The sequence below is a fragment of the Camellia sinensis genome, chromosome 3 (genome assembly GCF_055761805.1).
Source record: "Camellia sinensis isolate YWXY chromosome 3, ASM5576180v1, whole genome shotgun sequence".
NCBI classification, from domain to species: Eukaryota; Viridiplantae; Streptophyta; class Magnoliopsida; order Ericales; family Theaceae; genus Camellia; species Camellia sinensis.
This window is the reverse complement of record NC_138963.1, coordinates 78,298,928-78,371,016: the sequence shown is the minus strand read 5'-3', so window position 1 is coordinate 78,371,016 and position 72,089 is coordinate 78,298,928. Positions and strand designations below refer to the sequence as shown.

General features: G+C 35.4%; 1 protein-coding gene and 1 non-coding gene across 7 annotated transcripts; both read left to right on the top strand.

The window, feature by feature from the left end:
- The first annotated feature begins 13,099 nt into the window (after nt 1-13,099).
- Nucleotides 13,100-15,191, top strand: LOC114303455 (uncharacterized). Of its 6 annotated transcripts, none has more exons than XR_014364178.1 (4): nt 13,100-13,470; nt 13,555-13,661; nt 14,128-14,317; nt 14,906-15,191. It is a non-coding gene; the product is annotated as an uncharacterized LOC114303455 (transcript). The 6 variants fall into 6 exon arrangements; XR_003643751.2 differs by having other exon boundaries at nt 13,106-13,470; nt 13,555-13,641; XR_014364181.1 differs by having other exon boundaries at nt 13,359-13,373; nt 13,555-13,641.
- Nucleotides 15,192-32,329: 17,138 nt separating this feature from the next.
- On the top strand, nt 32,330-36,453 carry LOC114303453 (UDP-glycosyltransferase 74F2-like). The gene is made up of 2 exons (XM_082920122.1): nt 32,330-33,021; nt 35,527-36,453. Exons 1-2 carry the CDS (start codon nt 32,362-32,364, stop codon nt 36,247-36,249), a joined length of 1,383 nt encoding a protein of 460 aa, XP_082776248.1. The 5' UTR covers nt 32,330-32,361; the 3' UTR covers nt 36,250-36,453.
- The last annotated feature ends 35,636 nt before the right edge of the window (nt 36,454-72,089 follow it).

Sequence of the window (72,089 nt, the reverse complement as noted above, 5' to 3'; positions counted from 1 at the left end):
ACTGAAAAACTGATCCGTACATCCACGTGAACCACTTCCGGCAAGTTATGGCTAGACATAGCCGGAACGATGCATTGATGTGCCTTATTTTCTCATCGAGTTCAGGCGAATTGGGTCTAAAAATGGTTCGAGAGGCTACCGAAGGAGAGCATCGAGAGGTGGCAATAGTTGGCGAAGGCATTTATCACCAGATTCAAGACAAACACCAAAATGCATAAGGAAGTTGACCATCTCTTGGGAATCAAGATAGAACCGGATGACTCTTTAAAGGTGTATAACGCCAAGTATTAGGAGACTTTCAATGAGATCCTTGATTGCTCGGTCAACCTTGCAATCACTCAGTATAAGCACGGTCTTCTAGTAGGACAGATTGAGAGACTCACTCATAATGAATCAACCATTGACCATAGAACTGCTTATGCAATACATCAATAAGCATATCCGAGTTGAAGACAATATAGCCACAGCTACCGTGAAAACAAGTCTGGTAGTAGAGGACAAGAGAGTAATGAGAAAGGTTTACGTAGTTGGACATGAGGAAAACCGTCCAAACACCCTTAGAAGGAAGTAGAATTACAACGCTAACCACAACAACCGGGATAAGGGCCGTAATAATAACCGGGCTAGCAACTTGAGTGATGCGGAGAATGATGCTATAAGAAAGTTGAAAGCCCGAACTAGCATTACTACAGTCTTCAAGATACCGATCTATCGCACATTAAGTGAAATCCGTGACGAAAAATACGTCCGATGGCTAGCCAAGTTAGGGGATGCCCAGAGAGGGTTCAATCCGAGATACCATTGCACATTTCATGATGAGAGAGGGCACCAAACAAAAGATTGCATGCCACTTAAACTACACTTTGAAGAGTTAGTGGCTTCAAGGCATTTAGATCGTTACATTGATGAATGAGTCAAGGCAACTCCTCAAGAGCAGCCCTTGCCAAATGACCTAGCAATCGAAGACGTCCCCTCTGAAGGAGTGATCGATTGAAGAGATCTAGGGAGATCAGTTTTGGAAGACGTTGGTAAGAAGGCCAAGAAAAAGGGGCATAAAACACGCAGGATATAAATGGTCGATCTATTATCAGAATGTCGAATAGTGCTAATCTGGAGTTTTATTTTTAGTTCTGCTTTTGTAACCCTTTCCACTATTGATGTAATGAAACAAGTAGACCGTTTTCTTGAAAATTTTTGTATTTTCGCCCCATCAAGCAGATTTAGCGCAGTCCAAGGGACAACTGACAATCATTTTGACGAAAAGATCAAAATTCCTTCCCAGGCAAGATGAAAGTTAGTGTTTTGTTCAACTTTGAAATTCCTTGCTGATCGAATTTTGCTCGGCAAGAGGTTTATTAAAGGTTTTGATCAACTTTAGAATTCCTTACTAGGCTGATTTTGCTCGGCAAGATAAAAATTGGTGTTTTGTTTCACTTTAGAATTCCTTACCAAGTTGATTTTGTTCACCAAAAAATATTGCGAAACTGATTTTGCTAGCCAAAAAGTTCCTTGCCAAGCTAAATTTGCTTGCCAAGAAGCAAATTACCGAGCTAACTATGCTCGCCAACTTTGAAATTTCTTGCCGAGTTGATTTTGCTCGCTAACTTTAGAATTCATTACCGAGAAGATTTTGCTCGCCAAGAAGTCTTGTCGAGTTGACTTTGTTTGCCAACTTTGGAAGTCTTGCCAAGTTGATTTTGCTCGCCAACTAGTTTTACCGAGCTGATTTTGCTCACCAACTTTAGAGTTCCTTGCTGAGCAGATTTGGCTTGCCATGAAGTCTTACTGAGCTGATTTCGCTCGTCAACTTTGGAATTCTTTGCCGAGATAATTTTGCTTGCCAAGAAGTCTAGCCGAGCAAATTTTGCTCGCCAAGAAGTAAGCGGCCGAGTTGATTTTGCTCGTCGACTTTAAAATTCCTAGCCGAGCAGATTTTGCTCTCCAAGAAGTTTTGTCGAGCTGATTTTGCTCGCCAAGATACAAGTTGTCGAGTTGACTTTGCTCGCTAACTTTAGAATTCCTTACTGGGCTGATTTGCTTGGCAAGATGAAAGTTGGTGTTTTTTTTAACTTTGTAATTCCTTGCCGAGCTGGTTTTACCCACCAAGAAGTCTTTCCGAGCTTATTTTACTCGCCAAGAAGTTCCTTGCCAACCTAATTTTGCTTGCCAAGGAGCAAGTGGCCAAGTTGACTTTGCTCGCCAACTTTGCTGAGCTGATTTTGCTCGCCAAAAAGTCTTACAGAGTTTATTTTGCCAGCCTAGAAATTTTACCGAGTTGATTTTGCTCGCTAATTTTAGAATTCCTTACCGAGTAGATTTTGCTCACCAAGAAGTCTTGCTAAGTTAACTTTGCTCACCAACTTTAGAATTTCTTACTGAGCAGATTTTGCTCACCAAGAAGTCTTGCTGAGCTAACTTACTCGCCAACTTTAGAATTTCTTGTCAAGCTGATTTTGCACGCCAAAAAATAAGTTACCGAGTTGATTTTGCTCGCCGAGAAGTAAGTCATCGAGCTAAGCTGATTTTTCTCGCCAAAAAGTTGTTGCGCTGATTTTGCTCGTCAAGGAAGTTGTCAAGCTAACTTTGTTTGCCAAGAAGTTGCCGAGTCGATTTTGCTTGCCAACTTTCAACAGAATACTGATGATTCGTTCAGTCGAAGAAAATCATAATTGAGCAGTGGACATGGTCTAGGGGAAATCCTTTTAGCCTGGGTCACTACTTTGCCATTGTAAGTTAAGGCAAGAGCCCAGACTAGAAGGGAAGTTGTATGGTAGATCTCAATAGCTTGATATTTGTCCATACTGCACGATCAACATCATGCATCGTTTGTCTAGCTGACGCTGACATGTTGTTTACAAGGTTGACATCCAAGGCCAAACACCGTTTGCCAGGTCTAACTTGTTAAAAAATTATTTGCAAGGTCGCCAGAGTTAAGCCTATCAAAGTCCATTTGCAAGGTCCGTTTGCATGGTCCGTTTGCAACGTCGCAAGAGTCAAGCCTAGCAAAGTTCGTTTGCATGGTCTATTTGCAAGTTCCATTTGCAAGGTCGCCAAAGTTAATCCTAGCAAAGGTGAGCCCATGACATCAAATGTCAGGCCAAAGTGGTTTGTGACCAAGCAATCACTCATGACCGAGATGGCGATGTAGCAAATCAAATTATTGCCAACCGAGTTGTGAGATTGTTAATTGCAACCAATCGAGCTAAAAAAAAAAAAAGTTACAATAATCTCGTCTTGCACAACTCTACTGACCAATCACTAAGATCAAGATACGTAATCAACCATTCTATTCTTGGCCAAGAGCAATATATCCTCCAAGTGGTGGGACCAAGCAACCAAGCATGGCAATAAAGGCATGCCCACCGAAGCATTACCGAGCAAGTTATGAAATCAACAACGTTAGGCGACACGTAGACTTGGAAGAAGATGAATAGTGAAAGACTCGGAGTATATGTATCGCCTATATTTAGGCAGAGGAATTTTTGAAATTTAAGGACTCGTGCGAACGCTATGATGGTTGCACGGAGCTGATGAATGCGTGACACGTGTCTAGAATGTGACGGGGTGTTAGCGTAATAGGTGAAAAGGTTAGACAGTTGTAGGATTAAGTCAGCCAGACTCAAAAACCAAGCAAGAGTTTAGCTCGGTAAAGAGAGGTAATCCCAGTCATGCTGAAGCAGATGGAATTAAGGGGCAATTGAGAGGAGAATTTGTTCCAACAAAGGGACTGAGCTAATCCTAACGTGGACCTTCATTTTGGACCGCACAACCCTATTTGCTCGTTTAGGATGTTGGATCATATTGGGCGGTGAACGTGGATTGCGAGCCGCGCTAAGCACGTGCATTGGTGACGGACCTTGCTGAACAAAGAATAAGCCATAAGTATAGACCGGGCTAGGCTAAGATGAGATTATTGCCTGAGACCATACTGAAGCTCCTAACCAAGCTAACACGAGAGCTATACGGATGGTGAACTATGAGGATTTCGACCAGGCTAGACACAAAGAGTCCGAACAATTGGGCCGAGCTATAGGAATAGTAGAATGGTTGTCATAGATTAGCCCAATTGGATGTAGCAAAAGTGAAATCGAGCCAAACAGTTGCTCGGTGAGGGCATCGTACGTGGCCTAATGGAATAAGGAGATTAATCCACTCAAGGTAAGCATCAATACCATTTGGCAGTTTGGCCAATGTTGTTTGGTAGTATTAACACGTACACTTGTAAGGAATAGAGAGAGTAGTACAACCACTCGTCCAGCAAATGACGATAGAAGTAGTGAGCGCACAACCTTGAGAGGCAAGGCAACAGCCTAGATAAGGCAGATGACCTCACACTCAGAAGAGGGTAAGCGAATTCTAACAAAACTCTATCTCTCTCTCTCTCTCTCTCTCTCTCTCTCTCTCTCTCTCTCTCTCTACATTCCTTCTGTCTCTAAAGAGTGCTAACTTGACCATTAGAGGGTTTTCGGCAATACACCCGCTGGGTAGCTTACCGTTTTTGTGCTTTCAGGAAGTAAAACGCCGTTGCTTGGTATCAAAGTGTACAGGCGACGACGAATATTTACTCCCCATACAGTAAGTATTGGGAAAATGTATAATTTCAAATTGTAACACTCAAACGTAACACTCTAATGTAATACTACAAAAAAATAAAATAAAAAATAAAAAAATCTTAGTGTAGTTTTTCCCAAATGTAACACTGGAATATAACATTCTAAAAAAATTCATAAGTGTAATACTCCAATGTAACACAAAAAAAAAACTCTTTAGTGTACTTTTTTCAAAAGTAACATTCTAATATAACACTCCAAAAAAAGGATGTGGATTCTTCAAATCATTCCAAAAGAAGTACACAAATTCCTTAGTAAGGTTTGAGCAAATGTATAATTTCAAGCTATGAGTGTTGCATTTGGTAAAAGTATATTAATGAGTTCTTTTAGTATTTTTGTGTGTATTACATTGGAGTATTGCGTTTGGGATTACATTGATTGGAATGTTACGTTTGGTATTTTTAGTAAGGTTTGAGCAAATGTTATGTTTGGGAGTGTTACGTTTGAGAAAAGTATACTGAGAATTTTTTTTTTGTGTTATATTGGAGTGTTATGTTTGGAAAAAAATATGCTAAAGAGTTTTTTTAGAATGTTACATTGTTATGTTTGGGAAAAGTATATCAAGGAATTTTTTAGTGTGTTACATTGGAGTGTTACCTTAGAATGTTAAGTTTTCGTTCGTAATGTGGAATTTGTTCCAAAAAGAGGGAAAATCCAAAACTTCTATAGTGCTGATTGTCCAAATGTGTAATTTTACATTTGGTGATTTCACTAGGGAGGCGGATTGGTTAATGGACTCAACAAGATCTGGAATCTACACAACTCTGGTGAAGATGGCGAGAGGAGAAGAAGTTCATCAACAAGGCCCTTCCGATGGTGGTAATGAGAGGACTTAAGTTCAAGACCCACCCCTCATCCTTAAAGCCATTCAAGAACTCCAACACACTCAACAAAAGATTCTCACGACCCTCCAAAATCTCACCCATACCATGTCGGTGATGGGTTTGAATTTCGCACCACCGGCAACAAATGGAGGTTAAGTCAGCACCGAAAAGCATCAACAACTTCATGGTGATGTTGGGAATGGTCAAAACCATCTGTAGATGGTCCCGAGAGGAAATCCCGCCCCCTCTCCGTTTTGTTCATTGGGCTCACTACAGTTCAGGACTCAATGTCACGGTCCTGTATCTAATCTCACAGAGTGCAATGCAAGACCGATGAAATCATCAAAGAATCCAAATCCGGCAAATCGTTTTTGAAAACAGATTTTTTTGAAAGAAGTGTCAAACATGGACTGTTTTGCCAAATACAGAGTCGCCACCTAAATATTTTATTTTGAAAAATTTAGGAAACCCTGACTCGTTGCCTAAGGCCACGTGTCCGTCATCACCAAAGTTGCCTCGGCTCGGGAACTTGGGTACGATTGGGGAAGGTCACTTCGTGAGCACCCCCGCTCGCCCGATCAAAGATCGGCTTCTACTAACCATGATATCTAGTTTTGAAAACATTATGCGTTCTTATTCCGGTTATTAGCCTAGATTACTATGTGATGCGCACAGCATACAAGTATAGACTGGGTCGCCTGAATTGGAACAAAGCATCTCATGTTTGTTTTGAAAATGGTTTGATGGTGCTACCCGCAAGTAGGCTAAGACGTGGATTTGTCACCCTCGAGTGGGCTTAGAAAACATGATTTTGCCACTATCTAGTGGCCTTAAAACTCACAATTGATGAATTGTTCCAATTCAAATAACCAAACCTTCACCCACAGGCATTCAGGCAATTATATCACATAAGCAATTAGCCTCATGGTAAGCATGCTATCATGGCAGTCACTCACACACATGCAAGGATGCTAAAGCATAAACATTTACCGAGTACTCCAAGCCAAAACAGAAGCTATGTTAGAAATCCATGCATGATCCTAACTATACAAAAATGCCTAATGCAACACATGCAAAATGCAACTAAGATAGGCTCGGCTATTCTAAAGATGGCATGTGAAATGCTACAACTAACAAGTATTCAACTCGGAATTGAAATACAAATGCAGTTAGTATGATGCGCCGAGCCCGGTGCATGCAAGACAGATGAATGAATGCAAACATGCTATCATACTGTATGCTAATTGAAACATGCCTTAATCTAACCATCATAAGCAGGTAAATAAAAGGGAGAAAGACGTGGGGTTGGAAGACATACATCACACGCACGCACACTTATTACAGTTGTGCCCTCGCTCGGAGGGTCCGAAAGAATAATATAGTCCGAATAAATAATTACAGTCAGGAATGAATAATTAGATATTACAAAACCCTAATTAATTAACAAATTAACTAGGAAAGCGATAAACTAGCATGTAAGCCTACGGACTGCCTCAGCTCTGTTCCGAATGGTGGAATGATGCATGCTTGAATTGCCTGGCGCGAAAATCCATTGCGATGCCCCGATTCGCCTCTGTTTGCAATTGTTTTCGGAATATTGCGCAACGCTCCAGAAGGCCGCTGATTTCTGATTTGCTGCAACAGAGAGCAACAAAGGGGCATGGCAAAGTATTTTCACATATGTATGCATGACTACTCTTCAAGAAGTGTAGTCCTTGATCCTCGTGCCACCAATCACGCATATCGATGCATGATGGCCGATGAGCCAAATTGCACGACTCAATATGAGATGAATGCACATGAAAACACAACAAGACCTAAACTCCATCATGGGTAATCCAGAGTGTCGGCGACAGGGAATTGAGACACGTTCCGTCACTCGGAGTACGAAACGTTCCTCGTTTCCCGTGCTTGGGCTAACTCCTATCCCAAACACAATGCAAATGAGGTGGCATACACAATGCGACTAACATACAACCTAGCATACGCAATGCTATGAAATGGCATACACAATGCTCGATGTAACATGGCATACACAAAGCTCTAACACGCAACCTAGCATACGCAATGCTATGGATTAAAATGACATACATAATGCACGATGGACTTATACCAATATGAGTGGATCTCAGCCACACTCACATCAGTGGCCATTGGATGAAAATGAAATAATCGAAACGCGTGCACACATGCACGTATACCGAGGACCGAACCTAAGGCATCAAATGCCACTCTACAAAGCATGGCAAGGATGAAGCATGGCATTCAAATATGTAAATTTCAGCACTGAAACATGATGCTAAATGGTCCCAAAACATGGAAATATGGCACCCGATGCATAGAATAAGCCCCGAAACTCAATACTAGGCACATGCATTGAACCACAAGTACACAAAGCAAGCATTATTTGATCATGAAGTCAAAAGACAGAGCTAATACAGTCCCAAAACATGCATATTTCTAGTTTAGAGCATGGCCAAAAGATGCTAACATGATAGACTAAAATAGCATGCAACATTGGCTAGCAAGCATGGTTTACATCGCATGTATATGAAGCAAATGAGAACTCACCAAACCAGCCAAAAACAGTGAATAAAATATGCCAAAATATGCCTAAATAATCACTGAAATGTAGCCAATGCATGTAAAAATGAGGGGCTTCTTTGGAAGGCCATTCAAGGGGTTGTTAAGCACATATAAGATAGACACTTAGCATGGAAAAACCAACTCTGAAAATGAGTTATGACAACCCTAAAACTCACAAAATTGGCCCTGAAATCAGTCAAGGAAGCATACGATGAAAGGCCCCCTCAAAAGGCTTTGAATGGAATTGTTCTACACATGCACTATAGACATAAAATATGATCAAAAGGGCCCTAGAAAGACCTAAGGCAGACCTTAAAACCCACAAAATTGGGCCCAAAAAGTGACTTCAATGCATACAAAAGAGGGTCCCTTTGGAAAGCCCAAAAGACCCCCAAATAAGACAAGGAGAGAGGGGGTCACCCCCCCTATAATTTTGGCCCTCAAAAATGCATCTAAGCCACTGAAAATCCACTGGATTTCAGTGGCTAAGAGGCCAAACCATAGCCAATGCAAGTGCTCTAATGCATAGCCTTAATCATGAAGAGATGAAGCATGCATAGGGGAGGATGACCCCAAATAGAAAAATGCCCTTAATGAAACTTGAAGAGGGGCTCAAAATGAGAACTTTTTCAGTTTATGATAACTCTCGAAAAGGTTCACAAGTAGGGCTAAAATATGATGCAAAAATAGCCCTAAAAGAGAGATAGAGGGTAAGGGGAAGTAGATGATCTCAAATAGAAAAGTGTCCTTAAACAAAGTTGAAGAGGGGCTCAAAATAAGAACTTTTTCAGTTTATGTAGAAGCCCAGAAATACTTTCAAGTAGGGCTAATCAATCATGCAAAAAAATGCAAGGTTAAGGGAAATAGGCACTTACCCTTGAAGAGCAGCAAAGCTGGAGCTTTTGAACCAAGTTAGTGAACCTTCAACCTCTAGAAATTAGCTTCAAGGGGCTGGAATGGATGGTGGAGGTGGTAGGCTAGGAGTTGTAGTGTAAATGGCCAAGAATATTAGGGTTTTGGAGCTTGGAAGAGAGAGATATGGAGGGAGAGGTGTGTAAGCCTTGGCTGGTTTTTCTAACCAGCCCAAAGGAGGGAGAAGACCTCCTATATAGAGAAAGAGGTCTAAAGCTTCTCTTGGAAGCTAAAAACAAATTTGAAGATCCTCCATATATGTGTATGGAGGATGCTGCAAATGGCTCTCAGTTGGCACAGCTGGAACACACTCAGAGAGACAAAACAAAGGGTAGCTGGCCGACCAGTTCAAGTGGCCGGCCGACCACTTGCCTTGGTCGGCCGACCAGGGTTCAAAAGGTTCAAGGTCTAAATCTGGTCAGCCATGAATCCCTTGAAGTTAGCTTTCCAATGCCGCAAACCCTGCATTAAAATTCCTCCTGTGCAAAAAGTTATGTCAGTTTTGGTGAAGCCGTGCAGATTCGGTCCAAACGGACTTCAACCAGCCATATCTCCCCCACCCGGACTTGTCCTTAGGAGATTCTTGAGTGAAAAATGAAGCCCCGGAAGTAAGATTTCCAATGGTGGTGGACTCATATCTTAATTCCTCTTGTGCAAAGAGTTATGCCCGTTTCGGTGAAGCCGCGCAGATGTTTTCTCTCCTTCCCGGATTCATGCTGAACTACTTTTGACCAAAAAAGCTGGTCGGCCATCTGATTTTCTGGTTTTCCATGTGGCCACATTGAAGCCCCAAAATTTAGCTTTCTAATGGCACCAACCTTGGATCAAAATTCCTCCTGTGTAAAGAGTTATGCCCGTTTCGGTGGAGTCGCGCAGTTTCGATCCTACCCGGATTCATGCCGAACCTCTCCCAAACTAGTTTTCGTCTCTCTTTTCCTCTTTTCTTCAACTTCAAACCCCTAGACAAGGTGTTTTGAAAGATTTTTCAAAGATTTCATCTCTCTTTCATTCATTTCCACTTTGTCCTTGCTCGGTTTACCGAAAAGCGCAACATTTGACAAAATACAAGCCTTAGAACATCGTAAAAACTTTATTTCAAAAACGTTTTGAAAGAGAGGGTTTTAAGGTCTAAAATATTTTGATCAAGATTGTTTTGGTCCAAAAAGGGGTATGAAGTTGAGATTTGACTCTCCTTTTGCTGAAGAAATTGACCCTTTGCACTGCACAACTTCCAAAACCATCAGTCGCGTCCAAGTCTTAAAGGCGGTCAAAAATAGGGTGTCTACACCATCATGACCCACCCCTAATTCTCCTTGAAGTTGCACAAAATGGTGTGCAAAATCAAGTGCTAGGAGGAACAAATCATAGCCAACCTGTGGCCCATGGAGTGCAAAATCACGCACCTAGAGGATCGAGCCATGGTCCATCGGTGGTTTAAGGGTTGTATAAGGGAAGTCATGGAGGGAGAGAGAAGGAAAGAGATTAGGAGGAATGCAATGAAATGGGAAGAATTGGCAATAGAGGTAATTGATGAAGGTGGCAATTCAGATAAGAACATTGATGAGTTTGTTGCTAAGCTGGTGAAGTCCTAAGCCTATTTATGTTGGATATTATTTCCTACTATTTTGAGTTGTTCTATTGATGTTATTAGTTGGTGTCCTTAGTTTGGCTTTTCTAATTTGATAAGGAGTACTTTCTTTTGATAAAATTTTTAATTTGTATAATATTTGTATTCTAGTTATATATTTTTCAAGAAATGAACATGTATTCAGTTTTCTTTGTTGTAATGAATAGCGACATATACCTTTTGAATTGATTGGTATAGCTTTGTCCAAATTGAGGCTTGAGTACCTAATTTTTAAATTGAAATGATAAATTATTAAAGTTTGACTTTTAACACTTTTAACTATTATAATTCGATCCAATTTTACTTTAATTATTATTATTTTAAATTGAACAATTTAATCCTTAAACTAATTTCAGTTTCAATTTAGTCATTGTGTAAAACTTAGTGGTTAAAGAACAATTTTGAGACAGAATGATCAACTTACTAGATTTGAAACTATAATAAGATAAACGAGTTGTTATTCCCGCTCAATTTTACTTCATTCTTTGTCCTTATTATACATAGTTACTATTCTCACTCTACTTTCACTACAAGAAAAAAGGACTTTATAACACGGAAGCATTTGCAACGGCATCACTTACTGTCGCAAAAAGTGATTTTTTGAGACGGTACCACTTGCCATCGCCAATAATGGGTTTTTAGCGACAACACCCCTTCCTGTCACAAAAAAGCCACTTTTTTGCAACAGTAACAACTAAAGTCGCAAATAATGTGCATTTTTTGTGACGGTAACCTATGCTGTCACAAATAAAGCTATTTTTTGCGACGGCATGAATTGCAGTCGCAAATAAGAGAGCTTTTTGCGACAGTAATAGGTGCTATTGCAAAACAAAAAAAAATAGAAAAAACGAGACTTTTTGATGAGACGGCATTAGAAATATTGGCAACGGCATTTTGCTGTCGCAAAAAACTAAAATTTTTGTAGAGTTTCACTCATTTTTTCATCTCTCTGTCTCTTTCTATCTTTCTTTCTCTCTCTCTTTCGCTCATCTCTCTTCTCTTTCTCTTTCTCTTTCTCTTTTTCTTTCTCTTTCTCATTCATCACTCATTGTCTTTATGTCTGTGTCTCTCTCTCTCTCCCACACTGTGCTCGCGTTGCTCACTCTCTCTCTCTCCTCTTCTTGATTTATCGATCTCCCTATCAATTTATCAATTTCTTTTTCTCTTTCTTTCTCTCTCTCTCTTCTTTCAATTGCTTATCTCTCATTTCTCTTAATCACTTGTCAAAAGAGAAAAAAGTCAAAAAAAGAAATGGGCCTCTCTTTCTCTCTATCTCTCGCTCATCTCTCTTCTCTCTCTCTCTCTCCCCCTCACTCATTACTCTTCTCTCTAGCTCTCTCATCTCTCTCCGCTCTTTATCTCTCTTGCTCATATTTCTTCTCTCTCTTTCTATGTCTCTCTCTATATCTCTTATTCACTTCTTTTTGCTATCTTTCTCTCTCTTTCTCTCTCTCTCTTTGTCTATCTCTCGCTGATCTCTATGTGTTTCTCTCTCTTACTCATCACTCTTCTCTCTGGCTCTCACATCTCTCTTCGCTCTCTATCTCTCTTGCTCTTCTTTCTTCTCTCTTCCCCTCTCTCTATATCTCTTGTTAATCTCTTTTTGTTGTCTCTCTCTCTCTCTCTCTCTTTGTTTATCTCTCGCTCATCTTGTTTCTCTCTTTTTTTTCTTTCTCTCTATCTCTCTCTCGCTCTCTATGCCTCTCTCTCTCTCTCTCACTTATCTCTCTTCTCTCTCAATCGTTCATTCTCTCAATCACACTCATCTCTTTCTCTAAGCCCATTGTTGTTGAAAGAGGAAAAAGTCAAAAAATAAAATGGGTCTCTCTCTCTCTCTCTCTCTTTTTCTATGTGTCTCTCACTCATCTCTCTTCTCTCTCTCACTCATCTCTCTTCTCTATCTCTCTCACTCATCTTTCTTTTCTATCTCTCTCATCTCTTTCTGTCTCTCCTGCTCATCTCTCTTCTTTTTTTTTATGTCTCTCTATATCTCTCTCGTTCATCTTCTCTCTCTCTCTCTCTCTCTCTCGCTAATCATCTCTTGTTTCTCTCTCATTTTCTATTTCTCTCTCTTCCTAGCTTTCAGTTTATATTTATAAAAATTTACAAAACTGTTATAAAAACTTGTTTGATAATTTTTTTTGGTTTATAAATGATTGTCTCGGTTTATAAATTTGAGGAAAAATTGTAAACTCAAAAAATGAGTTTATGTTGGTTTTTAAACAGAAATTTAAAAATTTGACTAAAGAATTTTTTTTAATTAATTTTCTTTCAATTAATTTTTTTTCCAATCAATTTTTTTTTTCAATTATAATGTGTATGATCCCATTGTCATAAATAATAAAAAAAATAAATATAAATATTTTAGGCTTGGACAAACAAATTTTTTAGTTTATTTTTTAAAACATTTTGTTCAAACCAAACACGTTTGTAATTTATGTTTTTCTAAAAATAAACAAAAACTAATTTATAAAACTGTTGTAAACATAAACAAAAAACGTAAACGTTAGCAAACGCTACCTTAAATTTTCATTTGTGACAATCTTTTGAACCAAAAATCCCCATCTCTCTCTCTCTCTCTCACGACTGTGAGCAGGGCAAACGATGGCTTTGAGCGACAACGAGCAGCGAGTAGCATGAGACTTATATTCATCATTAATCTGGTTCGTTAGTTATATCTGCTTCTTGTACATGTACAGGCAAGGTCGTTAGAATCCGATTTTTTTGTGAGTTCGATTCATCGTCTCTCTCTCTTGGACCGGGTTGTGGTGGGTGTCCTCATTCTTGGACTGTGAGTTTGCTACATGGGTTATGGTGGGTGTCCTCATTCTTGGACTAGTTTTTCCAAACAAGCTTTCGTTGGGCTTTAGGATTTCTTCAAACTGTCTGTGGCTTCTGGGGTCAAGCTCTCGTATGTGCTCTCCATATCTCTCAATGATTTTGAATTTGAATTTGAATTTGAACTTGAACTTGAAATCTACTTGTTATTTTTCAGGTTGGAGAATTTTTATTATAGAGTGTTGATTATAATCTCAGGGAATATGAATAATGCTGAAGTTGCTCTTGATGCCCTATCCATCTGGTTGGATCTGTTGTGCTTTGGTTTGTTTATTTATCTTCATTGCAAATTGAACTGTTTTTCTTATTCTGAACATTTTAATTTGTTCTTTTTTTTACAGCATTACGATCTATATTTTCTTCTTCTTTTTCTTGTTCTTAATATTTTTCTTGTTCTTCTTCTTTTTTTTCTTCTTCTTCTGTTTTTTTTTTTTTTTTTGCCATTTTGCAATTTATATTTTCTTGGATTGTAACTACTTTTTTCAATTAGTTACTTCAGCAAGAAGATGTTCCTTAATTACTAATATTGTTGACTTGAGTTATCCTTAATTTTTTAAAAAATAAAATAATAAAATGATTCAATGAATTTTGCAAGTCATGATAAGATTAAAAAAATGTTTTGCTTCCCTGATGTATCTAAGCATCATAGGTAAATAAAGATTTTCAACTTTCTAATGCTCTTGATGGTCTATTTCTAATTTATGATTGGACTTTCTATCCTAACTCATAGGGTTTATGTGGGAAATCTTTCGGGGGCTGTTGATGATTAAGCCCTTGAAACCTTATTTAGTGAGCAAGGTAAGGTTATGGAAGCCAAGTTTGTTTATGACAAAGACAGTGGTAGATCAAGGGGTTTGGGGTTTGTGACCTTTGGTTCCTCAGATGAGGTCAACAATGCAATTGAATCATTGGATGGTGTTGTAAGTATATTGATTATCTTTTTCTTCATTATGTGTTTTTTGTCTTTATTAGTTTTCTGCTCTGTTTGATTCCTAGAAAGTTAGGAGAAAAATATATGTATTTGGAATTTTATAATGGCCCACCAACTTAAGCATGCACTTTTCTAGTTTTCATTTCCTTTCAGACCATCTGTTTGTCAGCATATTTTGGGTTTGTTTTGTTGTTGATTTAATCAATAATTGCAAAGTGAAAAAAAAAATATATGTTTCTCATACTAATACAGAGCTGAAATTCTGTAACTTTGTACAAATTTTCCTTTTTAATTTAAATAATAGTGTGATGCATGGGATTTGTTATGGAAGTAATTCTAACAGTTAGCATTGCATGTATTTCTTTCTTCACTTATCTACTGCACTAAAAATTGGGATTTTTTATATTATATTTTACTGGCCAATTTGTAGATGGAAAAATATATATGTTATGTGATCATTCATGTAATTTTTTTTTAATGGACACCAAACATTACTTTAGTTTTATGTGTATAATTTTATAGATTTTCTTTTTTATAATTTTATTTTTCTAAAACTGACTTATTATCTCTACTGTAGGACCTAAATGGCAGGTCAATCCGAGTAAGCATGGCTGAAGCTAGGCCAAGGCGTCAATTTTGATCATTGAACCTTTTGAGCTTTCTTCAACTAAGAACACACTCGGGGTACATATTTAATGAATTTGCATTTAAATTGTTTGTAATCCTCCTACATCTTGAAAATTGTACTTTAGGCAATTGTCTTGGTGTTTTTTGGCTTTAAAGAGATCCAAAACATGTAAACATGTTGCACGAGGTTTCCCATATAGATTATCATTTCAAATAAACTACTTTATTTTCCTTTACACTTTAAGTTCTTGTGTTTACCCTTTTTTATTGTAGTGTATGCAACATTTATTTGGTGACTTGAAAAAACTAGTTTCATGATCACATGATGGATCTTTACCAAAATGATGTTGGTCTAAACAAACTAGTTCAAGCTGGGTACACACGACCGCCTAGGCACAAGAGACTCGCGGGAGAAGACGGAACTCAAATCGGGTTTCTGGTTTGGGAGCTAGAGTCGGATTTCACGCTAGGCAAATTAGTTCCTTAAGAAACTTAGAATTCGAGGTGTTGACGTCCCAAAATAACCAGATGGCATCGGATTAGCACGAAACATGGCATACATGATTGCCTAGGCACAAGAGACTTGTGGGAGAAGACGGGACTCGAATCGGGTTTTCGATTTGGGAGTTAGAGTCGAATTTCACGATAGGCAAACTAATTTCTTAAGAAACTTAGAATTAGAGGTGTTGACGCCCTAAAATCACCAAACGACGTCGGATTAGCACGAAACTTGTCACACACGACCACCTAGGCACGAGAGACATGTGGGAGAAGACGAGACTCGAATCGGGCTCCCAGTTTGAGAGTTAGAGGCGGATTTCACACGAGGCAAACTAGTTCCTTAAGAAACTTAGAATTCGAGGTATTGACGCTCCAAAATCACCAAACCACGTTAGATTATCATGAAACTTGGCACACACGACCGTCTAGGCATGAGAGACTTGTGGGAGAAGACGGGACTCGAATTGGGTTCTTGATTTGGGAGTTAGAGTCGAATTTCACACTAGGCAAACTAGTTTCTTAAGAAACTTAGAATTCGAGGTGTTGACACCCCAAAATCACCAAACAGCATCAGATTGGCACAAAACTTAGCACACACGACCGCCTAGGCATGAGAGACTTGTGGGAGAAGACGGGACTCGAATCAGGTTCCCGGTTTGGGAGTTAGAGCCGGATTTCACACTAGGCAAACTAGTTTCTTAAGAAACTTAGAATTCGAGGTGTAGACGTCCCAAAATCATCAAAAGGCATCGGATTAGCATAAAACTTGGCACACACGACTGTCTAGGCACGAGAGACTTGTGAGAGAACACAGGACTCGAATCGGGTTCCCCATTTGGGAGTTAGAGCCAGATTTCACGCTAGGCAAACTAGTTCCTTAAGAAACTTAGAATTCGAGGTGTTGACGCCCCAAAATCACCAAACGGCATTGGATTAGCACAAAACTTGGCACACACGATTGCCTAGGCATGAGAGACTTGTGGGAAAAGACGAGACTCAAATCGGGTTCCTGGTTTGGGAGTTAAAACCGAATTTCACACTAGGCAAACTAGTTCCTTAAGAAACTTAGAATTCTAGGTGTTGACGCCCCAAAATCACCAAATGGCGTCGGATTAGCACGAAACTTGGCACACACGACCGCCTAGGCACAAGAAACTTGTGGGAGACGGGACTCGAATCGAATTCCTGATTTTGGAGTTAGAGCCGGATTTCACTCTAAACAAATTAGTTTCTTAAGAAACTTAGAATTCAGGGTGTTAGCGCCCAAAAATTACCAAACGGCGTCGAAGTAGCACGAAACTTGGCACACACGACCGCCTAGGCACGAGAGACTTGTGGGAGAAGACAAGACTCAAATTGCGTTCCCGGTTTAGGAGTTAGAGCCGGATTTCAGTCTAGGCAAAATTATTTACCTAATTATCTTTGTAATTGTATAGTAGTTAAATTTTCATATTTTTTTTTGTAATTAACATATTAACACATAATTATATTATTATTAATTATTTTTATTTTTTGTTTTCGGATATTTCCCGAGTAGGACCTGTGAAAAATACGACTAGCTTTTGTTTTTGTTACCCACGAAGATGATGAGGAAAACTTTTAATTTTGGTTTATGTTATTTTGAATTATGAACAACATTATGTATTCAAACATTATATATGTATTATGGAACATTATGTAGTGGGGTAATTTTGTTGATGTGTAGTTATGGATGCAAAAATATTTTTGTAATGGAGAAATTGTTATTTCTATACAAGAATTTTTATATTATTATGCAATTATTGGTTTCTTTTTCAATTATTTTTCATTTAATACAGGTAATTTAAATATTTTTAATAATTATATTGCTTTTTTTTTGTGACGGTGTCACACCGTCGCAAAAAACAGATAATTTTAATATTTTTATTAATTTTATTGCAACTTTTTTTTTTTTTGCGACGGCACCACACCGTTGCAAAAAAACATTAGAACCATTAGCGACAGTGGTCATGTTGTTGCCAAAAAAAAAAGATTGCGACAGCATTTCTTGCCGTCTCAAATAAAACTTTTAGCAACGGTAAAACAGTGTCATCGCAAAAAGTCTCAAATTTTTACATATTATAGGCAACAGTAAAATGCTATCGCAAAAGGCAACAATTGCTGTCGCTAATGCCATCGCTAAAACTTTTTTGCAACACTCTCCGTTGTGACCCCTCCTTTGCAGTCACTAAAAGTCATTTGCCGTCACTAAAAGTTTTTTGAGATGACATTAGGAGTATTAGCGACGGCATTTTGCCTTCGCAAACACCTAAAATTTTTGTAGTGTTTGTTCCAAATAAGCTCCCTTTTATGTATAATAAGGACAAAGAAGGGAGCATTTTTGGAGTAAAATGGAGTGGAAATAGTCCTTAACTAAAGTGAAATATATATCAAACTACAATGCTGAGAAGTTAACGCAAACTTTTATTTAAAATTTAGGACAAAATACGTCAATAGTCCCTTTGTACCATTTTAGTCCCTATAATTTTAATTTTCTCAATTTTAATATTTAATTTTAAATTTTATATTAATTTAATGCAATCAATAACTTCTATTAAGTTTTTTAACAGAAAAATTCATGTGCACCACATGTGACATATTCTGAGGGGCAAAATAAACATTTTCATTCCATCCCTACAACATTTGAGACACCTACCACTCTGTAGCTCCTCCTCTACTGCCAGTGATAAAATACAATTTTTGTAAATATTTCAATATAGTTTTTAAAAATATTTCAACATTCTTATACAATACATTCTTCAAAAATATTTTAATATATTTGGATAAATTACACTGACCTCTATAAGGTTTTTTAAAATGACTTAAACTTCTCATAAGGTTTAATTTTTAATTGCATTGATCTCTTTGAGATTTATTGAAATGTAGAAACTTTTCCTAGACTTTCTCAAATGACATAAATTTTCTTTGAGGTTTGCTTTTCAATTACATTGACATCCCCTGAAGTTTAATGAAATTACAAAAACCACTTATGTGGTTTTTTTTTTTATTATTATAAATTATTTTTTCTATTATTTTATTGTAAAAGAATAATTGAAAATATTTACATCATTAAATAATTTAATTATATTTTAATTTTACCTTTTAAAGCTGTCTGATTACAAATAAATAAAAACATATATCATTTTATTTTTTCTCTTTATTTTGCCCGCAATTACTGTTGATTGTATGTGTTTCCTTTATCAAAAACTCCCTAGCATCATTAAAAAAAAAAACATAAAATGTTGATATCATTAAATAAGTTAATTACATTCCTAGTTTTACCTAGGACTGCAAACGAGTCGAGTCGAGTCAAGTCGAGCTTTGTTGAGTTCAAGTTTGGCTCATTTACTTATTGAGCTCGTTTAATGAGCTCTAACTTGGCTTGATAACTAATTGGGCTTGAGTTCGGCTAGGCTCGATAGGATTTTTTTTATTATTATTTATATCATTTAATACATAAATAATTTATTTATCTTGTTATTTATATATATTTAATATATAAATAATACATTTATTATATAATTTAAATAAAAATAAACGAGCCGAAGTAAGCCAAACCCTTAACGAGCTGAGCCAAATCGAACCAAGCCAAGCCAAGCCAAGCCAAGTCACGAACAAGTCAGTTCATCTGCAACATTTGTTTTTCCTTTTAAAATTGTGTCCAATTGCAAATATATATGCAATTCTTATTTTTTTCTTTTTGTTATGCTTGTAGTTATTGTTGATTATATATTCCTTCTTTATTCAAAATCCCAATAGAAATTATATATATATATATATTTCTTTGTAATTGGACATAATTTTAAAAGGTAAATTAAAAATATAATTAAATTATTAATGATGTTAGCATTTTTTTTATGATAAAGTAATGGAAACAAGAATCTATAACAAAAAACTAAACCTCAATAGAGGTTTTTATCATTTTAAAAATCTTAGAGGATGTTTCTACAATTTTATTAAATCTCTGGAGAGATTAGTGTAATTGAAAATTATACCTCAAATTTTATTTTATTTTTCTTTTGTCTTTTTAAAAACCTTAGAAAAGGTTTTTACATTTCATTAAATCTCAATGAGACCATTCTATTTGAACCTAAAAATTATCTCAGTACGCTCAATTTAAATTTTAAATTTTAAATTTTTATTATACCTAATATGAATTTACTAATAAGAACAATACATATTAAACATTAAAATAAAATATTATTTTTTTTTCTCATGGTACACCATAATCAATTACACATATTACTCCTATTCAAATCTCTTCATATTCTTTCCCAATTTTCAATTATTTTCTTTTCTTTTCATACATGCGTGTTTGTGTATATGCTGTTTTTATATTTTAATACAACAAAAAATAAAATAATGGACTAATAAAATGGGATGTAGAGAATATGATATTTGTAGAGTACTACTATTAACACCCTTTCAATTATTTTGGAAACCCCCATTTCTTTAGAGCCCCACTTATAAATTGTAAAACTCTTAAAATTTCTTTGCTCTCCCAAATAATACCAAAATTATCTTTGTAAAAAAATTCCACCCCTTCAAATGCACACCCCCGCCCCCCCCCACCCCAAAAAGCCTCTCTCCCAAAACCCTAACAAAATCCATGGTGGTGGAACCTCCCAAAATCAGTGGAAAAAATTTATGTGATTAAGAATTTTTTTTCTCTACTTCATTACGAGGTTTGTCAATCTATTTGATTTTTTTTTCCTATTACATCTTTTCATACACACAACACAATCCACTTTCATGTTCTCTATTTCATTTTCTATCATTCATCCATGGCTTCGTTGTATTGTATGCTCTCTGTATAACCAAAATTGGGTAGGATCTCACCCCTGGTCGATTGGCTAGTCGACCACCCAAGGGTGGTCCAACCTCCTTTGTTTATTTGTTTCTACTGCTGTTTCGGTTATTTGTTCCCAAATAAATAAGAAATGTTCGGTTATTTATTCCTGAACAAATAAACAATGTTCAGGCATGTGTTTCCGAATTTCAATCATATATTCGAGAGTTTAGTTTGGAAAAAGTGAAGAACAATTTTTTATTATTTTTGTCATTTTTTCAAGAAACTTACTATTATAAGGCCAATCTCTTATGAGTTAAGAATATCATCAAAGTTATAAACTTCTTTTAAGCTTTTATTGTTATACTCCTCTTATCTTATGGAATTGTAGTTGCTGGAAAAACTTTCACTCATTATTATTACCGGAGAAATGTATGTAATTAAATGGTTGCCACCGTTGCCATCAGAATATTGCCGTTAAAAGATTTTTGAGGTTTTGAAGGTGGGCAGGCTTTGAATGTGGGATTTGGGGAATATTGATGGGTGGTGATGGAAGTGGGTGCTCTCATAAATCCTAACTCATAATGTAATGGATATATGAGCTTAATTGCGAGATGAGGTGTCCTAGAATTATTAATGTCTTTTTTAATAATTTTTTTTAGATTATTATTATATTAAAAAAAGTTTAAAAAATAAAAAATTTAAAATAATTAATAAGATGTTAATATCAAGACTTACCTAATTGCCTTGACAGGACGTGGCAATCTGTCCCGACACAACACAAGAACACAAATGCATGCCTAGATTCCTTTATTACCGTTTTTGGGAAAAAGGATTTAAGCACATCATGGACGTGATACAGGGGTTCACATAATGGACTAGTAGCGAGTACAGACGATGCGTGTATAATTTAAGAAAATTATAATATAAACATAATTATCATGTTTGTTTTTAGTTTTTTAAAAATATTTTTTAGAAAATTATACTTTCTTTATTTTTTCTATTTTTTTATCTTTACTGAATTTTTAATAGTTGAAGTATTTTTTTTTAATTTTTAGACACACCTAACATAAATATATTTAAAAAGTATAATTTTCGTAAATTTTTTTTTAAAAAACTCACTAAATATAAAAAATATAACAAAATATAAAAATTCATTATATTTTTCATATTTTTGTGTATTTATTAATTTTTTAAAATATTTTTTCATAAATATTTTACTTTTTGGACAAATCTAAGTAAGGTGTATTTAAAAAAGTAAAAAAAATGCTTAAAATTTTAAAAATATTCACTAAAAATAAAAAATACGAAAAACAAAAAATTCAATTTTTAGAAAATTGAATTTAAAAAACTAAAACCAAATACACTGAATAATTTTTTTTAATAATATTTCCAAAAAAATTTTTATAAATATTTTTATGAATAATCTAAATAATATTATAATAAAGATAATAAAAATAAATAAATATCTATTTTTATTTTTAATATCTCTTGATATCTTTCTTACTATCTATAAAGGGGAGAGAGAGAGAGAGTAATAATGATTTACAATAATGAATAAAATAATAACTAAAAACATAAAAATAAAATTATATATTTTAAAAGGTGAACCACTAATAAATCTTAAATAGTAATCCTATAAATTGTTTGGTCTTTATTTTATTTTTATTTTTTTGGGTATAGACCTAAAGGTCTATTTTAGTGTGAATTTACATAAAGAGTCAAATATAAATACACGTGTATTTTGTATTGAGAGATAAATGTGAATTTTTTCATAATTTTGAAATTACTAAACGTAACACTTCAAAAAAAGTACTTAGTGTGTTTTTTTCAAATTTTAATACTCCAATATAACACTTTGAAAACATAACACTCTAAGACCATCTCCAATGGTTCATCAAATCTATCACCAAATTTAAATTTGATGAAAAAAATTATTTTTTGATCCTCCAACGGTTCATCAAATCTAGGATTTCATTTTTCTTTCATCAAACTGAGTACTAATGTGCCTTTTCATCAAATCACTGTTCATTGCCATTGTATTTTCACCACCAGATGTCTCATTGGATGACCACCTCAAGGGAAAAAATTGTGAAAATATTACACTGGCCGATCGACTAGTCGGTCATCCACTCGGTCGTCCACCCGGTCGACCAATGATTAAATAAAGTTCCATTGGAGCACTTGTTATCAAATGGAGTTTTTACTCAAATTTAATAAAAAAAAAATTTGTTTGTAACATACTAAAAAATTTCTTAATATATTTTTCTTGAACGTAGCAACATAACATTCCACAAAAACTCCTTAGTGTATTTTCCTAAATGTAACACTCCAATCAATTTAATACTAAATATTCCTTAATTAGTGTACTTTTTCCTAAGTAACACTTCAATGTAACACACTAAAAATTTTTTTTGTGTACTTTTTTCAAATATAACAACATAACATTCTTAAAAAAAAATCTTAGTGTGCTAATCACAAACATAATACTCCAATCAATATAACATACAAAAACTTCTTAGCGTATTTTTTTCTAAACGTAATTCTCCAATATAATACACTAAAAAACACCTTAGTGTACTTTTCTCAAACGTAACAACGTAACATTTAAAAAAACTCCTTAATGTATTAATACACAAAAAATTCTTAGTATATTTTTTTTCCAAACATAACACTCTAATATAATACTCCAATGTAATACTGAAAAACCATACTAACAGAAATGTAGATTTCCATGCTCGACAACCACCATTTCAGCCACCAATCCCCCCAAAAAAGAATCTTTCACACCCTACCTTTCCATTTTTCATCCCAAAAATGAATAAAAAAATTAGAAAAATAAAATGGCACCAAATCAAATAAATACATAAGAAAACTCTTAAGACTAAATGGATTAATATTTCCCCATATAAAATTTATGGGTAAATTTTCCTATTTTAAAATGTAACAAAAGCGGTGGTACCATTTGTTTTAGTTTTTAAATTAACATTTAGATTAAAAAATTAAAAAACATTTTTGATTTATTAATTTTCAAAACTCTTTCAAAATTAATTTTTCTCTCTTCTCTCTCCTAATATTTTTTTATTTATTAATAAATCAATCAATCACTTTTTCTCTCCCCTCTCTCCTTTCATTCTCCCACATTCTGCACATCAATCAATCAAATTTTCTCTTGCACCCATCTATTAAACTAAAAAAAAAAAAAGACTACAAATAATCTCAAAATTGTTTTCAAAACTCAAAATTATTTTCAAAACTCATAACCAAACAAAATTTTAATTTATTATATTTCAAAATACAATTCAAAACTCAAAACTCTTTTCAAAAACTAAATCAAACGGAACCTTTGTGTATTCTAGTTTGAATTTTAAATTCAACTTTTATTTTTATATTTAAAGAATATTTGGTCTCTTTAGGTGTTAATTTAACACTGTTTTATTTATTTATTCGTGATAGTATCATTTATTACTCCATCTGTCCCAAAATAATGGTTCCTTTTGGGAAATCTAACTTTTTTTAGTAGTACAATTATTGCACTTTAAAAAAGTTGATTTTTCAAAATTACCCTTTTGATAGTATATTTTTTGGGAATATCAATGTCATAATTGTACTTTTTATATTGTTTATTAATTTAAAAGAATAGCAAAATAGAAAATTTATATTATTTTTGTACTTAGTTTTTGAAGAGAGACTAATATTTTGGGACAATAAAAAATAAAATAAGGAACTAATATTTTGAGACGTAAGGAGTAATATTTTGCAATGGACTATGCTATGAAAGTGATAGGCTCATCACTGAACCAAAAACATCACCCATAATTGTCTATGTTTATTAGTATTCAGATTTTTTTGAATTTGTTTTTTAAAAAAGTGTAAATTACACTGACATTTTTTGAAATTTTTGTTTAATGCAAATTCTCTATAACATTTGAAAAATTACATGTACTTATTTATCAGATTAAACGACATATTCACCCCTTAACTTTTTTACATATAAAATAATACAGATATTTTATTCATGTCATTTCAAGAGAAATAACAATCATCTTATTTGGTTTAACTCATACAAAAAATTGTTTTTTTATTTTATTTTTTATGTTTTTTTGTTTTTACTGAATTTTTAAAATATTTTAAGAATTTTTTTTTATTTTTTAAATACACCTAATCTAGATATACTTCAGAAGTACAATATTTTGTGATTTTTTTTAATTCACCAAATACAAAAAATAAAAATAAAAACATACAAAAATTCAATACATTATTTTATTTTGTTGTATTCAATAATTTTTTTAAAGATTTTTGTACAAATTTTATGCCTTTTAAATATATTTAGATTAAATTGATCTAATCTAGATATAATGGTGAAAATAAAAATGAAAAATGAAAAATTATATTCATATATAAAAAATTATACAAAAAATATCATAAAAATGTTGTGATAATGATATTTTTGTAAATATAAATCATGTTTATGGGTATTTTATTTTAAAGTAAAAGTTCACTATTAAACTATATCATTATTTTTGAAAATTCTATATAAAATTTAGGACAAACTTTACTTTATCCCTTGTGGTTTGGGCAGGGTGCGGTTTACCCCCCCGATATTCGAACATTACCACATAACCCCATGTGATTTATGAACTAAAGTGCACTGTTAGCTTTTCTGTCAAATATAACGGAAGGTGAAAACCACTCGCCCACGTGGAGAGTAGGTTCATTTTAAAGACAAAAATACCCTTACACAACTTCAAATTTATAAAAAATGCCATTCCCTTCATCAAAGAAGAAGCCTTAGTTTGTATACACAATGTATGTATAATTGTTTTGCACTGTCCTTGAGTATTTAATTTCTTTATGTTTCATGTTAATATTATCTATGTTAATTCCCCCCAGGATTTTTTTCCCAAGTATAGCAGAGCAATTCTTTGACATATTGTTGAATGATGACTCAAATTTTATAAATAAGTATCGTTCAGTCCGAAAGGGCATTAACCTTACTGTAAGTACCAAAATTTTGTGTCGATAATGTTTATTTGTCTTCTGAAATTTTATGTTTTCGATTGGTTAAATTGTTTTCGCATGATGACCAATTTGAGAAGTTTTCAATCTTCAGCTTGTACACCATTAAGATAAAATCAACATCTTTTTTTTCTCTCTCACTTTTTAATAATCTTTCCCAATCAAAGATATATATATATATATATATATATATTAAATCATTTGGTGAAGATTGATACACACACATATATATAGATGCACACATATATGTGTGTCATGTATTTCTAGAATCGACATATGTTTTTTGGATTCATCAACATCATCATTCGAAACATAGAGCAAAAAACCATGAAGTTTATGAATTGGAGTACAATCAAAAAGCAAAAACCATGTTTTTTGGGATTTTGTTCTGGGTTTGATATGTATATATATGTATATGTATGTACACATATAAAGTTTAAAATGGAGAGAAAGAGAGAGAGAGAGAAAAAGAAGTAGAAGAAGATGAAGATGGAGAGAGAGAGAGAACTGGTTTCCCTGAAATGGAGAAAGAGAGAAGAAGAAGATGAAGATGAGGGTATAATTGTCAATTTACAACTTCTGTTAGCAGAAGTTAGTGGGTCATTCTATTTACACACCACTTTCCCTCTCAAGGCAAACCATTAATTAATTTATTTTTTATTACAATTTTAACCTTAAGTGAAATGACTATAGATGACAAGTTATGATACACACCAAGAATCAAGATAATATAATTCATCATTTTCAAACTTGTTCTTTACGTATCTTCTCTGTCAAGAATCCAAAAATCCTAAAACCAAAATAAAAAACCCTTCAACAAAAAATCAAAAATATAGTATTATTGAAGATTTTGATTGGATTCAATGAATGATGCATCTGACAATTCTCATTCAGAACAATGGAGCAATGAAAAGGTTTTTTTTTTGTTTTTGTTTTTGTTTTCGTTTTCGTGTATGAGTGGCAAATCGTTGTTCGGTTAACCAGAGGTGAATAATATATCATTGTTCGACAAACTACAATCGAACAACTTACATATGTTCAACAGACTACAATTGAACAAATTACATATGTTCAACAAACTACAATCGAACCACTTACATATGTTCAACAGACTACAATTGAACAAATTACATATGATCAACAAACTACAATCGAATATATTCCATTTGTTCGACTATCTAAAACCAAACAAATGCAATTTGTTCGGATTAGTAAGGTTGAAGTATTTCATTTAATTCAACTCTGTACTGCCGAACAGTTATATATTTTTTTATTTTTTTATTTTTTTTTCAGAACTGTGCATCCGTGGAATGCAGTAATGTTGGATTGGGGGTCTTGTTGAGCACCAACGACGTCTTCACCACTGCTTAACTCTGTGTTGAGCACCAACACAGTGTTCACCGCTTGAAACTGAGAATGGAAGGGGGAAGATGGATGAAGGTGGGTGTGTGGGGGTGTGTGAGTGAATGACGGTAAATATGGGAGTTTGCGTGTACATTGTTGTGGATGAGTGTGTGAGTAAGGACAAATATGTAAATTTATGGTGTGTGATGAGCAAAATATATATTTACTAAATTATTAAAGGTGTGCTTTTAGAAGTGGTTTGCTTTGAGATAATTTATGGTGGGTAAATAGAGGCACCCGAAATTAGTGTGCGTTTTAGTCCATAAACCACATGGAAATTATGTGGTGATGTTCGAATATCAGGGAGATAAATCGCACCCGACCCAAACTACGTGGGGTAAAGTGAAGTTTGCTTTAAAATTTATGTTTATATATCATCACTCTATAAGAATATGTTTAGATAGAATTCAATAATAAAAAGTTGTAGAATGTAGTCATGATAATAGGAAGAAGGAGTTGTATGAAAAAGAGAAAGATGGCCATTTAAAAAATTTTAAGACATGATATCAACAATTCAAGAAGCAATTTGTAATGAGATTACAAATTTTAAGGAGGAAGTGTAATTTTTCAAATGTGAAAGAAATTTGTATTAAATAGAAACATCAAGGATTGTCGGTGTAATTTACCCGTTAAAAAAATAACAATTGGTAAAAGATTAATTATAAATATAAGAATAATTATATCAAATTTAATAATTATAATCCAACAATACATATATACAAGCGCAACAACAACCACAAGTGGAAACAAAAAAAAAAAAAAACAAATCTACCAAACCCAACAACCATGCCCAACAACTACCAAAGATAAATTTCCATTCAGCCAGTACTATCTACCATAACATTTTTAAGGAGACAAGAATTTAATGTGTTTTCATTTATTAGTATTAAAATTCATTAGAGTAACCATTTACTTGACGTTATTAAATTCATTCACGTTTATTTTTTTTATTTTAAAAAAAGAAAAAAAAATTGTTTGGTAAAGGAAAACACAGATGTGAAAGCATCAGCGAAGACATTTGCCCAGCAAATTACATCTGGACCACTTCAATCCAAAAATGAAATCCTACCTCATGAGTAGAGCTATTCTGCCAATAGATGAGCAGCTAAAAATATTTAAAAGTATTTAACTTTTCATAAACAATAATGCTAGAAATATTAAAAATTTTGTTTTTGATTTCTTGATTATTGTAAAATCCAGTTCAAAAAATACAAACCCATAATCATAAACCCATTCACATTTTGTGACTTAACCCTCGAGTTCATTGGACAAAATGCAAACTCAATAATATTAAAAATTATAATTTTCTCAATCTAATTAGTTTTATATTTTAAAAGATTATGAGTCCTGCAATACACAAAAAAATGAATAAGACTTTGCCGTTGGCCAGATACTCTCTAATATTATATTTCATTCTTACCCTTTACACTCCTTTGTGACTTGTGATAGATTAAACTAATAAATAAATAATAATTTGAAAAATAATAATTACAGTTGAACGTGAATATCATCCTACACATCAAAAATAAATGAATAAATAAAATAAAAAATAAGACAGAATAGGTTACGCAACCCGCCATGATACATGTCATAACCAAGCAATTTGCTGTTGAGACTCTTTCATCCAAACAAAAGAGAAAGTCATTACAATGACATTACCATGAATTTATCAAGTCCTCATTGTGGGGCTATCATTAAAAATAAAAATAAAATAAAAATAAAAATAAAAATTCTTACACCTTGCACCAAATCTCACTTTGATCCCTACATATAAAATCATGATAGTCAACCCCTTACACTTCTGGTCAAATTTCACTTTGGTCCCTCTATATGAAATTGTAACAATCAACTCCCTGTATTTTTGATCAAATCTCACTTCAATCCCTACATAAATGTCAGGATCCCATTTTTGTTACTCAATTATTTAGGGTCATGTTTGATTTACAAGACTAATAGTGAAGTATTAAAAATCCTATTAAATTAGTGTGGTATTCACTATCCAATTGGATTAATATCCATTGGATTAATAATCTCACCCCTACCCCATTACTAATAATCCTACAAATTTGTTGGATTAATTATCCATTGGATTAATAATCCTAAACCAAAACGTTAAAACAAACATAGGATAATTGGGCCTACGGATTAATAATCTTAATCCCATGTTCTAATCCACCCAATCAAACATGCCCTAAATGTTTAACAGAATTTAGTCATGTGATAAAAATGTGACTACACCATGAGGGTAAAAAAGAAAAATCTTCTATATTTTTCACCAATATACACTTTATCGTAAAATTTATATCAAAGTATAACTATATTAGGTTAAAACAAAATGCAGATTGTGAACAATTAAATAGATGAACTAGAGTTTTGCATAAATTGAAATCACGAAACTTTATTTTTTACGATAACACAATCTTCTGTCTATTTATCTTTCTTTCTTTTTAATTTCTTTGTCACATTTTTTTAATTTCAAAAGTTCTATTTTCTTACATTTTCGTCCCCATTTTTACCATGCGAATATATATTATATTATCTAGGGGCTTTTCCCAAATTAAGCCAAATTAGCAATTTAATTTCCAAACTTGGTCTAGTTTGGACGGAATTCCCAAACTAGGCTAAAGCGTTATTACAAACCACGCTTTCACTGTTTCTAGGACCATCCCACGGAAAATTTGTGAAATAGTAAAAGCGTTGTTACAAACCACGCTATTACACTTTTAATTAAGAGGAAATTTTTTTTCTTCATAAAACGTGGTTTCAAATCACGCTTTAGAAATTTTTTTGAAAAAATGTGGTTTAAAATCACGCTTTCAACGCAGTCACTCCACTCCACACACTCACTCTTCTCTCTCTCTCTCTCTGACACACAAACACGCATCTCTCTCTTACTCTCTCTCTCTCTCTCTCTCTCACATACACACCAAACCAATATAATTTTTAATATATATAAATTTTATTTTATAAAATTAAGACCAATATTAAATATATATAATAATAATTTGTAATAGCAAATAATAATCAATTATATGAAATTAAGATCAATAGTTTTAAATAATTTTTTTTCAAATAATTTTTTTATCAATTATTTTTTTTTTCTATTAATTTTTTTCAATTAATCTTTTATTTCAATTAAATTTTTTTCAAATATTTTTTTCCCAATTAATATTTTTTTAAATATTTTTTTTTCAATTAATTTTTTTTAAATTAAATTTGTTTCATTATTATTTTTTCAATTATAATATGTGTGATCCCATTGTCATAAATAATAAAAATAAATATAAATATTTTAGGCCTGAACAAACATATTTTTTATTTTATGTTTTTAAAATTTTTTAAACATTTTGTTCAAACCAAACGCGTTTGTAATTTATGTTTTTCTAAAAATAAACAAAAACCAGTTTATAAAATTTTTGTAAACATAAACAAAACACGTAAATGTTACCAAACGCTACCTTAGTGTTTAGGGATAAAATTTTATAAAATTGAAGTTAAAATAAATTTTAAGAATTAAACTATAAATCCTAATCCCTAAAATAAAAATAAATAAATTTTAAAAATTAAACCCTAAACCCTAAAATAAAATAAAAAAAATTTATCCCTAACCACTAAGGTAGCGTTTGGTAACGTTTATGTTTTTGGCTTATGTTTACAAAAATTTTATAAACTGATTTTTGTTTATTTTTAGAAAAACATAAATTATAAACGCGTTTGGTTTGAACAAAATGTTTAAAAAATTTTAAAAATATAAAATAAAAAATATGTTTGTTCAGGTCTAAAATATTTATATTTATTTTTATTATTTATGACAATGGGATCACACATATTATAATTGAAAAAAAAAATAATGGAAAAAATTTAATTTAAAAAAAATTAATTGAAAAAAAAATTAACTGAAAAAAAAATATTTGAAAAAAAATATAATTGGGAAAAAAAATATCTGAAAAAAATTTAATTGAAATAAAAGATTAATTGAAAAAAAATTAATAGAAAAAAAAATAATTTGAAAAAAAATATTTAAAACTATTGATCTTAATTTCATATAATTGATTATTATTTTCTATTATAAATTATTATTATATATATTTAATATTGGTCTTAATTTTATAAAATAGAATTTATATATATTAAAAATTATATTGGTTTGGTGAGAGAGAGAGAGAGAGAAGAGTGAGTGCGTGGAGTGGAGTGACGGCATTGAAAGCATGGTTCTAAACCACGTTTTCTCAAAAAAAATTTCTAAAGCGTGGTTTGAAGCCACGTTTTATGAAAAAAAAAAATTTCCTTAAAAGTATGGTTTATAACCACGTTGTCTTAATTAAAAGCGTGGTTTGTAACCACACTTTTACTATTTCACAAATTTTTCGCGGGAGGATCCTAGAAACAGTGAAGACGTGGTTTGTAATAGCGTTTTAGCCTAGTTTGGGAATTCCGTCCAAACTAGGCCTAGTTTGAGAATAAAGTTGCTAATTTGGCTTAATTTGGGAAAAGCTCCTATTATCTAACTCTTAGGTGCTTATCATGTAGGACAAAGTGTATTAGTGGAAAACATGGATGATTTTTCTCTTTTACCCTCATTTTGTAGTTACATTTTTGTCACATAACTGGATTTTGTTAAAGATTTAAAAATGAAATAACAGAAGAGGGACATTAACACTTGTGTAAAGACCAAAGTAAGATTTTATTAAAAGTACAGGAAATTGACTGTCATAATTTCATGTGTGAGGACGAAAGTGAGATTTTACCAGAAATGTAAAGGGTAAACTGTCATAATTTTATATGTAGGGACTAAAGTAAAATTATAAAATATAAGAGTGCAAAATGTAATTTATCCATAAATAAAATAAAAAGAATACGCCATGATACATGTCATAATCAAGCAAAGGCAAAATACGTTACGCAGTGAGATACGTCATGCATGACACATGTCATAATCCAGCAATTTTATAATGAGAACTCTTTCATCCAAACAAAAGGGAAAGTTATTACCTTGAATTTATCAAGTCCTCGTTGTCTGGCTATCATTAAAAAAAGTAAGAAAGAAAAATCCTCAGTGTGTTGTTGCCTTTGTCCTTCAATAGCACACCATTTGCTCTGCAAAAAATACGATAAATCATGAAAATTTACTTTAAATTTTATGTTAAAACTGAGTGTGTGGTATAAATTTACAAGGAGTTGAATTGCATCTAATTCATAATTAGAAGGTGTTGTTCGTTACCTATTCAATTTATCGCATTTGTTATCAAAAAAATAGATGGTCTAATTTTTAAAAATGCATTTAACTTTAATTTTTTTAGATACAAATGTAATAAATTGAATATGTTACGATTATCTAATCGATCTAATTTTTTTTTAAAAATAATATATACACAAAGAATCTTATAAAATGAACTATTCAAATTATTGAAACGAAACTCATAATGAGTACCACCTACAATAAATACAGCCTATTGATTATTTTTTATGGAGGGAATATATTTTGAATGTCATAGTATTGTTGTTTTTAGTTCGTATTTTAGAACAAAAAGACGTCATTTCTTACTAAGACAAGATCATGACAACACACCAAACATCGTGAACAAATAAGACACTTCACTTCTTACCTCACTTGATATAAATAGAACACAAGGAGAGCTGACTATACATTCTAAGACCGCACACACACACACAAAATGGAGAAGCCAAAGAGAGCTCAGAGACCCCATTGTTTGGTATTGCCACACCCAATACAAGGCCACATAAACCCAATGCTCCAATTCTCAAAGCGTTTGGAGCACAAGGGAGTCAAAGTCACACTAGCCATCACCCAATTCATTTTCAACAATACCATGAATGGCACCTCCTCCAGTTCCATCTCCGTCGAGACAATTTCTGATGGCTACGACCAAGGCGGTCCTGAAGCTGCCAGCGGGGGCTACGAGGAGTACTTGCCGCGATTTCGAGAGGTCGGCTCAAAGACTCTGGCAGGGCTGGTGGTGAAGTTTGGGAACATGGGATGCCCTGTGGACTGTATTGTGTATGATGCGTTCTTGCCTTGGGGTCTTGACGTGGCTAGAGAGTTTGGATTGGTTGGAGCAGTGTTTTTTACACAGTCTTGTGCTGTGGACAATATATACTACCATGTCTACAATGGACATTTGAAGCTTCCTCTTACTGAGAGGACTAATATTACGGTTCCTGGATTGCCACCACTGGAAATCTCAGACATGCCATCTTTTGTTTCTGTTCCTCAAGCGTACCCTCCGCTGCTGAAATTGGTTGTGAATCAATTTGCAAATGTGGGGGAAGCTGATTGGGTCCTCTGCAACACCTTTCACAAATTGGAGGAGGAGGTTTGTGTTTATAGCTTTTTTCTACAGTAATGATACGTCGCTCGAAAATTTCCAAGCTCGAATTTATCCTGAATCCAAAATGACGTCGTTTTAAACGGTAGTTTTGTTTTACGAGGGGGTTATATAATGAAAATTATCTTACCGGTAAGAGAATTTTAATATATCTTACCGGTAAAAAAATCCAAAACGACGTCGATTTGAGCAGTCGGGGGATTCGGGGAACAAAACATTATTCTTTTTTCTATTAACATATATATAAGCGAATAATGTTTTGTAGCTCGAAACTTTTCCCCCTGAATCCCCCGATTGCCCAAAACGACGTCGTTTTGCGTAGTTTTTTTTTTTTTTTTCCATCCTTATGTCTGAAACAGAGAGAGAAGAGAGAAGAAGAGAAAGAGAAAGAGAGAAAGAGAAGAGAGGGGAAGAGGGAATGGAGAGAGAGAGAGAGAGGGTTCGATCGCCGACTCGCCGCTGCCTCCGCCTCCGCTTCCATTCGTCGCAGCTCGCTGCCTCCGCCTCCACTTCCTATCGTCGCAACCCGCCGTCTCCGCCTCCGATTGTGGGTTTGATTTGTTTCATGGATTTGGGTTGGGTTTGATTTGTTTCATGAATTTGGGTTGATTTGTTTTTTTTCAGATTTTTACATTTTTTTTTTGTCTCTCACTGTGCTGTGGTGATGAAGATGTGTTGGGTGGTTGATGAATTTTTTTTGTCCCTCTCTCTGCTGTGTTGATGAAGATGTGTTGGGTGTTTTCCTTCTTCTTCTTCTCTTCTTTTCCTCCTTTCTTCTTCTCCTTCCTCTTCTTTTTTGATTTTTCTTCTTCTGCCCCAAAAAAAAAAAAAAAAAAATCAAAACGACGAAACAATGTTGTTTTGATTTCGGGCCAAATTCGAGCTCGATAAATTCGAGCTACGTATTTGACTAATGATTAGAAAAAATACGAAAGAAAAAGTTTTCTTAGATATTTTAATAGATTATCACATCATTAAGTTTAAAAAGTGGGTCAAATTTTTAAACTGAAATAATAATCTCTATTTAATTTGATTTTTATATATATATATATATATTGTTTCTGTTTTATCACACAATAATATTACATATTTAGAAAAAAAATTCCATAAAAAGATATATGAATTGCAAATTTTTCTAAATATAATAGCTCAAATTATATCAACTTTAAATTTATACTATCCATTTTATTTTTCAAGATAAAATTAATATACAAATTTATGGTACAATAGTATTTTCAAAAAAACTAATTTACCGATTATTCGGCCAACACACGTGTAAAGTCCTACGCACATGAATAATTGGTAATATAATTGTTAATTTAGTTTATAACTATAGAAAAACTCTAGCATTTTCCATTTGTATATATTTAATAACACACTAGTAGTTAATCTCAAGGAGTTGGCGTACAATTTGAGATGTGGGGATATGTCATCTCCATGTCTTAAGTTCAATATTCACTAGTTGTAATAAATTTATTGGGGTCAAACCATACATGACGTTTCTTCTGGTTTTAAATGAGGTGAGGTCGGGCAAGGGGTGAGATTGATCTCTTAAAATTAGTCAAGATACACGTAAGCTAGTCTGAATACCCGCATTAAAAATATATAAAAATAAAATAAAATAAAAAGTTGGTAGGTCCCACCATTGGTGTAAGCTATTCAAAAATTTTATTTGGAGAAATAATGTGTTGTATAAATTCAATTCTAAGGCCCCGTTTGGGAACAGGCTAATTTAGTAACTTTTTGACTATTTAGCTAAAATATGAGCTAAAAAAAACTAGTATGTTTGGGATGACTTTTTGGATTTTTACGAAAAGATGTGCAAAAAGTGAGAAAAAATAGAATTTTTGACTTTTTGGTATGGATTGTTGACTTTTTGGCTAATTTAAAAACTTTTTGGCTTTTTGACTAAAAAGTTCGGTTGCCAAACGAGGCCTAAGTAACCATCTTTGACCTAATAGTTGGGTGGCAATGTCTTTTGGTATGATGTTGTGAGTCCAATTTCTATGATGAGAAATTTGATATTTATAGTGTTTATTTATTTCCTATTAAGAGGGTTACATGTAATTATTTTGGATTAATAGTAATTGTTGGTCTTAATAAGAGTTGACTTTCTAATTATCAATTCTAGTACTGTGGAGTTCACACCAATTATTTTTTAAGTAAAATTTTAATTTTATTTTATTTTTGAGAGACCTAACTTATTATTGTTGCCTTGTTATGCATGAAAGTGCATTTTAGTAACTTTTTTTAGACAGAAAATGATTTGCAAGTACAAATTCATACAGACTAGTATGTAAGTGATTTTTTTTTTTTTTTTTTTTAAAAAAAAAAAATTATAAATAAGTAATAAGCAACTTTGAAATTAATGAATAATACGAATTTCACAGTAGTATTTTTCCTATAATTTTTGTCTATATATATCATTCCTCTTCTCAAACATCCAAACTTGTTAATTTTTGCCAACTAACTGCTGTCATTTATATTGCGTAGCTGGTGGATTGGATGGCGAAGATTTGGCCTTTGAGAACAATTGGACCAACCATACCATCAATGTACTTGGATAAGCGACTCCAAGACGACAAGGAGTATGGATTCAGCATTTTCAAGCCAAAAACAGATGCCTGCATGAAGTGGCTCGACCAGCGGTCAAATGGTTCAGTTGTGTATGTCTCCTTTGGGAGTTTGGCCCAGCTCGGAGTCGATCAAATGGAAGAAATAGCATGGGGTTTGAAAAACAGCAATTACTACTTCTTATGGGTTGTGAGAGCAACAGAACAACCCAAGCTTCCCAAAAATTTCATGGCTGAGACGGTACAGAATGGCTTGGTGGTGTCATGGTGTCCCCAATTGGATGTTCTTGCACACAGGGCAATAGGATGCTTTGTGACACATAGTGGGTGGAACTCTACATTGGAGGCACTGAGCTTGGGAGTTCCAATGGTGGCAATGCCACAATGGACTGACCAAACCACCAATGCCAAGTACGTCATGGATGTTTGGGGGATGGGAGTCCGGGCCCAATGCGATGAGAGAGGGATGGTGAGGAGAGAAGAGGTAGAGGGTTGTATAAGGGAAGTCATGGAGGGGGAGAGAGGGAAAGAGATTAGGAGGAACGCAATGAAATGGGGAGAATTGGCAATAGAGGCAGTTGATGAAGGTGGCAGTTCAGATAAGAACATTGATGAGTTTGTTGCTAAGCTGGTGAAGTCCTAAACCTATTTATGTTGGATATTATTTCCTACTATTTTGAGTTGTTCTATTGATGTTATTAGTTTGTCTTCTTAGTTTGGTTGATTTTCTAATTTGATTAGGAGTAATTTCTTCTTTTAAATTTTTTATAATAATTCATATAATCTTTGTACTCTATAATTATGTATGTTTTAAGAAATAAACATGTATCCAGTTTTCTTTGTCGTATAATGAAAGTGAAATACGTTTTGAATTGATTGGTAACATGTATTCCAATAGGCTGCATGACAACACCGCTGTGATAGCTTTGTCCAAATTGAGGCTTGAGTACCTAATTTTTATATTGAAATGATAAATTATTAAAGTTTGATTTTAACACTTTTAACTATTATATATAATTTAACTCAAATTTTATTTTGATTCATATTGTTTTAAATTGAATAATTTAGTCCTTCAACCATCTTCAGTTTCAATTTAGTCATTGTGCTAAACTTGGGAGTCAAAGAACAATTTTGGGACAGAATGATCAATTGTGTTAAACTCGGTCAATGTAAAACTATAATAACTAAAGTGACATATATATATATATATATATATAAAGCTACGAAGGTGAAAAGTTAACCCCAACTTTTATTTAAAATTTAGGAAAAAGTATGTCAATAGTCCCTTGTATCATTTTAGTCCTTATAATTTTAATTTGCTTAATTTTGATCCTAAATTTTGTATTAATTTCCAATTAATAACTTATGTTAAGTTTTTTAACAAAAAATAAATAAAATCATGGACATATTTAGCTAGTACTCCCTACAACATTTGGAGACACATACCACTATGTAGCTCCTCTATTGCCACCCTACTCCACTCCACTTTATTGCCACCACCAAACAGCACCACCACTACCCTTTTGTACCTCCTCCTTCACGCATCACTTGACTCTACTATCGCCTCCAAACAACACCAGTACCTCCATACACTAGCACCATCCACTTATTGTCCTCTCTTTCTCTCTCGGACTCAGATGGATTAGTTTAGTTAAGACTCACCATGAGTAGGGGTGTAAATTTGACCCGTGAGCCCGTGGCACACCTAAAACCCGCCAATGGATCAAGTGGGCACAGCCCGGCCCGAGACCCTGGGCCGTGTGTTCTGGTGCTTGGTCCAGCCCGAAACAAATTTCACCGTTTGCATGGCCCGACCCCCAGCGGCTCCCTCTCCAGTGCAACAACGGTCAAATTTTTAAAAAAATCCGAACGGTCATATGACCATTATTCACCTGACAACCAATTTATTTATTTATTTTTATAATTTAATCCCTCCATTCTCCTAAGTCCTATAAATACTACCCCTCTCCCATTTTATTTCTCACTAACAAATCTCTCTCTCAAACTCTCATTCTCTCTTAATTAATTTTCAAGTCTCATCCTTAAGTGACAATTAAACTATTTTTTATATCACATTCGCCAGTCGGTAAGATTAATTATTTGAATTAATATTTATTAGCTACTCATTGTTTTTACTTTAATTATTTCTTAACATATATTACTTGTTAAAAACTCATTATTTTAATTAATTGTTAGTTAATATATATTATTTTACTCAAATTAATATGGATCGTAATATTCATAATGTCTATGTCAATGTTGATGAATATGCACTATATGAATCTATTGATTCTCCTTCTATTAGGCCTAATATCCCTCTTCCAACAGAAACATCATCATCTAGGGGCATGACTAGTATTGTTTGGGAGTATTTTGAAAGAGTATCAGTAACTAATCATGATGGTACAACTGTGTTTAAAGCAAAATGTAAATATTGTAAATATTTACTTAGTGCCGCGTCGGCATGGTGTATTAGCCATCTAAAAAGGCATGCTCAAAAACTTTTACAAAGTCAACAATCTAATATTAGAATTCAAATGTAATTAGGGGTTTCATCAATTGGTAATTTACAAATATTTTCATATGATCCTATACGTGCACAAGATTTTGTAATTAATTATATTATTAAAAAAGAACAACATTTTACTACTAGCAAATGTCTTGATTTTTAGAAATGATTCACGAAGGTTTTGCACCTCAATATCAAAAATTTTCAAAAAATACTACCAGAAACAAGATTTTAAAGAAATTTGAGGATATTAAAACTGAATTATTTAACATTTTTAAATATTTGAATGGAAGAGTTTGTTGAACATCTGATCTATGGTCAAATAATGGTTTAGAATATCAATGCATCCCTGTACATTATATTGATAATGATTGGAAATTAAATAAAAGAATAATTTCGTTTAGATTAGTTGTACTTGCATACAATGGTCATTCGCTTAGGGTAATAATAATGAATGTATTATATGAGTGTGATTAGTAAAATAAAATATTTATTATTGGTTTAGATAATGCATCATATTACAATCAGATTGTAGCGCATTTGAAACCAATTTTACAATTACTTGTTGATAGTGGTTTATTTCATGTTTGTTGTTGTACTCATATTTTAAACTTGATTGTTAAAGAAGCTACGCATATATATGACATTTATGTACAAGTAATAAAACATGATGTTCTTACAATTATGTCTTCTCCTAATCCAATTTCAGAATATAGAAAAATTTCTTAACAAGAATGTATGCTATTTAAAAAATAAATTTTAGATGTAGACATCAGGTGGAATTCAACGTTTAATATGTTAAAGAGAGCTTATACATAAAGAAAAATAATAGATTTATTTTTTGCAACAACAACAATAGGAAGAGTATTGACTCTCACAGAAGATAATTGGCATCACATAAATTTATATAAAAAATTTCTAAAATTTTTTCATACTACAACAAAATTATTTTCTTATACATATATATCTACCTCACCATTTGTTTTACATATGTTAGCCGAAAGAACGAAAGTTTTCATAAAATATATGGATAGTGAATATTATGTTAAAAAAAAATTGATAAATATTTTAATCCATTGTCTCATCTTTTAGGTTTAGCCATCGTAGTTGATCCTAGGTATAAAGACACTGGTTTACAAGAATTTTTTACAACTTATTTTCGTTGATAAAAACCAATTTGACCCTATACAAACACGTAAAAAAAATTATTTGAAGAGTATAAGGAAGCTATATCTGCAAATACACCTATACACACTACATCAGCCTCATCTTAAGGTGGAAGATTAAGTATTTTTCAGCAATAAAAACTAGAAGAATAACTCAAAATGCAACCATAAGTAGTTTTGAATTACAACATCATTTAGATAACCCATATATGATATTTTGGATTGGTGTAAACAAAATAAAATTATGTGGCTTGTACTTTCACAGATGACACGTGATATATAGTAACCGTTTTTATTTCTACAATGGTTTCTGAAACAGCTTTTAGTGTAGGCAGACGGTGTTAAGCGATTATCGCAGTAGACTTTCACTTGAATTGGTTGAGGCACTTATGATATCGAAAGATCATATGCATACACTTACAAGATGACAAGATTGTAGTGAAAATGAGAGAATTCAAGGTGATTTAGATGATATATCATTGGGCTCCCTGAGTGAATTGTCCAGTTCTTTCGATAATTGATCAACAAATTTTTTTTTTTTCTATTTAATTTCATAATGTTTTTATTAGATTATTGAGATGCAGTATAATGCAAATGATTTGTAAGCTAGTAGGTGTCAACCTAGTTGGGATGTACTTGACCTATAGTGATACAATTTCTCTACCATCATCAATGATCTAAATCTATTTTATGTGATGACATATATTTTGGTAATATTTTATTTCATTTTGATATAAAAATTATTCATTAAATGTTACCTATTTAATTTAATGATTGCAATATTTCATTTCATGATATATATAAAATTATTCATTTCATTTCATTTTCTTTCAAGAAAGACTATCTACGCACCTTATAAATAAGGAAATGGTATTTTGAGTCGTAATTACAAAACATAACATAATAACTAACTATTTCATTAATCATAACTAAAATAATGTCAACTTAAAAAGAAAGTTAATCATAATTAAAGTACAAAATGACATAGCTTGATAGCCATAACTTAAAAAAACAAGGAGATTATTTCATTTTTACCCCTATACTTTGTAACGTTTTTCAAAGACCCCCCCCCCCAGACTACTCTTATTTTCACATGTACCCCTATACTATGTGAATTCCTCTCAATTTTACCACTGTCGTCTATTTCCCTCAAGGAAGTGGACGGAATGGGTTACATGGCCCCCTATACTTTCACATGGAGGGAAAATTAGGGCTTTGCCCCCAAAACCTAACCTTCCTTTGTATTCCCTTCAACCTATAAAAACAGAGACGATTACAAAAATAGAAGAAAAAAACAGAGCATCAATGAAATCAGTGGGAGAGAAGAAATGAGGAACAATCAAAGCTCAAGAAATCAAGGTAGATGGAACGCAAGTGGTGTAGACGAGATGTTTTGCAATGTTTGTGGAAGAAGAACGTTGATATGCACAGCATGGACCAACACAAATCCTGGGAGGAGATTTCTTAGTTGCCCTAATAGTGGTTGCATTCACTTTACGTGGATAGACCCACCCATGTGCGATCGGGCAATGTAAATAATTCCTGGCTGTTGAAGAAGTTGAATAAGATGGAAGCACAAATGAAGAGAAGGATTGGAAGAGAGAGGAAACTATGGATTTGCTTGGTTTTGTCATGGTTGATTGTAGGAATATGGTTTGTATTATAAAGTTTGAAGTTGTATGGTAGTGTAAGAATGAATGGAGTCTGTATCCTGATTATGAATCTTATGCAATGGGTGAAGTGTTGTTAATAGAAAATATGTTTTTGAGATGAAAATTGTGTGTTTGGTGACTTATTAATGTTGTCTCAATTATTTTGTGTTTGGTGACTCTGACATAGACAAAGGAAACATACAAAAGTAGGTACACAATCTGTGACCATAATTGTCACTCTAAATTCAATGAACAATGAGCATCACCAATGAAGAATGAATATCAACAATTGTGAACATCATCAATGAACATCATGACTTGGAAACAGCAGCAGAAATACAGTAAATTATCATTCAAACGGTGATAAGTTGACACACTTGTCATTCATGTTGTGCAAAACATATACTAAAAAAGGGGCAGCCAATGCAAAAACCAGGCTTCAAATGTACAAAACGCCCCTACCACTAGAAAGGTTATGGAATATGAACAAAAGTAGCAAAAAAATTCACATCAATTACATTGTATTCCATGAACAAAAGTAGCAAAAATCTTCTCCAACATTTATATATAAAAAAAAAAAAAAAAAACAACAAGAACAACAGTGGTCCTTCACATCCATTACTTTGTGTCAACTGCATTCTTAGTTTGACCCACAACAGATTTGACACCACTAGCATTGTACACCATTCTTCCTCTCCATCTCATTTGAGCTTGCAGAGGAATGTTAGTATTGGACGTTACTACAGACCCCTACACATCCTGACTTGCATGCTGTCACGACTCAAACCCGCCCCCATGGGTTAAGGACATGACCGGCTAGTAATCCTGAGATTACCTACGGCCTCAAATCAAACTAGACATAACTCATCAGAGTAAAGGGGCCAAACGGAAGCAAAATTTAAAACTTTGTCCATAGAGCTGTGCTTACGTGGCACATCATTACAAACCATGCACATACATGTTAATAACTCACATCAAAATATGTACTAATACAAATAACTCTGTGCATACAGGATCATTCAGTCTGGGTCAACCAATCAAAACTATATAAAAACATAAACCAAGGTCCTCGCCAACATGACAAAACAAAACAAGATAGCAAAAGGGCGAAGACGAGTCTTGTGCGTGAGACGTAAGGGCTGACTCTTCAAAACCTTGGTTGTTCCACACGGACTTCACTGAGGCTGGGTTGGGACCTCTCTTGACTTACCTACAAACACATGAATGAGCGTGAGTGAAAGCCTAGTGAACAATATCAATAAAGAAGTTACATAAATGGTATTTAGAACAACATGTTTCAAACGGCCTTGGGCCCAATTCGCATTTCTATCCAACATATGTACAAATATAGGTCAAGTGATTGCGGTTCCAAACACATCATACGGCCTCGGGCCCAATTCATTCATGTCATACGGCCTCTGGCCCACTTATCTTTCATTCCTGTCAAACTGGCCTTTGGCCCAATTCATACTTTCATGTTAAACCGGCCTTTGGCCCATTCATACTTTCGTGTCAAATTGGCCTTTGGCCCATTCATTCTACCTTGTCAAATTGGCCTTTGGCCCATTCATTCTATCATTCAGATCATACTGGCTTCTGGTCCATTCATTCATTTATGTCAAACTGGCCTTTGGCCCATTCATTCTATCATGTCAAACTGGCCTTTGGCCCATTCATTCTATCATTCAGATCATACTAGCCTCTGGCCCATTCATTCGTTCATGTCAAACTGGCCTTTGGCCCATTCATTCTATCATTCAGATCATACTGGCCTCTGGCCCATTCATTCGTTCATGTCAAACATTGTCCACCAATCGAGTCAACGAACTTATAAAACTTACATAGGAGTAAGCAATTGGACAATAACATATTCCATATATTTTTGTTAAGATATTACTCACAATGATCGGCTGGTTGATTTGCCCTAGAGCTTAACCCCACACATCACATAACACATATGGGTCATAACCGATTCAATCCGTTCTTTAATTCACATATTCCTCTTTAGGCTTCATTCTTATCTTCTTATCTCATTTACAATGTTCAATGCATGCCTAAGAGTGCTTGCAAGTGAAAGAGAATGGAAAGTGAAACACCGAACGCACTTTCAAAATTTTCAGAAACAGGGTCCCCGCTCGAGTGGACCCTTGAGGCCTGCAAAAGTACTGGTTATGTGTAACAACCCTCATACTGTTTACCGACTTATGACTGATTGATTACCGATAACCATCGATTACCGTTAAACTGAATTGATTATGACTGATAATTGAACTGATTAAAGTACTGAACTGACTGACTGAAATTGGAAACCGAATTGATTGAGTATATGTTAGTTAAATTGCATTCTATCTGTTTGACTGTGTGATTATCTGTTCATGCTTATATGTTTAAATTGCTAATTGAAGGCCATATCGGCGGCCGAATTAGAAACCGATTGATGTTCCATGATCCTCAGAATTAATGTGATTTTATGGTATATTTATCCGAAAATTGATTGGGTACGATTAAATTAGATTAAAATAAGCTAATTAAAGAGTTTGACGTAATTACACTTTTGCCATTGTTAGTGGGCCCTTATTATAACATGTTAGAGCCTTGGTATGCTTGAGTCAAACATTTTGCTCAGCTCATTTCTTGCTTTTGCCGACTAGAGGGAGAGAGTTAAGGGAGAGAGTTAGATTTCACCTCTTTTGGCTTGGTTTTGCTTGGAAATTGAAGGAATTGAAGTATAGATTGCATAATTGAGCTTCCTTGCCTATAATTCTAGACTTGGGTAAGAGATTTAACCTCCTAGTAATGTATTTGAACTTGTTCATGCTTAGTTCTTGAGCCTCTAGTGATTTGAGCCTTGAATTGGAGCCTAGTTCATGCATGCATGCCTTTATTTTGAAGTTTTGAAGTTGTCTTTCATAAATTGTACATGCATGCTCATATTTTTACAAGAGACCATGAACTCATCATGTTTTGAAAGATTTGGCTCCTTAGAGCATCAAATTGAAGCTTTGAATTGATTTGAATCCATGCATGTTTGCATGTTCTTCATATTATTGAAAATGGGTTTGAATGTGGTTTTAATTGACTCACCTTTGGGGCTTGAATTCATAAATTGAGCTTTGAAACTTGTTATACATTGAATTTAGTTATGTTTTCCAGAATTTGGGCCCAAGAGGTCGAGTTTGGAGTGGTAGAATGCTTGGTTTGAGCTTGGGAGACAGATCTGGAAATTCCAGATTTGGCTTCCTCACTCGAGCGAAGGATTCCCCGCTCGAGCGAGCACCTTTGTCCAGGGCTCCGCTCGAGCGACCATCGCGCGCAAAATCACAGCATCCAGTATTTTTACTGTTTTGCAGACCGCTCGAGCAAAGGATTCCTCGCTCGAGCGAAGCCTTTGATTTTGGACTTACGCTCGAGCGGAGAAAGTCCCGCTCGAGCGAGGCTCCTAGTTTCAGCAAACTTTGCGAAATGTTTTCTAAGTGTATTGTTGCATCCTCATCCCATCCTAGGCATTCTTAGGCCTAGTTTAAGACATTTAGATGAGGATATCGTTGTAGAACACACCAAGGCAAATTAGGGATTAAGTTATGATATTTCCCAACTGTGTAGCTTAGTGTGTGTTCAACCTGTGAACTGTGTAGGGTTGGCAACTGGGGAGACACGCTCTAGCATACTGTAGCCCAGAACTCTGTGAGTAACAATTGTGTAAAGATATGTTCAACTAATTATCTTTTGAATACTGAACTGAACTGTTTACTGAACTGGTATTATTTACTGAATGAATGTATGTCCTTTATTTCTGAACTGTACTGTGGCATCCTTAGTACTTACTGTTTACTGTTACTGTTACTGCGACAGAATTCTCTGTCGGTTCCCTCGTGGAGCCACTACTGTTTACTGACTGATGGCCATCATTACTGTTCGATCTTTTAAGACCTACTGTTACTGTTATGCTAATGGATGTACCACATATGACTGTTTACTGTACTGAACAACTGAAATACTGATTGAATTGAACTGTTTTCATTACCGTAAGGACATTCATTCAAAACCTCTTTACGCATTATGTTATTCACTGGGCTTTAGCTCACTGCTCATATATATATGTAGGTGTACAGGCACCAGATCGGAGCTAGGAGCGTCAGGGTAACTCCAGTTTTGTCAAGCCAGCCTTTGTGCCTCACTGCGAGGTTCCGAGTTGCCATGCTATGGCTTGGGGGTGTTTTGTTTGTTTTCCCCCGCCTGTCTTCATACTGTCTAACTGTTCTGTATAGACTGAATGTTTACCGTACTGTTATCAGGGGATTAGGTCCCCGTACTGTGTGACTGTAAATTTTGTATAGACTGTACTGTTGTATGTGAATGCATGAAAAATCTTTTGGCATACAGACTGTCACAGCTCAATGGACACTATTTATTTACTGTATTGGCTTCCGCCAGGCCCTGTACTCTGTTTTACTGTATTACTGTTCTGCAGGCCTTCGGTAATCCCGGATTACTGGCCGGTTACGGTGCTAAACCCATAGGGCCGGGTTTGGGTCGTGACATTATGTCATATTGTAGACGCGCCCGTGGGCCCCGCTACAGTTCGGACTCAATTTGTGTCACGGTTCTTAATCTGAACCAAAGAGTCCAAATCCGGCAAATCGTTTTGAGAAAACAGATTTTTTGAAAGAAGTGCCAAACATGGACTGCTTTGCCAGATACAGAGTCGCCACCTAAATATTTTATTTTGGGGAAATTTAGGAAACCCTGACTCGGTGCCAAAGGTCACGTGTCCGTCATCACCAAAGTTGCCTCGGCTCGGGAACTTGGGTACGATCGGGGAAGGTCAGCTATGAGCACCCCCTCTCGCCCGGTCCGAAGACCGGCCTCTACTAACCGTGATATTCTGTTTTGAAAACATTATGTGCTCTTATTCCGGTTATTAGCCTAGAATTACTATGTTGTGCACACAACAAACAAGTATAGACCGAATCGCCTAAATTGGAGCAAAACATTTCATGCTTGTTTTGAAGATGGTTTGCTACTCGCAAGTAGGTTAAAATGCAGGTTTTTCCACCTTCGAGTGGGCTTTTAGAAAAGATGGTTTTGCCACTATCTAGTGGGCTTAAAACTCACAGTTTTAATGCTTTTTTCCAATTTAGGCAATTCAACCTCCATCCACAGGCATTCAAATAGTTATATCACATAAGCAGCTAGCCTCATGGTAATCATGCTGTTATGGCAACACTCACACGCATGCGGTATGCTAAAGCATAAATGCTTACCGAGTACTCCGAGCCAAAACAAAAACTAGTTAGTAATCGTATGCATGATCCTAGTTCATGTTAAGATGGCTAATGCAACACATGCAAGATGCAACTAAGATAGGCTCGGTTAATCTATAATGACATGTGAAATCCTACAACTAGCACGTATTTAATTTGGAATTGAAATACAAATGCAGTTAGAATGATGCGCCGAGCCCGATGCATGCAAGACAAATGTATGAATGCACGCATGCATAGCATAAGGTATGCTAATTTAAATATGCCCTAGTCTACCATCATAAGCGGGTAAATAAAAGGGAAGAAAGACGTGGGGTTGGAAGACATACACACACTCACGCACACTTATTACACAATTGCCCTCACTCGGAGGGTCCAAATAAATATTACAGTCCGAATAATAAACACATAAATTATTACAGAATTTCTAATTTACTTAGCAAAATGAATGCAAAAGGAAGAGAGGTGGCCACAGCCCCCACCTCAGGATGCGCGAGTGATGCATGCCCGAACCTGTCTTGTCCGGAAAGCCCGTACCATACCATTACTGCCTCTGTTTTCACTGCCTTGCTTCTCTGAACAATGCCACAGTTCCAGGAAAGGTTCCTTGCATACTATAGAATACCATCGGCTGGAGGAAATTCCCACCGGCCATATATAGTTTCCATCGGCTGCTGTTGGAGTTATCGGCCATTCACCAATGGCTGGTCGGCATTGAATTCTGCCAGTCGGCAGAAACTTCCTGCAGAAGACAGTTTTGACAGCAACAGAGGACAGACAGTATATGGCATGGGATTTCAGGCACATGTGAGCATGGTCATGTTTCACATCATGTGTTGAACTCAGGGAAGCATGGCCCTCGATCCTCGAGCCATCAATTGTGCATGAATAGCCTAAGAGATCAAGGTTGCCACTTGATGTAAAAATGCATGCAACACACAAATGAGGACCAAGACCCTATCATGTCAAAGTCAAGGGGCCCGGTGACCGAGAGTTAAGACGCGTTACATCACTTATAGTATGAACGCTCCTTAACCCTCACACTTGGTTTGACACCCCAAACCAAGTAATGCAATGCATGTTATGCAAACATGGCTCAAAATGCAACATGATACTAATTATGCAAGGCATGCCAAATGCCATGCAACTAATATGGCAAACATACAATGCTAGGCATGCAAGATGCAAATGTGATGCAAATATGGACCAATATGCCATAAGGCTAGCATGGGACAACACCTTAATGAACCAAATAAGCAACAAGCATATGACAAGCATGCAATGGTGGACTTAAACCATAAAGGGGCCGACCTCAATCCACCCCAAAACAGTGGCCAAAAGTGCCCAATATGATGGACAAACACTCATGCCAACACGCAAGCCAATGGACCTAAGGCTAAGGCACAAAAAAAGGCACTTTACTTCCACCAATATGACCATTCATGGCATGAATTAGACAAGTAAAAACAGAATTTTAGCATGCAAAAATGGACTCCAAAACCCACTAATATGGCAGCTTAAGTGGCTCCAATGAGATGCATGCACCAAAACTCATTTCTAGGCATAAAAGGGCACACCCTCAAAGCATGGAAGAGGTCACATATGCAGGCATACAAACATGATTTATGGACTGAAATACGACCCTAAATGATGCCAAATCATGAGGATGGTCTAAGCTACACATGTTAGAGGCCAATATACCCAAGGCTTACAAGCCAAAACACAAAAGGATGACACCAAACATGGCAAGCATGACTGAAACAGATGGCCAACAGGCCTTAAACATGGTAGAATAATGCCAATACCTTCATGAAATTAGGCTAACACATGCAAGAATCATGGCTTAAACACAAGACGCATTTCTAGGCCAAATAGAGGAATGTAAAGCAAGTATGTTAAGCATGCAAAAGGGCACAAATTCGACCAAAAACAGAGATGACATATGACCTAGAGACACCCAAAAACCTCTGAAATAGGGCCAAAATCAATCAAGCATGCATGTTACCCTTTAAGCCAAAAGACAAGGAAATGAGGCAATGAAGGGAGAGGGGTGTCCCTCCCCTATACAAGACTTCAAACCACCTTCCTCACCACTGAAAACCCACTGGTTTTTAGTGGTGAGAAGACCAAGATACTTAAGCGAACAAGGCCTCACAAAGGAGGCACCAAAAAGGCCAAATAAGGCCTAAGAGGGTGAGTTTGAACTCAAACCACAAAACAACCTTAATGAAAGTTCTTAAGCATGAAAATATAAGCCTTTTTTTATGTTATGCACAAAGCCTAAATCAGCAAGCAACACGGGTAAAAAACTAGTGCAAGTTTGGGGAAACTAAAGCAAAGTGATTACCCTTGAAGAACACCTCAAGAACAGCCAATGCAGCCCTCTTATTTTGATCAAAATCAGTCCAAAAACTCAAGAATCAACCCTCCAAACCTCTCAATCTTGGAGCAAGGTGTAATGGTGTGTGTTTTAGTGCAAAAGTAAGGCCAAAATGCACTTTTGGGCTACCAAACACACACTGAGGGAGGAGAGAGAGGGAAATATAGAGAGAGATGATATATCTAGCAAATATATGCATATAAGCTCTGGTTTTTTAGGTTTAAAACTCCAACCTTAAACAATGGAGGAGGAGGGCTCTATATATAGCCTAAGCAAATGGTTCTTGGCTTCTCCAAGAAGCCAAGTGAAAGGGGTAAAGGGTGCAAAGGAGTCTAGGCTTCTTGGAGAAGCTAAAATAGCTGGCCAAGCTTCTCTAAGAAGCTTAGCTAAGGGTTCATCCTTCTAGAAGGATCCAAAGGGGTTCAAAGGCTCATACCAGCCAGAAACTGCACGGGGAGGGGTGATGGTGCATTCCAGCTGGCACAGCTGGCATGCACCATGCCTTAAGGGTGCAAAAGAGTCACACTGGCCAGCAAAAGATGTCACCGGCAAAGAAAAGTATCGATCGACAGTATATTATGCTGACCGGCCATTGATTTTAAGAAACCAAGGCCGGCGGCACCCCTAAACAGCCGGTGATGTGTGGGGATGCCTCACAAGGCATTCCCTGCCCCTCCAAGGCAAAACACAAGTGTTTGGTATAAAACCAGACACTAAACAAGCGAGTTCGGAGATCCCGAGGCAAGGCGCGTAGCCGAGACCTCCAGGACCTCCAAACGAACACAAACATAGATGATCACCGGGTGTTCAAACGGTGACGTCCAAGTCTTGAGGACGGTCAAAAATGAGGTGTCTACACATATTTACGCTCGATCGCGAATTCTGGCACTCGAGCGGAAGGCCTCACTACATGGCTCCTCGCTCGAGTGTGAACTTCCCCGTTCGAGCGGACGTCCATGTCTGCAAAAATGCTGGGAGCCCATTTTTCCCGCTCGAGCGGCGGTTCCCCCGCTCGAGCGTACATCAAAAATTCTGGGTTTTCCAGAATGGTTCTTGAGCTCAAATTCAACATTTCAACCAACATTTCTTGCATGTAATGGCTCAAACTTCATATAAACATGTACTAACATGATACAAACACCAAATTATAACACAATGAAGCTCAATTCCTTGAATTACTTACATGCATGCCTCAAATTGACCCAAACTCATCGCCCACACATTAAATTCAAACATTCAAACTCACACCTCCATGATTTGCATATGCATGTGGGAGATACTCATTATTCTCAACTTAATTGATGAAGAGATGATCAAATACATGGACTTAAACCAAAAATTCAACATGGATCATACACATTGTGCTCAAATATGGAAATTCAAAGCAATTTCTTACATGCATGTACATATTGGCTTCCAATTCAACAAAACCAACTTAACTCATGTTCTTTATCATCATTCAACTTGGAATCTACAATTTACAAACTAAAATTCATGAGTCAAGAGTTGATTACTCACCTAGGAGCCTTAATCTTCCCAATTTATGATCAAATCTTGAGTTAGTCTTCAATTTATTCAAGCTTCTTGAACAAACCTTCAATTTCCCACACTCTCTCTCTCAAATTCGGTTCTCTCCCATTCTAGAGAGCCAAAATCAGCCAAAATGAAACAAAGGAGAGGAATTGAGTGTGTGGTGCCTATTTAATATAAGTCCCACTAATCACACTTATAAATATTAAATAATTGGGCACTGTATCATTAATTTAATCTATTTAATTCGATCCGAATCAATTTTCAATTAAATTTCACCGTAGGCTCTAAAAATTACGCTAATCACAATAGCGTAATTAATTTCGGGTTTTGTGGCCGATAAGGCCTTCAATTTAAATTCCAAAGCAGACAATCAAACAGATATTCCTACAGTGAACAGATAGACATTCGAAACCACATATTTTCACATAAATGGCACACATAATCATATTTATAATAAGGACCAATTAGCATAATACGGAACAGTGTTATCACACATGCAATGGAGTTGAGTCACTTGTTCTCATAACCTTTCTCTTTTTTACCTACAATAGCCATCATCATTGTTAGGACATATGCAAGGAAGACATCTATAAATTAACAAATAGGGCCTTTGCAAAACTTACGGTCATCTTCTTCTTCCTAACTTGAGTTGCTTCTATAACCAGACTCCCAACCAGGCTTCCTTTTACCTGACTTTGAGTTTGGCTCCCTTCAGTCTGGGCCTGACATTAGTTTCCTTCATGCTGGGACTGTAGTAACTAAAAAGCAAAAGTTAGCAATGTACAAGTTAACAAAATGCATAAAAAAAAATATGAATTACTTGACTGGAACTCACAAGATCTTTCAGGTAGGTGAATTGGCCTTTGACTTTACATGTCCTCTTGTTATGTCCCAACTTGCCACAATTCTTGCATGTCATCTAAGTTCCCCTCCTTCCCAGCTTACTTGAATTAGTTGCATCAATTGGGACATCTGTGTCCTTTCTCTTATTCAGTCTTGGCCTCACAGCTCTTTTCTTCACATCAGGTGGTATCACTTTACCATATTGAGTTGTTGGCCACATTTGTCTACCATTGATTGGAGTCAACATGTTCTCATAAATCCGCAGATAGGTTTCAACTTTATAGTAATGAAGCACATACTTTTCTGGTTCTTCACCCATGTAGTTTGCAACAGCCACAACATGGACACAAAGAAGGCTTGACAGATCCCATTTCCTACATCCACAAGTCCATTCTTTCAACCTTATATTGCTCACCATATGCGCCAACAACTTCATATTGGGAACCCCCATTCCATCTAGGAATCCATACAGTTGCACTCATCTTTACCTTTTCCAAAATCTTCTAAATCTTAGGACATATATCACTTTTGTTGTACCTTTTCATTGCTTCATTTCTTTTTTGAGCTGTTTCTATCAACAAAACTCTTATCTTCTCTAACATGGACAACACAGCTTGATCAGTAGCCTGCAATATGCTTGTATTGAAACACTCACAAAGATTATTCAACAAAATGTCACACTTGGGAAAATTGTGGAAGTGACTCCTACTCCAATGCTTGTTCATCAACTCCTTTTATTTCTTCCATAACTTTGGTGAATACAACAACAGTGCTTTCCTTGGCTGCCTTCCATAACAAATCCTTCAATACCCTACCCTTAAATTGACCCTTGAAATTGTTGTACAAATTCCTTTCACAGAACCTGTGTAAGGCATTTGGAAAGAGCTCAGCCACTGTATCAATTAGGTCCTTCTGTTTGTCACTCATGAAAGTGTAACAATGAGAATTCACAATATTCAAGTCTTGCCCCAACAAATTCAGAAACCACAACTATGTTTTCTTCTTCTCCTTCTCAACAATGGCATAGGCAAATGGGAATGTACAATTATTTACATCTATCCCCACTGCAGTCAACAACACTCCACCATGTGGTCCCTTCAAATGACAACCATCCACTCCAATGACTGGCCTACAAGCATTTTGGAAACTCTTCTTCAATGGACCCCAACATAAATACAATCTCTTAAACTTGGACATTTACTCGTACTCTTCATGAACTTTTGGAACTTCTTTCACCTTCATGGAAATTGTTCCTGGATTCCTACTTCTAATCTCTTTTACACAACCCCAAAGCATTGCAAATTGTTCAATTGCAGTACCCTCAATCATTGTGAGAGCCTTAATTTTTGCCCTTCTCACTTTCTGCAGGTCAACTTTTACATTATGCTCTGTTGTAATGGTGTCTACCAATGACTTAATTGGCCAAGTAGGGTTTAACCTAATCGTTGCCTAATACCTATTGACAATCCATCTACTACTCACATGTGGCACATCAAATGTTTTGTTGCATGTGTGTTTATCTACAAAAGTTTTGATCCTAAACACCTCTTCACCCTTTACAAAAGAAGCATAGCAAACCCAAGGACAACCAAGTTTTCACTCTGCCCTAACCCTCTGTTTGTCACTCTTAGTAAATGCAGTTTGTTTTCCCCACTTAATAGCATACTCCTTCACAGCATCTCCAAGCAACACATTTGTTTTGAACTCCATGCCAAGTTGGAATGTAGAATTGTGCATGTTACTCTCACTGAAAATAAGGTACTTAATCCTAGTGCAATGACTATCTTCATCAGAGGAGCTATGAAGGCTTCTTAGCTCATCAGATGAGTTGTCCATGCTTTATAGGTCATCATTGTCAACCACATCACCCATAGCATCCTTACTACTTCCTAAACCACCAAATTCCACATCTTTGTCAACATGTTTATCATATAAAGCATCATCACCACGTTGTTCATAGTCACTGTCATTATATTTTCCAGACTCATCAGAGGATGAGTCTAACTGGTCAGGATCATAGGCATCACTATCTTCATCTTCCTCCAATTCAACATCAAGCATTACCCGCCTTACCCTTACTTGTTTCTACACTTGAGCCTACTTGACTACTTCGTGTACTTACATAATCATCCAAATTGTGTCCTATATAAACATCTATTACTCTATTTTTAGAGATTATTTCATTTTTACCGCTATACTTTGTCACGATTTTCAATGACCCCCCCAGACTACTCTTATTTTCATGCTTACCCCCATACTATTTAAATTACTATCAATTTTTCCCCTGCTGTCAGATTTGAAACAGAAAACATTAAAAAAATTACATTTTAGTCCCAAATTTCAAAATAAAGATGCAAACCCACCCTTTCCTACCAGCAAACCACCACTTCAAGTCCTTCTGTCTCCTTCGTCATAACTCCATTTCATCTCATTTTTACGTCGTTGGATTCAACTCACGGTCTATTTTTTGTATCACATCTCACAAGTTTCGTTCTTCCTCTTTTTGCGTGCTATCGGAGCTCCGAAAGTTGATAAAAAAAATAAGACTTTTCTTCTTGTTTTTGACTTTTCTTTGAGCTATCTTTCGGACTTCATATCTTTCTCAATTCTTGACGATTCTATTTCATTCTTTCTCCATTCTCTTCACCTCACTTCCTACTTCGCCCTACACTACCTCGCTTTCTCACTTCTTCGTGTAATGGGTGGTTTTGGTATGCTGAAAGTTGTCTGAAAACTAATTTCAAAAATTTCGAAACATTCATCTTTTGTTTCTTTCTCCTCTATCTTCCTCATTCTTCTTTTTCTTCTTCACTTATAACATGATGTACAACATGGTTCTAGGGGGTAACCGACCACTCGAACCACCAACTTCATCAACTTCTCTAACATCAGCACCCGAACCACGAATTTCACCAACATCACCACCCCGAACAAAACACACCAAACGTGACTTTCAACGTACAACCCACTGAAGACTTGTCATCACAAAGATTTGTTGCAAATGAGGACCTAGTTTTTGTTGTGATTGTATTGTATGAAATTGGTATTATTGATTTAAAAGTGATGTTGTAATTGAAAGTCATGTGTTTGTATTCAAGCTTTGAGAAAACTATTTTCTCTCTCATCTATATATAGTTATATATGTTTTTTTTTACCATAATTTTTTTTTCTAATTTTAAATGGTGATTGGCTTGTTCATATATTTATTGACAATAGAGATAGTGATACATTTTCAATTGGAATTAGAAAAAATATGACATGTTCCATAGATTTAACCCACATGGGTAGCTCAGTGATTAATATTGTTGAATGTGGTTTTCTAATAACAGATAATTTCTTGATGCCTCTTGGTCCAGTTTCATGAGGTACAACACATTTAGACTTAATCACTGGTTGTATTAGACTTGGAGCACGTTTGGTATGTTGAAAATTGGAATGGAATGCCAATGCCTATTTTAGTTTTGTATTATCTTCTCATTACCACCTGAACCACCAACTTCACTACCACCATGAGCATCACCATCACCACCACCTTTAAAACACCAAACCCACCATCATCGCGAGCGCCGTCGCCATCGCTAGACTGCCACTACCACCATCACTAGCTCCGTTACCACCTAGAACCATGTTTCACATCATTTTATAAGTGAAAAAGAAGAAGAATGAGGAAGATAGAGAAGAAAGAAAAAAAAGATGAATGTTTTAAAATTTTTGAAATTAGTTTTCGTACAACTTTCGGTATACCAAAACCGCCCATTACATGAAGAAGTGAGAAAGCGAGGTAATGTAGGGCGAAGTAGCAAGTGAAGTGAGGAGAATGACGAAAGAATGAAGTAGAACCGTTAAGAATCGAGAAAGATATGAAGTCCGAAAGATGACTCGAAGAAAAGTCTTATTTTTTTATCAACTTTCGAAGCTCCGATAGCATGCAAAAAGAAGAAGAACGAAACGTGTGAGATATTATACGAAAACTAGACTGTGAGTTGAATCCAACAATGTAAAAATGAGGCAAAACAGAGTTATGAGTGAGATAAAAGGGCTTGAAGTGGTGGTTGGTAGTGGTGGTTTGTTGGTAGGAAAGTGTGAGTTTGCATCTTTATTTTAAAATTTGGGGCTAAAATGTATTTTTTTTAACATTTTCCATTTCAAATCTGACGGCAGGGGAAAAATTGATAGTAATTTAAATAGTATGGGGGTACGCGTGAAAATAAGAGTAGTCTGGTGGGGTCATTGAAAATAGTGTAAAAGTATAGGAGTAAAAATGAATTAATCTCCCGTTTTCATCCACATATGTGTCCAACATCAATACATCAGCATCAGATTTTAGTAACTCTATCCCACCATAACCACTAACCTTACTGTAATAGTTATTACTTGGCCTATGTCCTAATTCCTTAGCCATGCAACACAACTCTGTAATGGAAATTTGATCTAAATGACAAAAGTCAAAATGACTTACCATACCACCACTGTAAACCCTCTATGGAATATACCTCACTACATCTCCATGGTGCATTTTGATTGTAAAATACCCAGATCCATCTTTTGCATTTTGTATTGGAAATGTGTCATTAACACTATTATTCATTGGAGCTCACAATGATAAAATTCTATTACATTACACTACAGATAGATAAATAATAAACAAGTAGTCATCCATGTGAAAAACAAACAACCAAAAAAACAAAGATTTCATATGTGTTCATCAATTTCAAACAAACATAAACAAAGATTTTCTTAAAGTAAAACTGTTCAAACTGAAACAAACATAAACAAATTTCATTAACAAATCCATGTCACATACAAATAAACAAAGATTTGACCATTCTAAAATAATATTAACATTAAACACATGCGATTTCTAAAAACAACAAAAAATAACTCAAAATAATAATAAAAAAAAAGTACATACCATATACAGGTGTTTGCCTTTTTCCACCGTTATTCTTCTCTCTTAGCACCCAACCCACCGTTCAACCTTTGATTTCAATGTGATTTCATAGTCGTTGTTCACTCTCAGCTTTGATTTTGGAATTTTGAGAGCAAAGTAAAAACCCTAATTGCGATTTGGGGAGTTCTAAGCAACCCTAATGTATGTAACTTGATTGTGCTCAGCCAAGTCGTTTAATTTTCCCTCCATGTGAAACTATAGGGGGCCACGTCACCCATTCTGTCCACTTCCTTGACGAAAATAGACGGCAGGGTTAAAATTGAAAGGAATTCACATATGAAAAATATAGAAATCCCCTAGATGTTGATTTGTGATTATGTATCAATTTTAAGCAGAATATAACAATCACAATCAAACAATCAAACAATCAAGACAAAGAGACACAACGATTTAACGTGGAAAAAACCACAATTGGACACCTCCAATTGTGATCAAAAAACCACGGGCAACAGCCACAAGACAATCCACTAAGAAGAATTAAAGGAATTACACAGGTATACTCTCAATTACCTAGCGAATCCACAACGCCTAATTGAACCAACCTTTATGTGCCTCTTCCAACCCCATCTTCACCACGGAATTGTCTTTCTGATGAGCCACTCCGGATTCCACCAAAGTTTCAGGCTCGAATTCTTCAGAATCCACAACTGAAGAATAACTCTCTCTTTTGTGTATAACAAACAAACCTTTGATGTACTCTCTTTAGATCATGAGTTGAATACTCAATAAAAACATCAAAGAAAACTCCCAAAGTATCCCCAGATATAAACCCTAGAAACCAAAAAGAAGATCTGGAGCAGTTATACTAAAAATCTGACCCAACACGCGAATTTATAGAATCTGTCCCGCGATCTCCGCTCGAGCTCAACACAGCCCGCTCGAGCGGACTGACCAAAAACTGCGTGCGAACAAACTGAGATGCGCTCGAGCGTAGGAGAATCCACTCGAGTGTAAAATCACACCTTCCAGTATTTTTACAGGCGACTGCAGAGATGCTGAGAGCTTCCAATCCCCGCTCGAGCGTCACTTTCCCCGCTCAAGCGGGAAGGCCAAAAATGGAAAAACTGGAAAAATATAACATGATCGGACAGGCAACTTTGAATGCATTTTTGCATTTTGCTTCGGCCGCGAGCTGACCGGGCAGCTCGACCCCCGTAATAATCAGCGAAGTGGCAATCTTGAAAGTATTAACATCACAAACTTCTCTGCATGGTTCGATTCGCATCTAATAAACTCATAGCCTCACTGAAATAAAAAAGTGCGAAAATAAATATATCTGAAAGGAGTTTTGTCAAACGGGGTTGCCAAGAATAAAAACCTAACAATCTCCCCCTTTGGCAATGCCGTGACAAAACACATCTAACAAATAAAATCCTAATCACCCCAACCCATTACATCCAACAAAAACAAACTTCTTTCACAAGGTCATGATCTGCAAAACAGTTATTAGTGCCACAATCTCCAAAACAACTATTAGTCCCACAAGAGTATATGAAAAAGCAATAGACATATGACACAGTTATCTTGAAACAAGAATAGATGAAAACTAAGACTCATGAAAAACAACTCTCAAACAACACAAGCAAGATCATAAACCACACAAGCAATGATATGACAATGTAAATATCAGGAGCATACAAGAAGGGCAAATAGTGCATAACAACATGAAAAACAATATAGCCAATCTCCCTTATCAAACATATCAAAGTGTTCATGCTAAACAACTCTTGCAAAGAAAAACCAAACTCCCTTACCAACCCAAATCAAGATGAACCAAACTTCCCCTCACTAAAATCACCCACAAATACTGAAAACAGTGAACAAGAAGAAAATGACAAAAAAAAAAAAAAATGGTGGAGCAAGCAAGGAATTTCAGATTTGTACTTTAAAACACACAAGATTATCCAAGAAGCACAATTACTAGTAAACACAATGTGCACAGTCTGTAGAAGATTCCTCATGAAAGCAAGTGATGCATTATGTGAAAAGCATAGATCCCATGATAAAAGTGTGTGTGTGAAACTTGGAGTTCGACAAATACTAGATTCAATCCTAGTAGTGATATGAAAGCCGGACCTCTAACAAGAGAATCTTAAGTACGACAAAGGAAAGTCAAACCACTAGGAATCAAGGGGTATTTGGTGAGTAAAGACGGAGGCTCCCCCTCAATCAATGAATCTTTTTCTTTTTTTTCTTTCTTTCTTTTGCACATTTTTTCTTTCTTTTACATATTTTTCTTTTTCTTTTTCTTTTTCTTTTTCTTTTTCTTTTTCTTTTTCTTTTGCACAATCATTGGCGGCTGACACGCTTAAGAGTATGGAAACCGAACCAGAGAAGCATGGATATAATAATGATGGCCTGGTTGGTGACTCTGAGGTAGCCTTTTCCTCATGGCTGGACTGCAAAGAATAGAGGGGAAAGCCATGGAGGTGCAAAAAAATGGTAGGTGGTTAAGAGACTCAACATCACCCATGATATGCTAGTATAGGTCAATTCCTCTAGAAACACAAAAGATCAATGACAGAAGTCCATAGAAAAAAATAATCACTAGGGCGGAAGACTCCAGAATTTGCTAATCCAAGAATGTGTACAGAATGAGACATACTAATCAAAGAACACACACTCCAAAATGAGTAATGACCACAGAAAGCACACACATATTAACATGTAATGGATTTTCTCATCAATTCCAATATGTACCAAGGACCACTCAAAAATTTCAAGCTTGCAAAACCATACTAAGAAAATCTTTTTGGAATTTTTCTTTTTTTTTTTTTTCAATTTTTTTCTTAACCAAAGCAAGACAAAAAACAAACAAGCACACATTAAAAGACCCGAAAAAAAACACACAAAAACCTATAAACTAAAACGACCAAACAAATTAACACAAGTCAACTTTTCTCACCCAAATCTTTTTGGTCTTAACAAAATCAGGTCTAGCGGTCTTGGTAAGTGTCGTGGTGTAGTGAACACCCGCATGAATCTTGGTATTCCGCCTAGACATGTAAATCGAATTTCTACCCTTTTGAGGCACTCTCCCATGCAACTTATAACAATAAGGGCGAATATGACCATGCATACCACAATGATGACAAATAAACACAGGGTGTACCTTCTTTTCTTTTACCTTACCAACTCTAGGAAGTTTGAGAAGTCCATCCTTTTGTTGGATTTTTTGTTCTCCCTTTCCTTGAGTTCTTGTATCATGAGATGTTGAAGCACTCTGTTTTTGCTCTTTCTTACCACCAAAGCCAATGCCACTCTTGTCACAACTCATTTGTTGAGACCCAATGATATCCTCCAAAGTCTTTGATCCTTTGTTCCAAAGACCAATGGTAGCCATAGCACACTTGAGCTCTTTCTCTTTCTTGATCATTAGTTCTTCCAAAGCAACTTGTGACATCTCGAGAGATTCAATCTTTTCTTTATACATGGCATGGGTTTGCAGCAGCTCATTCCTCTCTGTCTCACAAGTCAACAATTTTGCACAAAGAACTTGTCGATCATCAGCTACCTTGATGGCATTAATCCTGGCCTCGTAAATCTCCTTCTTAAGTTTGACATTCTCACATTCACATGCTTTGAGTTTCTTTGTGAGTTTGTCATTCAATTTGAATAACTTAAGAGACTCCTTATACAACTTTTCATAAGCTTGCTCAAGCTCTTCATGATCGCTCTCCGAGGATTCATCATCAGTGATATTCTCAACTGACCTCTTTGGAGAATCTATTTGTCCTTCAGCTTCAGAAGCCGCCATGAAAGCAAGAAATTGTTTATGACCCTCTTCGCCTTGACCTTCATTGTCACTTTCATCTTCATCAGATTCAGATTCATCATCCCAAGTGATGGCAAGGGCTTTCTTCTTCTTCAAACGAGTGGGGCATTCTTGAGCAAAATGGCCAAATCCTTGGCATTCATAGCATTGGAGTCTTTCAGAGTTTCCTTGTATCTTTCCTTTCTCCTTCTTGGCTATAGAATTCATTTTGAGTTTATCTTTGCCTTTAGATTTATGAGAATGAGTAGATTCCAAAAGATTAGGATTCTTTTTCAAAAAAGATTTTTTAAATTATTTAACAAAAGCAGCCATAATCTTGGAATCTATATCACAATCCTCATCAGAATCCTCTCTAACTTTATGAGCACTACTAAAAGCAATATCTTTTTGTTTCTGTTTGAAATTCCTGTGTGCCTCATAAGTTTGGAGATTTCCAACCAACTGATCCAGCTTGAGGTTGTCAACATCTTGAGCCTCCTCAATAGCCGTAACTTTTGGTTGGAACCGATCGGGCAAGGATCTCAAAATTTTTCCCACAACTTTGGATTCTGGAATTTTTTCACCTAAATTGAAGCTGGAATTTACAATGTCACTCAACTTCGCATAAAATTCATCAAAGGTCTCACTATCTTTCATTGAAAGGTTTTCGAAACTAGATGTGAGCCTTTGAAGTTTTGAGCGTTTAACAGAAGGAGTGCCCTCATGAATAGTTTGTAAGATATCCCAAGCCTCTTTTGCGACTTCACAATTACAAATACGACTAAATTCTTCAGGTGTGACAGCGCAAAAGAGAGAATTGATAGCTTTACTATTCCAGCTACTATTTTGGTAATCAGTTGTGTCCCACTGATCAATTGGTTTGGGGATTGTAACTCCATCAACAGTAATTGTTGGTTTAGTCCACCCATTCATGACGGATTGCCAAACTTTTTCATCAATAGATTTTAAAAAAGGTCTCATCCGAGCTTTCCAAAAAGAATAATTAGATCCGTCAAGTAGGGGTGGTCGAACCATAGAATTTCCTTCACGAATTGTATCCATTATCACAAATCAAACAAGATCTTGTTCTAAAAATTTATTTTATTTTCTTTTTAAAAAAAAATAGAACGACCCGCTCTGATACCAATTGAAAAATATAGAAATCCCCTAGATGTTGATTTGTGATTATGTATCAATTTTAAGCAGAATATAACAATCCCAATCAAACAATCAAACAATCAAGACAAAGAGACACAACGATTTAACGTGGAAAAAACCACAATTGGACACCTCCAACTGTGATCAAAAAACCACGGGCAACAGCCACAAAACAATCCACTAAGAAGAATTAAAGGAATTACACAGGTATACTCTCAATTACCTAGCAAATCCACAACGCCTAATTGAACCAACCTTTATGTGCCTCTTCCAACCCCATCTTCACCACGGAATTGTCTTTCTGATGAGCCACTCCGGATTCCACCAAAGTTTCAGGCTCGAATTCTTCAGAATCCACAACTGAAGAATAACTCTCTCTTTTGTGTATAACAAACAAACCTTTGATGTACTCTCTTTAGATCATGAGTTGAATACTCAATAAAAACATCAAAGAAAACTCCCAAAGTATCCCCAGATATAAACCCTAGAAACCAAAAAGAAGATCTGGAGCAGTTATACTAAAAATCTGACCCAACACGCGAATTTATAGAATCTGTCCCGTGATCTCCGCTCGAGCTCAACACAGCCCGCTCGAGCGGACTGACCAAAAACTGCGTGCGAACAAACTGAGATGCGCTCGAGCGTAGGAGAATCCGCTTGAGTGTAAAATCACACCTTCCAGTATTTTTACAGGCGACTGCAGAGATGCTGAGAGCTTCCAATCCCCGCTCGAGCGTCACTTTCCCCGCTCGAGCGGGAAGGCCAAAAATGGAAAAACTGGAAAAATATAACATGATCGGACAGGCAACTTTGAATGCATTTTTGCATTTTGCTTCGGCCGCGAGCTGATTGGGCAGCTCGACCCCCGTAATAATCAGCGAAGTGGCAATCTTGAAAGTATTAACATCACAAACTTCTCTGCATGGTTCGATTCGCATCTAATAAACTCATAGCCTCACTGAAATAAAAAGTGCGAAAATAAATATATCTGAAAGGAGTTTTGTCAAACAGGGTTGCCAAGAATAAAAACCTAACAACATAGTATAGGGGTACGCATGAAAATAAGAGTAGTCTGGGGGCACTACAAGAATTTACACATTTGCCGACCACTTTTGCCGACCAAAAAAATTTGTCACAAAAATATGTCATTTGCCGACCAAATTAAAAATTCGTAGCTAAAATTTTTTTTATTACTGACCAAATTTTTTTTGTTGCAAATAAGTAATTTTTTGTGACCAAATTATAATTTTTGTCACCAAAAATATGGGCGGCAGAATAAAATCAAATCTGGAGCTGTATGATCAAAACAACGACTAACATAATTTGGTCGCTGATACCAAAACGACGTCATTTTGGTATCTACACCCACATACAGATGTTAGCCGACCAACAGGTTGGTAGGGGATAACTTTACTAATTCAAACACATATAATATTTTGAATACGTGCCTCTTTCACCCCTCAGTCGAAAGAGATCAAAGCTCAGTTGCGCCAATCACCAATTAACCTTACCATCGACCTTGCCGTCCGTCTGCGCCACCGTCCGTCTTCGCCATTTCTGATTCATCTAGGTATTGTTTTTTCAATTTATAATAGTTTCTCTCTGTTTATATCTCTGTGTCTCACTTTTTCTCTTTCATTTGTCATACTCGTCTTGTTCTACAATGTCTCACCCACCAGGGCCCTCACCATCGCGATTTTTTGGAGCATCTTCAACTCTCCCTAAAATCAATTTCAGGTATAAATCCTCTGTATCACTCTCACTCACTCAGTTTGTGCCTGTGTTTCCCTCTCACTTTATATGTGTTTGTGTTGATGTTTGCTGCCGGGCTATGTCGATAATAAGATTTCGTTCGATCAAAGCTCAGTCCCCCAATCTGTGATGTTCGATCAAAGATCCTTTGCTTTTATGATCGATGAAGAAAATTCTCATAACCGTAACCTCTTCATGTTATCTCATTTGTTGCAAAAAAATAGATGATTTATTTTAAAACAATATACTTATGGCCTATTATTTTACAAAGAAACACAATAAATTAGAAAGTTATAATTATCAAATTAGTTTAATTTTTTTTATAAATAATACATATAAAATTTTTTATAAAATAAATAATTTAAATTATTAAAATGAGAGGTGTAAATTTTGCATTCGGACAACACGCATTAATCTAAATTTGGGACAAATTTTCAGTTGATTGATCTATTCGGTTTGAATTAGATAATGTTATTGTAAGACACATGGGCCTACCACACAATTCAAGTCCACCATATCAATCAATTTCAATTTAAAAATTACTCTTCTTTTTTTTCTGTTCTTTTTTTTTAACATACTATATGCATTCGTTATAATATTGAAATTAGTCAATTACTCTTACCTTGTGTTGAGATTTTCCAATTATAATCACCATTGATGGCCCAAAAGAAGTACCCACAAAGATTTTCCAGTTGTTACAATTGCTGTCAGGCTATGTCGATAATAAGATTTCGTTCGATCAAAGCTCAGTCCCCCAATCTGTGATGTTCTTGTAGTGTTTTATTTCTCCTCTTTCTTTAAGTATCCCTTTTTATATTGGGAAATATACTTTTAATGAGAATAAAACTTTTTTGGGTGCTTTTGTAAGTTATTTGTAATTTGATTTCCAAACTAGTTAGTTGGTTAATTGGATTTATTCCATTTTTGAAGTACCCTTAAATGAGCCAGAAGCTCTACAAGGGCTTACCCTATATACCATCCTTTACAAGTTGGAGTTGAATTGTTAAGAAGAAACTTAAAAATTAAAAAAAAAATGAAAAAAGAGAGTGAATCTATGTACACAGAAAAATTATTTGGAATATGTACAGGGTACCACATCTTCCATTAATCACAAATTGCCATTTATGTTGCCTCTCAAATACCATAATAAATATGAAAGACGTCTATCAATCCCTTACAATATCCTAAACCAATTAAAATATAATAAAAAAAATACTTAACACCGTGACAATGTCCTCTTAGGTATGCAATTATTGTTCATCTCTATGCTATTTACGTAAGGTAAACAAAAAATATATCAAATTCTTGTAGTGTACGAATTGAACCTGCAAACTTCACACTACCAAGTACTACTATACAACGACTAGACTAAAAGCCCTAATTATGTTATAGACCTTGCCTAAGTGGGATTTATGTGGGGTTAAGAAAAAAAATTATCTTAGTAGAAATTTTAATCCGAGTTTATATGCTAGGGGAGCATATTTCCTAATTTTTTTTTTTCAGCAAAGAAAACCTTATTCATTTATCAATTGATGCTTTTTGATTATATTATGAAACACCAACAACAAAAAAATAATAAATCTTACTATTTAAACAAATAAATATTTAATTGAACCACCACATAAATTTGTTCAATAAGTTTTCAGGACTCAAAGGTGTTGACTTCTGTAGAGTTGATTAATTACTTTAGAGTTTAGGGCGCCAAACCAAACAGAGATTTGGTTGCTTGTCCGTAAAGTGCACAATAGCAGAGGTATGTGGAAAGAAACCTTAGTTTTTTGACCTTTTGATTCAAAGGAAAGAAACCTTAGTGGCCAAGTTAAAGACAAGAAGAAGAAGAAGAAGAAGAAGAAGAAGAAGAACATGAGAAGAATCCAATGAAAAGCTCTAAAATGACTAAGCACCCCTCTCTTGTTATAAAGGCCCTTTCTCCATTAAGTGGCAAGGAATACCATAAGCCCTCCCCAAATGAACTTGTCTAAAACCACAAGCAATTAACCTATGTTAATAGTTTTGTAATTGAACTAATTTTAAAATAATAGAACTTTTTGTTGGCCATATTTTAATATTTTCTTTTACAAAGTATATGTGTCACACATGTTTATGGATGCTTGTGGCCAGGTACTGGTCTCTTCTTTTTATTATTGTTTTTATTAGGAGTTTTGCTTTAACGAAAATATTTATGTACTTTTAATGTGAAGTTGGGTCGAATACATGTGTGAAAGGATGGACTTGTGGAATAAATTTATTGAGCAATAAATCAAATATTGTAGAGTAGCTCCTTTATCTTTTGGAGCAGCTAGTTTGTTTATTTTGCTTTTAGTTCAAATATATAGTGTTTATCTGTAAGGATGTTAGCAAGTTCTAAAATTCCAAATTTTTACTTAGTGTCTTATGGAAATAAAAGATCTGAATTCTTTTCAACACTTTTTATTCATTCAGTTGTCATGTAGTAGTTGATTATTTAACAAAATTTTCTATCATGAGAAGTTGATCATTTCACAATCTCTCCTTTTTCACTACTGTGTGCATTTTTCCATATAGGGTCGCAACTTTGATGGTGATTTTTTTGTTTTTTTTTTCAATTGGCAAGTGATTATTTATATTTATGAAGATAATATTATTAAACTTAACAATCATAATTTATAAATAATAGAGAAAAAATAATCAATCTTTGTCTTTGGCATAAATTGACTCCCTAATCTTGTAATTAGAAGTATGTAAAAATAGTCAACTAAGCTAGTCCACTAGATTAACTGTCATACTGACTTAAACATGTTAAAAGTCACAAGGGCATATTAGTTATTTTGAGAAGAGCAATGCCAATGGTCCATTTGGGCACACCAGGAAAATAAGAGGTTGTGCAAGCATCTTTAAGCATAAACACTTGTGTAAAAGAGATTGGTATCGTCATAGACACATTTTCCAGAGGCACAACAAAGAAAATGCAATGTGATAAAGAAACACTTACTAGTTTGTTCTACAATGTCTCCAGCTCCTTCCTCCTCCTCTTCCTCTTCTTCTACTTCACCTCCATATTTCTTGGCAAACTCTTCCACTGTTGTGGCAGTCCAATCTATCACTATTCTGTTCTGCTGATCTGTTTCCCCTACTGTAGTGTTGCTCTGCTATGTTGATCCAAAAAAGAAAAGAAAAAAAAATTGTATCGATTGCTGCGACTAGTAGTCTGCTAGAAAGAGGGTCTAAGGGTTGAAGCTGTTAGTCTTGCTAATATTTTGGTAGTCTGCTAATAGTCTTGCTGATCTGTTAGTATGCTACTAGTCTTGGAATTAGTCTTCCATTGAAACAACTGGCTGCTTTGGTTGGGAAACAGCTGGCTGCTTTGGTTGGGCTGCTTTTGTTGGTCTATTTTTGAGCTATTGGCTGTTTTGTTTGATGGTTTTGTTGCTTCGCATTGTTGACAGCATTTGTTTTTTGGCAAAACAGCCAAAGCAAACTAGTTTTTTAGCTTCAGTTCTGAAAATATTTTGACAACATTTGTTGTTTGGCAATGCTTTTTAGGTTCTGAGCTTATTTTCTTTTAGAATTCGTAATGCTCAAATTAAGTCCAAAGAATTTATTTTCTAAATGAACCATTTCTAGTTACAATAGTGATTTTAATGCTATCCCTCAAACAACTTGTGTTTGGATTTTAAATTTATTAAGTTATTTGTAAATGAAAAAAAATTAAATATTTTTTCTTATTTGTTTCTCTTCCTTACAAATTCAAAATTCAAAAGTGTTTGTCGCATGGGTTTGAGTCATATAAACAATCTCTAAAAAAATACATACAAAGTTGTGTAGATTTTTTGAAGAATCTCATCTGTTTGTGCTCAACTGTGGCTATTTGCTGTTTTGTTTGTTGGTTTTGTTGCTTCACTTTGTCTGTTGGTTTCTCAGCAACTGAAGCTTGGAGCTTCTGCTAGCTCCAAGCTCCTCTTTATTGAAGGATCTTATCATACTTTGTATGTATTCCTCAATAAAGTTTTCTTTTGCTGATCACGTAGCTAAAAAATATAAATGAACGGTATCCATGTTAGCATTGTTCTTTTCATTGCTTTGTTTCGTAAGTGTAACATAAATTGTTTCATTTTTTTTGGAATTGTAGAACCCTATTTGAACAATTGTTAATGTAGCAAGCATTGCATGCTTGTAGGTTGCTTAATTTAGTTTATTTTATTTTCATTTTTTTGAATCTCTCCTTCCCGTTACTGTTAGGAAATTTCATTATGTAGTTTCTAACACTTTCTGTAATATTATGTAGATTAATTACTGTAATGGTTGTATTTAACCTTTCAGATCGCCCAAATAGACAAGGGTTGGATGACAATAAAAAATAGATTAAGTAGTAGGGAGTATCAAGAAGGGGTGAATTCATTTATTGAATTTGCGATGAGAAATGTAGGCTTGGAGGATAAGCTTCGGTGTCCATGTATTGATTGCTTGAACGACAAAAAACATACGATCCACGTTGTTAGGATTCATTTGATTCGAAGAGGGATATCTCTTTCTTACAAGACCTAGGTGCACCATGGGGAACTTGTTCCCGTGGTTGAACCTCTCATACCGAATGAAGGTCACCATGATATTTATAGTGAAATTGTAGGGGAAGATCAGGATGACGGGGATGATTCGCCTACTATGTTGGAAGAGGTTTGTAGGGGTTTTGCAATGGATGATGAAGGGGATGAATTACCTGCTACTTTTGAGAGTGTAGATGGGCGAAACTTTGATAAGTTATTTGAAGATGCTCAACGTAAACTATACCCGGAATGCACAAGGTTCACAGTGTTGTCATTTATTATTAAGATGCTTCACATTAAGGTGTACAACAAGTGGAGCAATAAGTCATTTGATATGGTTATGAAAGTTTTCAAGGACACTCTACCTGAGTGTGATGAGACTGTTCCATGGACCATATATGGTGCGAAAAGATTCTTACGTGACTTGGGTTTGGGCTACGTTCCCATTCATGCTTGTAGGCATGATTGTGCACTATTTTGGAAGGAGCATGCACATCTTGATAATTGCCCCAAGTGTGAAGAGCCTAGATACAGGTTGGAAAACGGAAAGGGTAAGAAGATCCCTCACAAGATTTTGAGGTACTTTCCATTGACACCAAGATTGAAGAGATTGTATATGTCCAAAAAGACCGCTACAGATATGAGATGGCACAAGGAGAAACGTGTGGATGATGGAATCTTAAGGCATCCAGCTGATGCTGAGGCATGGAAAGACTTTGATCGGCAACATCCTATATTCGCCATGGATCCACGAAATGTAAGGCTAGGGCTCGCCACTGATGGTTTCAATCCATTCGGAAATATGAGCACATCATACAGTATGTGGCCCGTTATCCTAATGCCTTACAACCTCCCACCATGATGTCATTGCTTATTCCTAGACGATCGGCTCCTGGAAGAGATATCGATGTTTACTTACGGCCATTGATTGAGGAGTTGAAGGAGTTATGGGGGGATGGGGTGTGAACTTATGATGCGAAAAATGAAGAGTCATTTAGAATGCATGCTGCACTGATGTGGACAATCAACGACTTCCTTGCATATGGTAACCTGTCCGGGTGGACTACTAAAGGTTATTTGGCTTGTCTCACTTGTAATGAGGACGTATCATCACAAAAGTTAACAAGTAAGATAGGGTACATGGGTGCTCATCATTACTTGCCCAAGAACCACAGATGGCGAAGGAGCAAGTTGTTTAACGGACAAAGTGAGGTTAGGTGCAGACTGTTGGAGTTATCAGGGGAGCAACTATTAGAGAAAATTCAGACTAGGACATACAAGCCGTTTGGAAAACATCCAAATAACAGGAAAAGACAAAGGGACGAAAATCCAGTGTTGAATTGGGCAAAGAGAAGCATTATGTTTGAATTGCCTTACTGGAAGACGCTTAAGCTTCCACACAACCTTGATGTCATGCACATAGAGAAGAACATTTGTGACAATTTGATGGGGACATTATTAAATGTGGATGGGAAGAACAAGGACACAGAAAAAGCACGGATTGATTTAGCAAATTTAAAAATTCGAAAGGAGTTACACCTACAGAGTCGTGGTGATAGGTCATTTGTGAAGCCTCCAGCTGTGTATACATTATCCACGAAAGAAAGACAAGGCTTTGGTGCTTTTTTGAAATCAATCAAGTATCCTCATGGTTATGCAGCAAACATCTCCAATTGTGTGAATACTGGCAGTGGCAAAATCTCAGGCCTCAAAAGTCATGATTGTCATGTGCTTGTACAACGACTACTTCCGATTGGGATGCGCGGGTATCTTAACAATGAAATTGGTATGACTTTGATTGAGTTAGGAAATTTCTTCCAACAACTGTGTTCAAAGATGTTGAAGGTGACAGATTTACAAAAGCTAGAGGATCAAATCATACTTGTACTTTGCAAGCTTGAGAAGATTTTTCCTCCAGCTTTCTTTGATGTCATGGTTCACTTGGTTGTTCATTTTCCGCGCGAGGCAATACTGGGAGGGCCAGTGCAATATCGATGGATGTACCCAATTGAACGGTAATTATTTATGCTCTTACCATATCACTATCATCAACCTTTAATGGTTGTCTATATTTTGGCAATGTAGTATGGACATAGTAAAAAAAATTTCTCTTGTAGGCTACTTGGAATGCTAAAAGGATTTGTTGCCAATAAAGCTCATCCTGAAGGATCAATTGCGGAGGCGTACATTTCCAAAGAGTGTACAACTTTCTGCTCGATGTATCTTGATGGATTTGAAACAGTGTTTAATCGAGAAGAAAGGAATGATGACGGTGGTGATCACGGCTTGGGGTTAGCCATCTTCTCTAAAAAAGTTCGTCCATTTGGTCTAATCAGTAGGGCACCAGATGTGCCTCTCCATGAACGAGAGATGGCTCAGTGGTTTGTCTTATACAATAACTTTGACGTGGAACAATATCTACAGTATGTTTTCAGGCCTCAAAAAAGTTAAATTCTCCATAACACGTATTGTCTGATTATTCGTAATCATATGTCTTACTTATCTACTATTCTTATTAATTAGGGAACACAAGAACATTTTGCAAAATGGAAGTACATGTGACACCACAGAGAGGCAACGGGATGAATTTCCTATGTGGTTCAAAGAACGTGTAAGACATACCTATCTATCCAACATGTGAGCACATTATGCTATAACCAACTTGAACAAAGTAACATAACACGTATTGCTTATGTAGATAAATCAGTTGCGGAATCAAGGGTCGTCGGAAGCAACGGATGAATTGTGGTCATTGGCCAACAGTCCTAGTGCAATAGTCAACACATATTCGGGATGCATTTCTAATGGTGTTCGATTTCATACCATCGACCGTGATAACCATCGTAAAACTCAAAATAGTGGGCTGGTTGTAGAAGGGGAGCACGAGGGTCATTCAATGCGTTCCTACGGTTACTTGAGAAAAGTGTGGGAAATGACATATTTGTTTAGACATCGAGTTGTTTTGTACCAATGTGAATGGTATAACACTGGTAGCAAGAAGACTTGTCTCACGGATACACATGTCACAAGTGTCGATGTAAAAAGTCGATGGTATGAACATGACCCCTTTGTATTCCCAGCTCAAGTAGAACAAGTATTCTACGTTAATGATACCAAATTAGGTGGGAATTGGAAAGTTGTAGAACGATTCCACCATCGAGGACTATGGAATGTGCCAGAGATGGATGGTTTACCTGATGATGCGCTAAATAGTGTGTTCCAACAAAATGAAACCACCAAGGTTATACCAATTGTGGACGGAAACGGTATGCAAGTTGAAGGCGGTGGCGATCAAGGGGTTTTGTGTAGAGATGATATTGAAGGTGAAATTATTCCAAATGCAATGGTTTCACAATCCCATAGTCAAACACAAGTCGAGGGTGTTGCTGATGCTTTCATTTGTGATACCGACGAAGATGACTTCATTGAGGACGATGATAAGCAAAAAGAAAACGAATTTGACATTGTTTAACTATATAAATCGTGACATAGAACCTTGATGTATTTAATACATACTGTTTGAGGACATACTACAACACTTCTAGTTATATATGTTGCTGTTGTGCTGTCCATTTAGTTGGAGAGTTTGGTCTAATATTAACTTGTGAACTGCTGCTCTGGTTGTTGTTTTGTTCTGGTGCATTTGATTTAGAGTGTGTTCTGTGCTGTGTGTCTGCTGTAGTGCCTGTTCTGTCTGTCTGCTGTAGTGTACATAACTAAAGGGCTGGCTGTCTGTAGTTCCTGTTCTATTTTTGCTGATGTGTTGATCTGTGGTGACTAATTTGTTTTGCTTTGCTTTGCTCATGGTTGTGTATCTGTTTTGTTGTTGTGTTGGCTTAAACAATCTTGGTGCTTGGAGTGGATGTAGGGCTGCTGTAGTTCAAGGCAGTGGTTGTCTTCTCTGCCTGTTCTATTTTGGTGCTTGGAAGGGCCGCTGTAGTGCCTCATCTGGTTTTTATTCATAGCAGTGCTGTAGTGCCTAATATTTCTGGATTTCCTGGCTTTATTTGCTTTGTTTGCCTTGCGTGTTGGTCTCTCACCAACTAGGAGGTTAGAGCTTGTTATAGATCCAAGCTCCTCTTTATTGATGTACTTATTCATATATTTCATCAATAAAGTCTTCTTTTTGCCGATCAAAAACCAAAAAAATTTAATATGTCATCAATATCACTTGCAAATTTATGTAGATGGATTAATATATATGTATGAAATTAAGATTTTCATGGATGTTTATTTCTTAGTTATTTTATTTGTTACTTATTACTGTTGATGTATATGTATGTGTTCACATTAAAAATTTGTGCTTATACATGTGCTCATTGTGCACTTCTCGTTTGATTATGTTAAAATGTAACAGAATGGCTCCTGCAAAGAAGATGCACCATTTACCACCATCGAAGAGGGCATTACTTGAACCCTACTCACCCTCGACCGATACATGTACACCTTATCCGGAAGGTCTTGCAACAGATGGATTTGAGCCTATTGGACCATCTCTGTCTCAAATTAATGTGTTGTCAGGATCTGAGACTATTACACCAACGCCGTCTCAAACTAATGCACCACATGGATTTGAGATTTGTGAAGCATCTCTGTCTGAAACGCAGGCACCATCTCCTCAAAGTCAAACAAGTGGTGCAAGTAATTAAATATGTTTCATCTACCTTCAATGTATCCATTGTTTATATTTTTACATTAGGAAATACACTTATAACATTATCAAATATGTAGGTGCATCTTCATCAAGGCGAGTGCGGGAACCAACAGTTGGAAAAGCAACAGCAAAAAGAGTTGCCAACAATAATGGGAACAAGCTCTACATTCCAATCACTGAGACATTCAATGCATTCGAAGGTGTGCTAGCGACCCCAGGAGCTAATGAGATTGGCATTCAGATTAGGAGGATGTGCCCCATTCAAGGCGTTAAAAGTTGGACTGTTGCTGATCCTGCGACAAAAGGGGCTGTTGTACAAGCTGTCCGGGTATGATTTAATTTCT

Coding starts and splice junctions, on each gene's coding strand:
- LOC114303453 (XM_082920122.1), top strand. CDS start 32,362: ATGGAGAAGCCAAAGAGAGCTCAGAGACCCCATTGTTTGGTATTGCCA. Junction 33,022..35,526: donor TTCACAAATTGGAGGAGGAG/GTTTGTGTTTAT, acceptor TATATTGCGTAG/CTGGTGGATTGGATGGCGAA.